Source organism: Zingiber officinale, chromosome 3A (genome assembly GCF_018446385.1).
Source record: "Zingiber officinale cultivar Zhangliang chromosome 3A, Zo_v1.1, whole genome shotgun sequence".
NCBI lineage: Eukaryota > Viridiplantae > Streptophyta > Magnoliopsida > Zingiberales > Zingiberaceae > Zingiber > Zingiber officinale.
In genome coordinates, this window is record NC_055990.1 from 131,350,427 (window position 1) to 131,422,515 (window position 72,089).

At 39.6% G+C, this 72,089-nt stretch overlaps 3 protein-coding genes and 1 pseudogene across 6 annotated transcripts; all 4 read right to left on the reverse strand.

The window, feature by feature from the left end:
* Nucleotides 1-5,860: 5,860 nt before the first annotated feature.
* Nucleotides 5,861-9,354, reverse strand: LOC122050665 (annotated as a pseudogene).
* An 870-nt stretch (nt 9,355-10,224) lies between these two features.
* On the reverse strand, nt 10,225-11,338 carry LOC122052451 (double-stranded RNA-binding protein 1-like). Its single transcript, XM_042613977.1, has 4 exons — nt 11,325-11,338; nt 10,980-11,054; nt 10,849-10,894; nt 10,225-10,764 (listed from the first exon to the last, which is right to left on the reverse strand). The coding sequence occupies exons 2-4, from the start codon at nt 11,049-11,051 to the stop codon at nt 10,469-10,471; spliced, it is 414 nt and encodes a 137-aa protein (XP_042469911.1). The 5' UTR covers nt 11,052-11,054; nt 11,325-11,338; the 3' UTR covers nt 10,225-10,468.
* On the reverse strand, nt 10,993-15,672 carry LOC122052450 (double-stranded RNA-binding protein 1-like). Of its 3 annotated transcripts, XM_042613976.1 has the most exons (4): nt 15,227-15,672; nt 12,089-12,306; nt 11,782-12,001; nt 10,993-11,437 (listed from the first exon to the last, which is right to left on the reverse strand). In XM_042613976.1, exons 2-4 carry the CDS (start codon nt 12,110-12,112, stop codon nt 11,358-11,360), a joined length of 324 nt encoding a protein of 107 aa, XP_042469910.1. In that variant the 5' UTR covers nt 12,113-12,306; nt 15,227-15,672; the 3' UTR covers nt 10,993-11,357. The 3 variants fall into 3 exon arrangements, 2 of the variants coding, with proteins under 2 accessions (XP_042469910.1, XP_042469909.1); XR_006132012.1 differs by lacking the exons at nt 10,993-11,437; nt 11,782-12,001 and adding an exon at nt 14,939-15,007 and having other exon boundaries at nt 12,114-12,306; nt 15,227-15,667; XM_042613975.1 differs by lacking the exons at nt 10,993-11,437; nt 11,782-12,001 and having other exon boundaries at nt 12,114-12,306; nt 15,227-15,664.
* Nucleotides 15,673-65,256: 49,584 nt separating this feature from the next.
* Nucleotides 65,257-65,895, reverse strand: LOC122052449 (double-stranded RNA-binding protein 1-like). Of its 2 annotated transcripts, none has more exons than XM_042613974.1 (3): nt 65,835-65,895; nt 65,704-65,749; nt 65,257-65,616 (listed from the first exon to the last, which is right to left on the reverse strand). In XM_042613974.1, exons 1-3 carry the CDS (start codon nt 65,892-65,894, stop codon nt 65,321-65,323), a joined length of 402 nt encoding a protein of 133 aa, XP_042469908.1. In that variant the 5' UTR covers nt 65,895; the 3' UTR covers nt 65,257-65,320. The 2 variants fall into 2 exon arrangements, with proteins under 2 accessions (XP_042469908.1, XP_042469907.1); XM_042613973.1 differs by having other exon boundaries at nt 65,704-65,769.
* Between the last annotated feature and the right edge of the window lie 6,194 nt (nt 65,896-72,089).

The window sequence follows — 72,089 nt, forward strand, 5'->3', positions numbered from 1 at the left end:
ACCGTACACATCTACAAGATTCGATCTTTGGAAATCAAGGATCGAAAACTTCTTAATGGTGGAGATAGAGCAATGGTTTGCTCTTATGGAAGGCTTCGAAGCTCCCAAGAATTCAAAGGGAAAAATTCTCAAGAGGAGCAAATGGAGTCAAGACCAAATCCAAAGATGTGATCGCCAATGACAAATTGACCAAGCTTTTGGTCAATCTACTGCCTAGCCACATTTTGGAGCAGATTGGAGAGTTCAAGGATGCCAAGGAGCTTTGGAGCAAATTGACATCAATTCATGAGATCCCCTCCACTGTACCGAATCAAGAAAAATCCAAAGAGGGCGACTCATTGGAGCAAGACCAAGAGGAGGACTCCGAAGTTGAGAGATGCTCAACTTCTGAAGAAGAGGTCCAAGAAGAAGCTTCATCTTCGATGGAATGCAATGAAGGGAACAAGGAGGGAGCATACTCCTTGTTCCATGTACAAGATGATGAAGCCTCCACCTCTAGGATTGAGGGGGAGTGTAGATCATTAACACCGGAGCAAGAAGAAGTCTCCACATCCGGGTCAAAAGAAGAAGAGGATGAAGAAGCTTCCACCTCCACAAGTCATGTCAAATCTAATGGAGAGCATCACTATCGGATCAAGAGGAAGCCTCTACATCCACATCACATGGAGGACCAAGTGCCATCCCTACACAAGAAGGTATAAATAGTTCAATGAACAATAAAAATCATATTATATGTTTTGAGTGTAGGGAGAATGGGCACTACAAAAGCAAGTGCCCTAAATTTGCCAAGAAGAAGGGTCAAGTGGCACCCAAAGGCAAGAAGAAGCCCAAGGAGACCATCCCCACAACAAAGAAGGGCAAGAAGCACATTGTGTGCTTCGTGTGCCAACAAAGAGGGCATTACCGAAGTCAATGCCTTAAGGGGAAGAAGGTGGTCAAGGCTCAAGGAGGAAGCTCAACTCAAGGGGGAGCCTCCAAGGTAAAAAGAAAGGTAACTTTTATTGAGCCTACTCCTTTAAATTATGGTAAAAAGCATGCTAGTTCTAATTTATATCATTTCAATGCTATTTACCATGAAAATAGGAGGCATGATAAAGTTAAGGAAAATCATGTAGCTTATCATGCTAAAACCACTACACCTAGGGCTAGGAATGTAGGTAAAAATCTAGGCAAGAACACTAAGGTCAATAACTATAAGCCTAGAAATAAAAACGCTCAAGGATTAAATAGAAAACCTAAATCAAGGAATTTATGGGAAGAAAATCAAGTCTTGAGTTCAAGACTTGATAAAATGGAAAAGACCCTAAAAAGGATGGAAAATATCCTAATAGGGCAAAATGAGCAAAATCTAGGGTTAGGACAACAAAGGTCATCCAAGGGCCATAGAGGTTTTGGATACAAACCTAAGGCTAAAAAAGATGAAATCTCTTACCATAAGGTTCCATATAGCTATGGAACCAACCCTAAGTCTAGATGTCAAGTCAAGGATACAAGGGAAGTTATCCCTAGAAGTATCTTTGCAACAACAAACGTGACTAGACTTCTAAGAAGTCTAAGAAAGTCACTAAGAAGGTCACAAGGGAAGCAATCCCTAGAGTTAACCTAGAAAAAGTGACCAAGGCTTCTAAGAAGCCAAACAAAGTCACTAGGAAGGTATCTAGGGAAGTTATCCCTAGTGAATACCTAGAGCATCCAAGGAGCACCAATAGGTGTTGGGTTCCTAGGAGCCCGATCGATTGGGGAGTCCCTGCGAGAAGCCTTTGTCCCAATCGATCAGTGGATCGATTGGGAGGCAGTCGCGAGCGCACAGAAGCCTGCTGGATCGATCAGTGGATCGATCCAGAGATCCCAATCGATCATTGGATCGATTGGAAGTTGCGGTCTGTCGTGATAAGCCCTGGATCGATCAGCCGATCGATCCAGGCAAATTCCCATATCACAGAGGCGCTCTGGATCGATCAGTGGATTGATCCAAAGCCTCCACGATCGATTGGGAGCAATCCTATCGATCGGGATCCGACCGTTGGCGTCGTATTTAGCTGCAGGCGCTCGATTCCTTCGGTAGAGACAACGCAGAACATCACCGATTCATCTCAGATCTTCACTGTGCTCTCAAAGTTCCTCCACAAGGTTCAGATCGCCAGTTCTTGAAGGTACTTGGAGGTTTTCCAATTCAAGAGGTGGATCTACAACTGAGGAAGAAAGCTAGGGTTAGGGTTTTCTATACTCATTGTAAGCTTTTGCTTGTATTTGTGTATCCTTTCCCTTTCTTCTTGTAGTGTGAACTTGTAGGGCTTCTCCGCCTTCGGTAGTTACCGAAAAGAAGTGTTTATTAGTGGAGGTGTGTGTGAGTGTGTGGATCCTTGGACTAGTCATCTCCTTTGGAGGTGAATACCAAGTAAATCTACTTGTTAGCATTGTTGTATTTGTTTCTTGTATACTTCCGCTGCACATCTTTGAAGAAACAAGCAACGCCAACCACGAGCACGCGACGAGCTATTCACCCCCCCTCTAGCTACATATTCGGTCCCAACAACTTAGCCTTATCTAAGATATAGCATACGATTGGCCAGATGATAGCCAATCGAATATAAATTTCTCTATATATGCCCAGGCGAAAAGTATCGGTCGGGCCTAGAGGAGCTTAAGTATATCAAGCTTTCAATATGTAAATGGTCAAGCAAAGGACGATCGAATGAAGGCTTCCATGCATATGCTCGGACGAATATAAATTCGTCCGGGCCTAAAGGCATTTAATCTTGTTTAGTCTATGACATATGATCAGTAAAGCAAAGGCCGACTGAAGGCTTCCATGCGTATGCCCGGACAGATATAAATACGGACGGGCCTAAAGGTGTTTAGCCTTTTCGAGCCTTCAATATATGAATGACCGCGTGAAGATCGACTGAATACAAGGTTCTATGTATGTTCCCGGTCGGACTTAAAGGCGTCTAGTCTTATCAAGACTGTCTTATATGAATGGTCAGACAAAGACTGACCGAATAATGATATGCTAGGTCTAACGTATTCACTCGGTCAGGAAAGGCCAGATGGGACTAAATAGGCTTAATCTGGTCAGGATTCCTGAATACGACTAGCGAGATAAAGGTTGGCTAAATATAATGTTCTTTATATGTATATATTCAAGTAGGTAATAACCGGCCAGGCTATCTACCACAGAAGGTATTCCAAATATATGACCAGTCATATTCTAAATATATGACCGACCAGGTTATTTACCATAGAAGAATATTCCCTCACAAAGTTGTCGAGGAATATTCCCTCAAAGCCCCTTCATTGAGTAGTTACAATAACGTACTCTCGCAAGCACTTCATGAAGAACTCAACTCACAAACGACAAAGAAGGTACATCTAGGCACGAAGTTCAGGTTGTACTTTTCTCATCTCCTAATAAACTCTAACAAACTGGGGATCAACTCATGACTACGAAGGTTAAATAAGGTAGTGTAAAAGGGAGAATCCTCTCCGTTGGCCAGGTACGCAAACAGACTCAACCCTAACTCTCTGCATTTAAAACTCTATTTTCTGCTACTGTTATTCTTCCACCTGCAAGAGAGGAAACTAACTTAAGCGTCGGAGGGCCTAGTTAGGGATTCTCACCCCGGTCTTAGGTTACTAACGCTTTGTTGACTCGTCTAAGTATGCGCAGGATCGTCGAGGAGTTCTTCCAGATCGCTAGAGGTTCATCGTCCTTGGAGCAACCACCTACCAAAACTAGCATACCATCTTCCAACTTTCAGGCAAGATCAAATTTGGCGTCGTGGGAATCTTCGCCTGAATCTAAAACTTTAAGATGGAAGAAGCTGAGAAACTTACTACTGTTACTTTAACACAAGAAGATATGGATCTACTCATCGAGGCCCGATTTCAAAGGGCATTGCAACAATAACAAGCAAACACTGGTGATACTCTGCCACCGCCACAACCTGCAGCATCTGCAACAGTACATCACCGAGAGAGGCGGGCTCAAGAGGAGGATCCATCTCGAGTACTTCCTGCACCTCTCTCTCCTCTCCGTTGTCCTAGGGCGTCATTTCATACACCGCTAGAACAAGTGGAGCCAGAGGATCTGCATCAGGGATCTTCTGGAGAAGGGCATGTTCGTAATAGGCACAGAGGAAAGACCCCAGTGAGTGATAGTTCACTGGAGAAAGTTGTCACCCTATTTTCTCAGTGAATATTAGAAGACCCGTTACCAAAACATTACAAAAATCTGAGCATCGGGAAGTGATCTGGTGTGGAAACATATCAAACCGATTGGAGACGTCAACAAGATAGAACCCCAATGGGGAGAACCTTTTAAAGTGATACAAAAACTCACCTCGAGCTTTTATTATATTGAAGACGCTGAAGGTCGAAGACTAGATAGACCTTGGAATGCTAATCACTTATAATCTTACAAATCTTAACAAGTAGGTCTGTAACTTATCAGTGTATTTTATCCAACTTTTTCATACAATTAATGAAAAGTGCAGGTATAATGTTTATATACTCTCCCGAGCAAGTGAATTGATTCTTCCTCAGTAGTCGATCGGCGATCTTAAGGGGTGACTGGGCAGGCTCCGTTAAGGGACGATCGGAGACATTTTAGGGCAATGCTAAATGGCCAGCTAGAATATACTTTTAAGATCATTATCAAGGGTATTTAAATTAAATTATCTCTCTCCATATTACTAATTAAGTACAACTTAAGATTGCTATTACAATCCATTTTCTAACTGGCCATATTTTAGTCAGCAAGATTTACTATTTCTCTATAAACCTAGTCCTAACATTTTGAGACAAGTTTATAAAAAAATTATAAATCTACCTATGTATTAAGAGAGGAGTTATAATGAAATATTTATAACATAAATCACATGTTATAAATTTTTCGTTGAAGATGCTCTTAAATGAGGTCGGATACTGAGATGACTCATTTCAAATCGAAATTAAAGTTTTTTTTTACCTATTAAAATTTTATCGAATAAAAATTAAAAGACCGTCTTTTAACAAAAAAATAAAAAAAATCTGATTATATATATATAAATTATTTATTTCATTTAAATTAAAATTATTATATATAAAATTTTATTATATGAAAATAGTATCTATCAACTTATCAAAATTACTTAAACTTAATTGAAATTAATTATAATCATTTTAAAACAGCTATAACTTATATTAGCTACTTAGTTAAACAACTAGCCATTATAATACTAAAAGTGAAAATATTTTAAGAATAACAATATAACAAGACACCGTTTTAGCTCTTTTAACTTTTGCCCATTCTTATTTGGTTTGAGAAACTTAAAAAATAATAAAATTATAAATCAAGCATTTAAAAAAAAAATTAATTTATACTTGCGATTTATTTTGATGGCACAATGAATTATTGTCAAAATTTTATATTGACACTTAAGATACTAAGATATATTTGATGCAAATTAGTTCAATAAAAATATGGAACCCGAATCCAATTGTACATCGCACTAACTCTTATTCCATGAAAAACCTGCAAGAATACTGTAATTTCTTGAGGGCATGAAAAGTTCACAAACAATGCATATGAAAGAGATGAAAGCGCTACATCAAACGGCGTCTCCCTTAAAATGCAAATGTATATTAGTATCACAAAAGTATAGATGATGATCATATTAAAAGTATAGAACAATTGTCTTGATCGATTTTAGAATTCCATACTGACCGCTACCCAGCTATTATCACTAAAGGGTAGAGCGATTCCACCTTCAGGTAAAACCATGAGGATAAACTTAGACTCTATTGCACAGTAGCGAGAGACTGCTTCCGCGCAAGGGAAGTTCGCTGTGTGCTTGTGAACTTATGACAACTGGAGCAGTCAGGACTGTAGGAATGATGTTGAGCTGCCAGATTCAAGGGAGATCTTGTAGAGGTTGTTTTCCATTCTTACTAGCACTGATACGCTCTGCTTCTCCACAGGATCATGCTCATCTGGCCATGATCAAATGCTAAAAAAAAAAAGGCAAATTGAAATAGGATTTTAATTAATATTGAAAGCGAATGATTCACCTTGCAGAATTTCTTCAATTGTAGTGACACTTGCAGGTTCTTGATTCTCGACATGGCCATGATCAGCTGTAGATCATTTAGCTAACTATAGACAAACATGATGAACACCTATGACCTGTAGCATGTATAATGGTTCGCCTTGATCCTGTGGGCCATCCGGGTTGGTATGTGGTGGAACTTGCCACAATGAGGCGGCAGGGTCGATCCTCGGGGCAGCTGGGGAATAAATCCCCTATCCTCGTATTACACCATGTCCACCACATGTCCGCTCGGATGCTGCGATTTACCTACCCATCATGGCCTTGAGTCTGGTACGGCAAGGGCGCTGGGGGCGAGCGTTTCGCCTTTTGCCACAATGTATAATTGTTCGCCTTGTAGGATTTCACCAATTTAAATGGCACTCCTAGGTTCTTGCTTCTGTGCATGGTCATGCTCATCCTATACACAATCAGCTTCAAAATTTTAGCAATTATAATCAGAATTGATAAAAAAAAAAAAAAACCTTAACCATAGTGTTTTAATCTAGTTGGGTTTGACCTTTCTAAATTGCAATTGCTGGCTCTCATTCCTATACGGGATCATGCACATCTAACCTATGATAAGCTGTAAATTTCAGCTATTTACAGCATTTTCTTTGCTAGAAGCATTAAAGCATCTGAACATGGCACCAACTCCTTTTCAATCATCTTATCATAGAAAATAAGTGCTCTCTGTATACCACCTCTGTTACAGTATGCTGTGATCAATGAATTATACATGCAGCTAGTAAGGGTCAAAACTTTCCTCCCCAAAATGCCAATAAATTTCTCAGCTTCACTCATTTTTCAACATTTGCAGAGGTTTTGAACCAAGGACTTATGGACCCTCATACTGAGCTCAAGACCCATATGCACCATCTCATAGTAAAGTGTAATGATTTTCTGAGAATCTCCCGTAGTTCCATAGCCATCAATTAGAATCAAATATATTTCCTGATCAGGGACAAGCCCCATGTTTAACAAAGATGTCAGAGTTCTGTTGGCTTCCTCCATATTTCCTGCTATGCAGAGTGTCTTTATCATCTCATTGCAAGTGCCAAGACTAGGCAAAAATCTACCTTCAAGCATCTTTTCACTACATCTCAAGCACTGATTTGTCCACCCATTTCTCGATAGACCAACTATCAGATGATTATATGTCTCGTCATATGGTTTCAACCCTATTGACACCATCTCTTCCATCATTTGAACTGCCTCTTCGATTCTTTCTTCCTCGGAATAAAATCCTATTAGACAAGTGTAAACATATGAATTCAAGCTGCATCCCCTGTTGATCAATTTGTCCTTGGATTGAAGTGTCGAGTCCAGTTTGCACAACTTGCAATAGCTAGCTACAATCAAAGAGTATGCAATATCATCAAACATCATGTTTCTTTGCAGCATTCTCTTCAAAAGAGTGATTGCTTCTTTAGCCCTATCCTCCTCAATGATCCTAAAAGCCAGTGTAGTGTTCACAATAATGCCAGGGGCACATCTACTCCCACGAATTCTATCTAAAACACTCACTAACTTTGGCAAAATCTCTTCCTTGAGCATCACATCAATCAAAACTTCAGTCGTTGTTTGGTTTGGGTATATTCTTCTTGCAAACATATATTCAAAGATCTTCCAAGCCAAATTATTCTGATCAGATCTCTATGAAACATAAAGCATTGTGTTAAAGCTAATTATATTAGCGTCCAACCCATGATCTCCCAAGTATCTGCAAGCATCAAACGCTTCATTGACCATTCTCTTCTTCGAATACACCTGCAGCAAAAGATCAAAAACACGATGTCCGGGAAAAACTGCTTCGTAAGTGCTGAGAAGCACTCCACAATCGATGCATGCTGAGATGCAACTCTCTTTGTATACTTGCTGACTGCCGACTCCAGCAAAGAACACACATCGATAAGAAGGCCAGAACGAACAAGCACATGAACAATGAAGCAATAAGATCGCAGACCGTGTTCGAAATGTTTGGTCTCGGAGCCCAGTGGAAGAAAGTTAGCGCCTTTTTTGCGTCAATGGGTTCCTTGAGGTAAAGTATCACTTGCTCCACCAGGGGTTCAGTGAGTTGTACTGATCCGAAACCAGCAGTTAGGCTGTCTAAGCTCCAACCTTTGTTGCTCACATCGTTGATTATAGAGGAAAGATTGCAAAAATTTGGTTCTTTTTACGGTTGTCGGCAATGACCTGAGTCTGCTTGGGAATTATTAGCAGGGAGGTGGAGAGATTGGCGACGAACAAGTATCAATTCATTGCCGAAGTAGCTGCTTGGATCATATTTTTAGACGAACATCAATTTTGCCCTATTGATCCAAAAAATATTTAACTTGGAAAGAAAAAAAAATGTTAAGCAATTCAATTTGAATTCACAGGCGAAAATAAAGAAACAGTTTAAAAAGAAGAATGAGAGTGCAGATTCAAAGTAACAAAGAACATAGAGTAAAGAGTCTGAAGTTATTGCTTTGCAAACTCTAGGGATTAGTAGCAATATGCAATCCAGACACAAAATTTACTGAAATATTCTAACAAGAAACTTATAGAGTTTTAGGATAAGCTAACCTTCTCTTCTTCAGCCTCTCAAGGTTATCCCTCAGCTTCATGTCCAAGGCATTTGAAACAACCTGAGAATACATGCAATCTTTGTAATCTTTCTTCCTGTTCAAGAACCAATCAGGAATCTTGAACTGGCGTGGGCTCGCAACAACTGTCATCATATTCTGAAGTCCAGCAGCAGAAAGCTTGCCAGTCCTACAGAAAAGTAAAACTTACTAGCGCAATTAAATAAATTAAGAAGATTACTCTGCAACAGCTGAATCAAAGAATATTTAGAAAGAAAAAACTTTTAGATCCTTTCACTGCAACAAAAAGATGAACTTGCAAAGATATTTAAAGGAACACTAGGGTCAACAACTTCCAAGGATAGCAATCCATAGGAGAAAAAGAACAACCTTTTGTTAATGTAGATGTCGGCCTTCTTGCAAACGATATTGGCGAAGCGGCGGCCAATACCTTTGATAGAGGTAAAGGTGAACATGCTCTTCTGCTTCCCATCAACGTTCGTGTTCAGAACACGAAAATATGCTGGAAATCCTCGTTGGCGTTCAGCGACTACCGAAAACAAAAAAAAAAAAAAAATCAACTAATTACTCGGAAGAAGGAAAAGGCAATTCAAGATCGAAACAACCGGGAGATCCATATTGGCGACGTCAGCCTTCTTGCAAACAATATTGGCGAAGCGGCGGCGGCCAATACCTTTGATAGAGGTAAGGGCGAACATGCGATCTTCTGCTTCCCATCAACGTTCATTCGTGCTCAGAACACGAAGAATATACTGGAAATGCTCGATGGCGACCAGCGACAGCAACAATAAAAATAAAAAATCCACCAAATACTCGAAAGTAGGAAAAGGTTGTTCAAGATCGAAACAACTGATAGATCCATCGTATAACTCACCATGGTGTCAGCTAGGGTTCTATGCTCTTCTTCTCGCTCTAAGCGGCGGCAAAACAAAGAGCGAAAAACTAGGAACCAACGATCTATTCATTAGGGTAAGAAGAGTTTGATTTCTTAATTTTGTTTTTCATTGGCTAAGAGTTGATTTAACAAGTAGGTCCCACGCTTTCCCATTTAAGGCACCAACCTTACACAATTCTTAATTGATTTAAGTTAATTAGAAAACAAAATTCGAATTTTAATTTCCTAAAAATAGCAAAATTTCAAAAAACGAATTTATTTATGCTAAAAAATTTATTTTGAGGGCACAATGAATTCATTCACAACATAGTAAAAAAGAAACTCAAGAGATTAGGATATTTGATACAAATTAGTTCAATAAATATAGTTTGAAGGCAAAGGAATAAATCAGAAAATCAAAACAAAATCATCATGTCAAAGAGTATTTATACTGGCTTCACCAGTACTAAACGGTTCAATTTTGCAAATCTACCAGTGGTGACAGACTCTGCTATACTCTGAACTTTGAAGGTAAGAAAATTTAATAAATTATGACAAAAAAAAACGAATATATGCGTCCCAGCGCCCCCGCCAACCCGTCCTAGGATTCATAGCATAAAATAGTTCATATGAAAGGGTTCATAGCATATGCATTAAAAGGCAACTCCAAAATGCAAACGCATAGTAGTATTCGTGGGCACAAAAGCATAGATGATAATATTAAAAGAAAAAGGAAAACAATACTCATCAAAATCAATTCAAGCCACAAACCATGTGTAATAAGATGTCTTTCTAAGAACCAAGGAATCTGTCTCTGCACATACTGATATGGAAAGAAAGAGCATACGTAGCAATGACCCAGGAAGCTGTCTGTGCACTATCGCATTGTTATAACATGACAAGGTCTGCTGCCTAAAGAACAATTGCCTTGATGGATTTTAGAAGTCCAAACTGACGGCGACCCAGCTATCATCGCTGAAGGGTAGAGCGATTCCACCTTCAGGCAAAACCACGTCAGCTTTGCGAGGATAAACTTGGACCCTATTGCACAGAATTGAGCGACTGCTTCCCGGCATGGGAAGTTCACTGTGAGCGCTTGTGAAGTTATGACGAGTGGAGCAGTCAGGACTGTAGGATGATCCTGAGCTGCCAGATTCAGGGAGATCTTGAAGGGGTTGTTTTCCATTCTTACTAGCACTGGTATGCCCTTGCTTCTCCATAGGATCATGCTCATCTACCCATGATCAGATGCAAAAAAAAAAAAATAAAGGCAAATTGAAATTGGAATTTGATTAATATTGCAAGTGCAATGATTCACCTTGCAGAATTTCTTTAATTGTAATGGCACTTGCAGATTCTTGATTCTTGACATGGCCAAGATCAGTTGCAAATCAATTAGCTAACTATAAACAAACATGATGAACAACTAGAGAATGTAAAATGGTCCACCTTGCAGGATTTCACTAATTTTAATTTCACTTCCAGGTTCTTGCTTCTGTACATGGTCATGGTCATGTTCATCTTCTGCACCACCAACTTCAAAATTTTAGCAATTATAATCAGACTTGATAAAAATCCATACCATAGCGTTTAAGACTTCATTATGTATGCCAAAAGCAAAATTGTTATAGCTACTCATGAGTTGGATGAAAGATGGAGTATATGAATGACGCTCAATTTATAAGCATTATATGTGGTTTTTATACATTATATAGTGCTCAGACCATGCATAGACAAGTATACTTAAGTTGAAGAATAAGCTAAACAAGAAAATCATCTACACACCAATACAACCTGTCTTTGAAGAGTTTGTGTTGATTATTGGCACTAATGTTGAAGCAGCAGGTTCAGATTCCATATGCTCTTCCAATATTGAAGATAAATGGGAAGAAAATCTGCTTGACCACCTGAAAGGTATTAAATAAAACTGATTTTTTTAATTCCATATAGAATAGCTAGATAAAGAATCAAAATAACTTCAAAATCACTTGAGCTGATTGTCTAAACAATATATACAATTCTCCATGAGTTAAACAAATTTCTAAAGTAAATTATAAAACAAAAAAAATTATTAAATAATCTCACACAACCCTTACCATCATATTTTGACAGGGGGTAATACTATTAAAGTTTATAACAAGACAGGAAAAAAGTAGTTTTAGGACAGTATGGGTGGGGATGACTACCATCCATACTACCCCTACTGAGAAACCATAAAATGACATATTTGAGGGGGAAAACCGTAACTTACCTTGGTAAAGATAAGAATATGCGATCTTTGCAGCATTCGTTTCTGCCTGTCTCTTGGTTTTCGCTGCATCTCCCTGAAATAATTTGCCTTTGATTTCAACAGTGACAGAGAAAGTAGGAACATGACGTTCACCATATCTCGTTGTGTTATACTCTGGCATAGGCAACCCTTCTTTTTGTACTAATTCCTGCAATAGATTCTTGTACATAATGCCATCATCCTGCAAAAGAAAAAAAAACAAATTAATGAATCAGAGCCAATTGTTGATTGTAAAAAAAATAATGCTTAAAAAGCTGAACCCTTGCACCTGCTGATCACCAAACAATGACATCAAAGCAACTTTTGCAGCAGAATGTTAAGCTTCCTTAACAGTATAACAATATGATGTGCTCTCAAATGTTTGCTCATCAACTTTAACAGTAACTTTGAATTGAAGAGCATGACAAACATAGGTATATGTTGGTAGACATTTAGCTTGCTTCTGAAGATATATCTGAAGTTGGTTCTTGTATGAAACTTGATTGCCTTTCAACAAATTCAACAAAATGTCATTATTATAGCAGCTTGTGGAAATACATGATAGAGTTACAAACAGAACTAACTTTAGATTATACTAATTCACAAACCATATTTATTTGAAATTTAGGATTCTTTAAAGCACCTGAATTTCACATCTGTACACTGGGAAAAAATATTTTCCACTGAAGTAACAATATTAATTTCAATAAATAGTTAATTAATCATCTTCCATGTTCCTATTTGGCATTAAGAAATATTTTGCTAATTATATATATATCTTAAAAGAGTCCATAATATTTGGAACAACCACTGCTCGGTGGCAATGATAATATATTGCAAAAAGATGTAAAGTTAAACCATATATAAGAAACTTGATGGAAAACTTTTGAGCAAACTTCCATCAGCTCTGAAAATTTCCAGCTCATAACAGTAAGATAAATCTCTTGCATGAGGAGGGCATAAATACCCCAACAAAAATACAAACTAAAAAAACACATTTTGTAAAATTTGTTTTATCCAATAAACAAAAGCAAAAAAATTAAAATAGAAATAACATGCCCAAAGTAGTCCAAGGCTAAGTTCTATTTGTGATTGTCCAGTCCAATTTCAAGAACGAAAACATGCCTGATGCAACAAGAATATCGTAACACAGAAAAGCTCAGACTTTAGACTCACCTTAGAGGGAAAATATTATTAAACTAAAAGATTAACAAATTCATGGGATCCTAATCCCATTTATAGACTTGGAATAAGATCAAATCGTCAAAGAAAAAGTCTGCTTTACCTCTAATATTTAAAAAGAACTTTTAAAGGCTTTATGTTTTTTTTTGAAAAAAACTAAAACGAACTTTTACCGCTCTTGAATATCAAAGAACATATAAAAATTTTTAATTCAACAATATCAAATTGAAAATAAAAATCTAAATTGATCTCCAAATTGAGTCCATGATTATATACTTCTCACCCAACTATTCAAAAAAAAGTCATATATCATAACTGGAATTGCTTGAAGGCATAAAAACTTTTCACATAGTTCTCAATGATAACTTGAAAGAATTTGAATAAAATAGCAGATCCAATAGAGTGTCAAAGAAAAGAGGTACCTAAGACACAAAAACTAATGATTTCATTGATCCAAACCAAGGTGAAGGGAAAAAATGAGATGGTAACACACTCAAACATATAGCATCTTCTTCCCAAGTAAATTAGCATTCAAAATATTCCACCGAAAATAAAATTATCTAACTAGTTTAAAAACTATTTATCATAGAAATTTTGTCATCTAAGTTTTATGGTACAATTATATGGAATAGTTTCCTATGGAGACTTTCAAATGTTTAAATTTATAGGACAAATTGTCAATATTATACTAGCATAAGTAAATTATTAGAATATCACATGTAAATCACTGCATGACCATATACTTAGCATGCTTAATATGAACAGGTCTTACAAGTGCAGAGAACATTCTGAAGTCGGAATGTACAAGGAACAACCAGGCACACATCACAAAATTTCTCATCTCCATCTAGCAAGCAGGAATTTTATTTGTATGAAAATAAAGTTGCTCTTATTTACTTTGGTATATCAATTATCAAAATTTATCTGAAAAAGGATATAAATTGATAATAACATGGGCTACTAAAATTGTTTCCAAAAGCAGCATGTGCTATGCAAGGCTTTGCAGTATGCATATGTGATATGCACCATCATTATTTGATCAAAATAAAAGCAAAATTAATCTACCAATTATGTAGATATATAGCAATATGTGACCACATGTAGATCACATCTTAGATTGGATCAAGTAAATTCTTATCAAGCATAATCATCTTACAAGTTACAAGCAATGGAATATGTTGGACAGGAAAAAAATAAATGATAAATGGTTGACTTTATGTAGCATCCCTGCAAATTTGAGTGAACAACAAAAAATCAAAAGAAACCTTGAGTACAAAAGGCCAAACAAGATCCATAATCCATTGGCTACAAAAAAGCGGAAGAAAGTGCAAATAACTAGTTGATTGATAATTTTAAGAAAATGTAACACCAAAAGGGGCAGATTATTCTATTGAGAAAACAACAAATAATGTTTTTTAAGCATAGAGGAATTAAAATCTTATTTTTCTGGTATTATTCATTAAGTTCTTGTATCTATTGTGTGATTGTTTAGATTAATTAAGTTCTTAAACATTGTTTAAATTATAAAAACTCCAAAAAAAATTGTCCATACAATTTTCAGCGACACCCTATTCTGTATCGAGGTTATGATTATGTTGTGCTTGCGAGCAACCTACACACTATGTGTTGACCCTACTGCACACATCCAGATGTCTTTTCAAAATCTTGGCTATACAGTAAATTTATATCATGTCTCACTTAACAAGATCAATAAAAAAAAAACTTTAGAGGATGTTTTGATATTATAAAGTTTATTTATTTATTTTCGAATTGCATTAGAAAAATCTGCTGGGGCAACTAGAGCAACAATCCAAAGCTAGTAATCCACCATAAAAAGAGATATATGCATATGAAGATAAGCAGAGTACTAAATGGTGATTTGAAAAACTTGAATTAAGCAAATTATCGATAAAATGAAAGCAAACATGATGCCTGAAATTATAACTAATTTACATACTCAGTCAATTTTAAGCCACTAAACTAGAAGATGCCTCTCTATGCTACGCTAGCTATACACAACGGAAACCTACACAAAACAAGAAAAAACAAGAGAAAAAAATGTTAGCAAAACTTAAAAAATGGAAAAACTTCGATTTCAAATACAAAGATCAAATAGAAGAAATTTGATTTAAAATTCCGCCTCAAGCAATGCGCATATTCCATAGAACCATTAATCAACCGAGCTTCCCCGTCGAAAAAGCACTCCCAGACGCAAAATACAAGATACAAGAATAGAAAAGCTCACCAAGATCTATAGGAAGGGCCGGTGCAGGGGTTGGAGGCGGTGGTAAGTCCACGGGCGGCGACTGCGGGACCACGTCAGAGAGCTGCTCGAAAGCGACCAGCGCGGCCTTGTTCTGAGCTTCCTTGGATGTCCGGGAGAGATCGGGGGAGTGGAACGAGGAGCCGTTGACGGTGACGGTAGCGCTAAAGCGGAAATTGTGGGCAGGGCCGTCATGTGAGGTGGCGTACTCCGGAAGCGACCATTGCTGGCGCTGGCAGAGCTCCTGGAGCCGGCTCTTGTGCATATCCGGGACGATTCCCGATTGCGATCGGCGACGAGGAGAGGAAAATGGGTGGGGGAAGTGAATCGAAAGTCAAAGTAGCGGTGGAATGGAAAGGGTAAAGGGAGGGTTTTGGTGGAGTGCAACCGGCAGTGTAGGCCGCGCGACCCGAGGAGACTGATGGGACGGTTACATTTACTAAATAAACCCGATAATAAAATGTCTTCACGAGTTCATATTATTTCCGTGTTTAGAGAATAAAAAACTTCGACGTTCCAAGTTGTCAATTCCATTTTCGTCTCGTGAATAGATGTCATGTTGTACAGAAGTTTATACACTAGTTTAATAATATTCTCATATATATATATATATATATATATATATATATATATATATATATATATATTTGAATAAAAATTAAGACTGAGATATATTTTATCATAATATTTTTAATGATAAAAGCTCTAAATAAATTTTGTTAGGATCCTATTATATCACATTAATAATATGAAAATTTATTAAAAATATTTTCAATGATTAAAATTCTAAATGAGCTTTTTTATGATCTAATTCATAACATGAGCATGACTTCATGAATATTATATCAAATTCAAGACAAAAGAACATATTTATATTTTCACTACTACTTTTAAACTAAAATCTCAAACCTCATCACTACAATGGTTGAACATTTTTTATTCAGCTTTTTAGATTTTACAAACCTCTTATAAAACTTACATTGAAGATGTTTTCAGAATCATACTAATTTTTTTTAATAAAAAAATGTCTCATCCATTTGTCTATATAAAATGATAAAATTATGTAACTAGTCTCTAGTTATTGCATAAATAGAGGAAACAACATTTCTCAACCTCTAATGTGAAAGAAGATAAAGAGAATAATATTGGAAGGGTGGAAGAAGATGTGGAGGAATATATAGATATAGATATCGAAAAGCATTCGGAGCAAATTGTTATAAAAGAATACCGAAATATTGTCTTATCTCCGATAAGAATGGAGGAATAGGGAAGCATAAACCTGCCACCAATTGATCTTTGAAGAAGGTAACATAGTCATCAAGAGGAAGATGGGGATAAGCCTCAGGGTGCGGTACCTTGATATGATATTCTTGAAGGATTTCGTACTGAGAGCGAATGGAAATTCGATCGACAGTACTAAAGGAAGAATGGGTTTGAGCATACCAAGGAGCTAGTAATTCCTCATCGTAGAAAGTCGAAAGAGAGAATCACCAGAAAGTGAGTTGAGGAAGATAAAGAGTAAAGAAATAAGAAAGATTTAGGGTTTTAGGGGGATATAAGGATCGTCATTAAATTGAAACAGCTCGTGAAAGGAGGAGCGTTGATTTGCTAATAAGAATGTTATGGGACATTGATAAAAAAGCATATTAAAGGTAGCTTCAAGAAATAGGAAAAAATGTTACGTGACACTCATCTATAAAGAGACATTTATGATAGACAGAACAGACCAAATCATATGTTGAGATGTCATATCTTCGAACATTCTCTTTCCATTGAAAGACCAATCACCGATGAGATAATTTTGAAAAACTGCATGACTCTCAAGATACGGTTAAAAGAAAAGGAAAAAGAAAGCATAGGGTAATGAGTTATACGAGTAGAGCAAACAAACAAAATTGAAACTCATATCTAGTCAGTCGATCATACCTCCTTCGACTATACTTGAAGGGGAGACTAGTGATATGAGTTATGATGAAGTGGTCTGGCAAGCGAAGTAGAGGTCATGGTCGAGAAAGAAAGGATGATGAACGACCAAATAAAAGGCCGAGGGAGCACTAATGTGCTTACAGGCACTCGGCCAGGCAAAGCACGATCGAGCGTAAAGATATTTAGCCTTATATATAGTTTTTAATATATTACCGGCCGACTAAAGGTCGAGCAAGTACTATTGTATGTATATGCGCTCAGTCGGACAAAGCCCGATCGAGCATAAAGATATTTAGCATTATATATAGTTTTTAGTATATTATCGACCGACTAAAGGCCGAGCGAGTACTATTATATGTATATACGCTCTGTCGGGCAAAGCCCAATCGAGTATAAAGACACTTAGCCTTATATATAGTTTTTTGTATATTACCGGCCGACTAAAGGTCAAGCGAGTACTATTGTACGTATATGCACTCGGCCGGGCAAAGCCCGATCGAGCATAAAGGCACTTAGCCTTATATATAGTTTTTAGTATATTACTAGTCGATTAAAGGCCGAGCGAGTACTATTGTACGTATATGCGCTCGGCCGGGCAAAGCCCGATCGTGCGTAAACGCACTTAGCCTTATATATAAATTTTAGTATATTACCGACTGTCTAAAGGCCGAGCAAGTACTATTGTACATATATGCGCTCGGTCGGGCAATGCTCGATTGAGTGCAAAGCTACTTAACTTTATATATAGAAGCTTTTAGTATATTACCGGTCCACTAAAGGTCGAACGAGTACTATCGTACATATACGCGTTCGGCTGGGTAAAGCTCGATTGAGTGTAAAGGTACTTAACCTTATATATAGAAGCTTTTAGTATGTTACTAGTCGAGTGAAGGTTGAGCGAGCGCTCATGTGCTTATACGCACCCGGTCAGACAGAGTCCGACCGAGCATAAAAGTATTTAGTCTTATAAAAGCTTTTAATATATCATCGATTGAATAAAGGCCGAGCGAGCACAGTGAGTGTATAGGGGCACGGCCGGGCAAAACTTGGCCGAGCGTAAAGGCGCTCAGCCTTATAAAGCTCATAAATATTCTCGACCGAAACATGCTTAGAAGGTATTCTCAAGGTATTCTTAATATATACATAACCGACTTGAATGATCGGTCGAGACATGCTTAACAGAAGTATATAAATATGATAGCCTAATAAATTTGGCCGGAAATATCTTCTAGAAGCTTCTTCAGTTATAGTAACGTGTTCCTATGCATATTTCATCATAAATATGAGTCGCAAACAATAAAAGAAGTATATCTGGGGTAAAAAAAAGATTCCTTAAAGGATTATTACACGAAACTTAGAAGGTGACTTCATCTCCTAACAAACTTTAACAAATCGGGGACCACTTCATGACTATGGAGGTTACATGAGGTAGTATAAAAGGGGGATCCTCTCCGTTGGCAAGGTAAGCAAATTCTAGTATCTAAACTCTATTTTAAAGTACTTCAGTTACTGTACTTCTTCTTCTTCTTCCACCCTTGAGAGAGGAACTGCCTTGAGCATCGAAGAGCCTAGCCAGGGATCCTCACCCTGGTCTTAGGTCACTAACACTTTGTTGGCTCGTCTCATTGTGTGTAGGATCGTCGAGGAGCTCTTCCAGATCTTCAAAAGTTCATCTTCATCAGAAACTGCCATTCACCGGAGCTAGCACACCACCTCGCAGATTTTAGACATGATCACTACCCCTTACGGATCCTAACTAGTTAGACCAAGATTTTGTACTAAGTTCAGTGGATAGGCCTATTTGAAAAATCTCAAAAGCATGACTACTCTAATGATGTCTAGGTGACTCACCATATTCCAGAAGTTTATCCAAAAAATGTTTATTTGTTGAATCCAAAACTAAACTTGAATATAACACAAAGTTAAACTAAACCCTGAAATTGAACTTAATTCATCTCATAAAATCATAGGTTTATCTGATTGAAAATATAGATCAGGTGAGATGATTAAGACAAAATATTTAAAATTAAATTAAATTAAATTAAATTTGAATTAAATTAAATTTGAATTAAATTAAAATTAAATTTAGGTAAAATAAATTGATAAAGTTAAATTAAATTAAGTTAACTTAAACAATAAGTTAAAACTTAAAATTAAATCTAAACCTTAAAATTTGAATTCAACTAAATCTATCCAATTAATAAAGAAATTCCTGTTAGTGCAGGAAGCACCATACCATCAAACCAGTGTTTTGATAATGGCAAAGGATTCAAAAGTTAAGATATCTTGTTATCTAATAAGGTTGATTGAGCTTGCAAGAAAGCCCTAAGTTATTTTAGACAAAAGTTCTAGTGGATTCTAGGCAGGTGGAAAACCCTAGGGGGAGCTAACCCTAAATTCTAGGAGGGGTAACCCTAGGTGATGAAAAGTCCTAACTGCGGTTAGGCAAGTGGAAAATCTTAGGGAGTGGTAACCCTAGGTCCTAGGAGGTGGTAACCCTTGGCGGAAAGTCTTGATGGGTCGAGTGCTTCGGGCAAAATCCTAAAGTCAGGGACTCTAAGTTGATCCTGGTGGTTGCAGACCGGGTGGAAGTCTAGACGGGTCATGGAGCAGACGTCCAACATGAAGACCAAAAGCCTTGGGTGCTGAGAAAAAGTCCAGTCGATCAGAAGGAGTAGTCTGGCATCACGTAAACTCGCCTGAGAGGAGTAGGTGAGGGCACGTTCCCCGGTGAGGGAACAGTAGGCGTTAGTTCGACCTAGAGTTTCCAGAGGTGAAATCCGAAGTCAGAACCGGACAGTCTGGAAACTATAACTTATTATTTCATATTTTATTGTGCTAACTCTATTTTATAGGATATATTTTGTATTTTGGACTAACGTATCTTACAGAGAGAGAAAAAGACTTAAAAGCCTCGGATGAACAGTTCCCGAGGCACCCTCCATGGAGCTTGGAGGCGCCTCGGGTGCCTTGGTTGAAAGCCTCACACAGCAAGGCGTGAAGGTGCCTTCCAAGGAGATGGAAGGCGCCTTGAACGCAAGATGGAGGGTGCCCTCCATGGAGCTTGGAGGCACCTTCAGTGGATAAGCGGCGCAGGCAGCAGAGCTTATCGGCACCGTGGAAATGGGGATAGAACCTTGGCTGAAGGCACTCTCAATGGAGGTTGGAGGCACCCTTAATGGCTTACTTAAGCCTAGTTCGAGCATAGGCAAATTAACAATTAGAAATTTGTAAATCTTCTTCTGTGTGCTGCTCAAAAGACATTCCGGCAAAGTCATAACACTGTTCCGACAACCTAAAACTCAAATTCCAGATTTATTAGTTGTTGGTATATTTTTACTACACTTAATTAACTATACTTTAATTTGTAATATTTCAGATTGATAATGAATTACCAAATGTAAACACTCAACGAATGTGGGCCTTGGAGTAGCAGTCGTCACAGGGTTCGAACTAAGTAAAACCAACTTGTGTCATTATTTTCTTTAATTGTTCTTATTCCGCTGCAATTTACTCGATTCTTTTAAAACGAACGAATTAGCCAAGAGTAATATTCACCCCCCCTTCACTTTTCGATCCTACAATTCCTACTTTTTTTGTAGGAAACAAAGTGAATATTGGACAGTGGACATTCTAGGCACATGACTAGACATCACACCAAATTCACTTAACTAATATACAAAAGCTTAGGAACAGTTGCCTTTGGGAACAACGATAAACTCAAGGTAATTGACATAGGTAATATCAAACTCAAAATTGACTTTATTGTTTAAAAAAGTGTTATTAGGTAATAACTTCAAATATAATCTACTTAGCATTAGTCAACTGTGCTCCCACATGCTTAGCAGCTTGTAAGCTTGCTATCAATGCTTCATATTCGGCCTCATTGTTGGTGGCTCTATAATTCAATCTAACAGATAGTTGTATTCGATTTTCTCTAGGAGATATAAGAAGAATCCCAATTCTACTATCTTGTCGAGTAGAAGATCCATCCACATAGATGATCTAGATTTTCTCTGTTTCTGGACTTGGTATTTCTGTTATGAAATCTATCAAAGCTTGAGCTTTGATTGCCACCCGAGGCTGATACTGTATATCATATTCACTAAGTTCGGTCACCCACTTGATCAATCTTCTGGACACTTTTGGGTTAATGAGTACCCGACCAAGAGTGTTGTTAGTCAATACTATAATTGGGTGTGACAGAAAATAAGGACGTAATCTCCGAGCTGCTAAAACCAATCCATAAACTAACTTCTCGAGTGTCGTATATCGGCACTCTGCTCCTTTTAATAAATGACTCAAAAAATACACAGGTAACTATTCTTTCTCTTCCTGCCTCACTAATATAGAACCAACAGCATGATTGTTGGCTGATAAGTACACCTACAAAGTCTCTCCTACTATTGGTTTAGCTAATACAGGGAGAGTAGACAAATATTCTTTAGCTCCTCAAATGCCTTATTGTAATCCTCATCCTATTGAAATTTAGTTTCTAGTTAAAGTACTTTGAAGAAGGGGAGACTCCGATCGGCCGACCGAGAGATGAAGTGAAACAGGACGGTAATCCTCCCTGTCAATCTTTGTGCTTCCTTTAGGGTCCGTGGAGGCGTCATGTCTTGTAGTGCTTTTACTTTGCTGGGATTGGCTTCTATTCCCCGCTCGGTCACCATGTATCCTAGGAACTTCCCACTCTTGGCCCTAAATAAATATTTGTTGGGATTGAGATTGAGTCCATACCTCCTCAGAGTCCTACAAGTTTCTTCAATATCAGCACATAAACTAGAAGCCTGTGTAGATTTAATAAGAATATCATCCACGTAAACTTCCATATTTCTTCCAATCTGCTTTTGAAAAACCTTGTTCATGAGCCTCTAAAAAGTAGCTCCTACATTCTTTAAACCAAAAGGCATAACATTCTAACAATAAGTACCTTCAGTAGTTATAAAGCTAATATTTTCCTGATCCGCCTTAGCAAGTGGAATTTGGTGATACTCCTAATAGGCGTCCAACATACTAATGAATTCACATCCAGCCGTAGAGTCCATCACTTGATCTATATGAGGTAGAGGATAATAATCCTTTGGGCAAGCTTTGTTGAGATCCCTGAAATCAATACATACTCGCCACTTATTACCTACCTTAGAAACCAAGACAACGTTAGCCAACCAGCTTGGAAATTGTACTTCTCGAAAATATGCAGCCTCCAACAATTTATCCACTTCCTTCTTGATAATTTTATTCTGATAATCTCCGAAGTCCCTTTTCTTTTGTTTGACCAGCCAGACATCTGGGTATACATGAAGAGCATGCTCCATAACCGTTGATGCCACACCTTTCACCTCCTTAGGTGTCCAGGTGAACACATCACTATTTTTCATAAGACATTTTATCAAGCCCTCCTTGAGATCAAGAGCAAAGTCGAACGCGATGTGGATAGTGGCTTCCGATCGATCGACTTGTATCTGCACCTCTTCCTTCTCCTCATATACAAGGGTGGGCAGTTTTTCATGGATGACATTGATATCCATCCTCTGAGCCTTTCGGGCGGTATTAGCTTCTGCCCTCACAACCTTCACATAGCACTTGTGTGCTACTATTTGATCTCCTTTGACTTCGCCCACTTGGTGATCAACAGGGAATTTAATCTTCTGACAGAAAGTAGAAATGACCGCCCTGAATTCATTCAAGGCCGGCCGACCCAGGATAACATTATACGCTGATGGGGCGTCCACCACCATGAAGATCGATCGGTGTGTCCGCATAAGGGGCTCCTCCCCTAAAGATATGGCTCATTTTATTTGACCTAGTGGTTGTACATCATTGCATGTGAACCCGTATAATGGAGTAATCATAGGCTGAAGCTCACTCGGATCGATCCACAACTGATCAAAAGCTTGTTTAAAGATAATATTAACAGAGGTACCAATATCAATAAAAGTACATGAAATGTTGTAATTGGTTATAACAACCTTAATTATTAATGCATCATCATGGGGTACTTCCACCCCTACTAAATCTTTGGGCCCAAAATTGATTTCCGGCCCTACCGCCTTCTCAGTACTACATCCAACGGCATGAATCATTAATTTCTGAGCATGCGACTTTCTTGCCCGGTTAGAATCACCATCAGTGGGTCCTCCCGCTATCATATTGATACTACCCCTAGCAGCTTTATTACAATTTTCTTCCTGTCGAGTCGATGGTGGCTCTGATTGTACTTGGTCATGTCTTTGTACTTGTACAACAGAGAGAGGTAATATTCCCTCTTGTATCCTCTTGATTGATATTCAATTTTGAGAGGACTATTCTGTCGTGGATATCGCCGACGATTTGGGATTGGAGAACGCCAATGATAGCGAGTGTTACCCACCTGCTGATTCTTTAGAGTAAAATAATTTTCTGTGTTGTGGGTGCTGGTCAGATGATACATGCACCACCTTTGAGAAAAATGTGGAGGAGCATCTACATGCTGTATTGCTTAAGGTCGAGGCTCTGGATGACGATGATGTGGATCTGCCTAAGGTCCTTTAGGGGGTTGGACAGGTTCCACCGGACGTGCTACAGCAGGAATCAGCATAGAAGTAATAATATCCTTCTTCCGAGTGGCTTGAGCTTCCTCCACATTGATGAACTCTAAAGCTCGTTCAATCAATATGTCAAAATTGGTGGGAGGGTTCCTGACTAAGTCTTTAAAGAAATCATTATCGTTAAGCCCCTAGAAAAAGACGCTTACCAAGATCTTTATTGTGGTCGAAGGGAAATTGATGATCACTTGGTTGAACCTCTTAATATAAGCTCTGATAGATTGTTTAGGCCCCTGTTTGATTGAAAAAAAAGACACCAAGGGGTTTTCTGATATCTCCGATTGTTAGAGAAATGATGTAGGAATACCTTGCGGAAATCCTTAAAGCGATGAATAGAATTTTTCGGTAGTCGTTTGAACCACCTCTGAGCTACTCCTCCAAATATAGTAAGGAACATCCGACATTTAACTCCATCGGTAAATTGTTGGAGGAGCGCCGCATGTTCAAATTTAAGAAGATGATCCTCGGGATCAGTTATTCCGGAGTATTCTCTGACATTTAAATTTTGATAATACTTCAGCAAAGGATCATCCAACACTCGTTGAGAAAATGGAGTGATAATCCTTTCAGGAGAGCTATCATTGACTACAATCTTCCCTTTTCATTTTTCTCTTACGGGAGTTTCTCCAAAAGACTCCTGAAGAATTACCTTTCGTCCTCCTTGTTCAAGAGGTGTTCGGAAATATGTTTTAGGGCATTGAGTGGGAGAGAGAGGGGCAGAGAGCAACTAAACCGGATCTCCCCCCTTGATCTCTCTCTGTATGATGAGTCGTCAAAGGTGGTGCTACAGGTAGCATGCCAACAGTGTTGACTTGTTGTTGTTGTTGTAATATCTTTTGCACCCTAGAGTTGATGAGCAACTCCGAATCCTCCTGTGATATAGTAATAGTGTTAGGTTTTCCAGCTTCCTCCATCCTTGTAGCTTCAGATCCAAGTGAATACTTTCCCACAGACGACGCCAAATTTGATTTTATTTGAAATCTGCGAAGACATGCGCTGGATTCGGTAAACGATGATCCTTGATGAAGGTAGCCTCCGGGAGCCCTAAAAGAACCTCTCCACAATCCTACGCACAGTGAGACAAACCAACAAAGCCTTAGTGACCTAAGACTGAGGTGGGGATCCTTGGCTAGGCCCTCCGACGCTCAAGTCAGTTTCTCTCTCAAGGGTGGAAGGAAAAAGAAGAAGAACAATAACTGAAGTAGTTTGAAACAGAGTTTAGATGCTAGAACTTGTGAATCTTGCCAACGGAGAAGATCCCCCTTTTTATACTATCTCATGTGGCCTCTGTAGTCGTGAAGTAGTCCCCAGTTCGTTAGGGTTTGTTAGGAGATGAAGTCATCTTCTATACTTCGTGCAATAATCCTTTAAGGAATCTTCCTAGTACCCCAGATGTACCTCTTTTGTCATTTATGACTTATATTTATAATGGTGACACATCATCATAACTAAAGAAGGTTCTAAAAGATATTTCCCATCAAATATTCTGTTGGGCATATCTCGATTGGTCGTTCAAGCCGGCTGCATATATTAAGGATACTTTTTGCTGCACATGTCTTAACCAGTCATTCAAGCCAGCTGTATATATTAAGAATACCTTCTATTGAGCATATCCCGGCTGGTCGTATACGAGGAATACCTTTTATTGAGCATATCTCAGCCGGTCGTTCAAGCCGGTCGTATATGAGGAATACCTTTTGTTGAGCATGTTCCGTTCAAGAATGTACTATAAGGCTGAGTGACTTTATGTTCGGTCAGGCTTTGTGTTGGGAGATTGTTGGTGCAATATTCCCCAGGTCAAGTTTGACCTAATTTGACTGAGCTTGAATTGGGTCAATCTCGAGTCTTAATGTTTATGTTTTGATGGTTTGACAATACATGTTGACAATACATGTTTGACATTACATGTAGACAACACATGGAGATTGCAGGTGCAATTATTCATGTGTGGAGATTGTGATGGAGAGTCAAGTAGGTCAAGATTGACCGGATACTTGACTGGAAAATCCTGGTGAGTGAAGTCAGGTGAAAGTCCTAATTTGGAGGTTAGGCAAAGGAAGTTCTGGTGAGTGAAGTCAGGTAGAAGAAAATCCTGGTGAGTGAAGCCAGGTGAAAGACCTAGTGAGTGAAGCTAGGCAGTGAGGAAATCCTAGTGAGTGAAGCTAGGTGAAAGTCCTGGTGAGTGAAGACAGGCAGAGGAAAATCCTGGTGAGTGAAGCCAGGTGAAAATCCTAGTGAGTGAAGCCAGGTGAAAATCCTAGTGAGTGAAGCCAGGCAGAAGAGAAGTCCTAGTGAGTGAAGCTAGGCAGAAGGGAAGTCCTGGTGAGTGAAGCCAGGCACGGGGAAATCCAGATGGGTCAAGGTTGACCAGACATCTGGTGAAAGTCCAAGTAGGTCAAAGGGATTGACCGGATACTTGGCACGAGGAAGAAAAGTTCAAGTAGGTCAAAGGGATTGACCGGATACTTGGCAAAAAGGGAAAAGTCCAAGTGGGTCAAAGGAATTGACCAGACACTTGGTGAGAGAGACTTAGCTGGTCAAGGGTGACCGGATGCTAGGTTTTATGAACCAACAGGTCATGGATTGACCGGATGTTGGTTTGGGGGCTTGGGACTTGGTTTTGGGCAAAACCAATGTCTGGATCGATCAGCCGATCGATTGGATGATGCCCAATCGATCGGTCGATCGATTGGGAAGGTCTTCGCGACAAGCCTCGAGTGGGCAAGTCGCAAAACTCACAGAACGTCTCCGGATCAATCGGTCGATCGATCCAGAGACCCAAATCGATTAGTGGATCGATTGGGGTGGCGCGTTTCTGCATGATAAGCCCTAGATCGATCGACCGATCGATCCAGGCAATTCCTGAGAGCACAGAGGCTCTCTGGATCGATCAGTGGATCAATCCAATGTAGGATCAAAAAGAATTTAGATATCTCCACAATGGCATGATATTGTCCACTTTGGGCCTAAGCCCTCATGGTTTTGCTCTTGGGCTCTCCCCAAAAGGCCTTAAGCCAATGGAGATATCTTTCTCTTATAAACCCATGATCTTTTCCATGTGTTTTCAATGTGGGACTATGTTTGCAACCTTGCAACCCCAACAATCCCCCCCTCAAACAAAGGACCACGGGCTTTCCATGTCCGATCCTCGACCCACCAGGTCTTCCTGCCCCTCGGTCTACCTGACCTACTAGGACTTCCTGCCCCTCGGTCCACCCGACCTACTAGGACTTCCTTGCCTAGCCGCAACTAGGACTTCCTGCGTGGTGTCTGGTCCTCTTGATCCGAACATAGGAGCCCCCACTTTCTTTGTTCGAGGTTAATATTGTACTCACATGGTTTAATCAGACCATAGCTCTTGTGCACAGTCGGTGGTTAAACCTTCTGGCAGTCCGGGCTCTGATACCAATTGTTGGTTGTTACTCGGAAAACCTAATGGTTCCACTGTACAAAAATTTTGTACAAAGGTCTGAACCTTTTCCTAGCTACCATGTGCATTTTAAATTAAACTTGGATCACCTGCGGAACTTAACACGTTTGATCCAAAGTTTAATTTATTTGTTCTTTTAGGTTTTGACTTGGATCTCCTACGGAACTTAACACGTTCGATCCAAATCACCTAAGTTATTAATTCCATTAAATATTAATTTCCATAATTGGTTCCCAGTACTGACGTGGAGAGGCACATGACCTTCTTGGATATGGGAACAACCACCACCGACTAGACAAAACCTTTTAAGGAAAGCTAATATTTAATTTCCTAAAATAACTTTAGGTTAACCGAAAGGAACAATCAAATCACAAGGAAAAGAAGAAAACATAAGAACACTACATCGAAAATAAATTCGAAATACTAGAATCGTAAGCCTCTTGTATTTGGTATTATTTCCAAAAATAACTAGTATGATGCGGAAAGAAAAAATACTAGTTATACCTTTTAGAAAGACCTCTTGATCTTCTACCGTATTCCTCTTCTAATCTCGGACGTTGTGTGGGCAATGATCTTCCGAGATGAGAATCCACCAAAGCACCTTCTTCTCCTTTCTTCAAGTTTCGGCCAAGCACAAAGCTTCCAAAAGATGAAGATCTTTTTCCACCAACCAAGCTCTAAGGGATGCAAGAAACAAGACTCCTTTCTCTCCTTTTCTCCAAGCTAGATCCGGCCACTTCTATACCTCCAAGAGATGATGAAGTCTCGACCACAAGAAGGAGAAGAGAGAAGGAGAAGGGGAACCTCTAGGGGCCGGCCACACCAAGGAAGAAAAGAGAGGAAGAAAAAGAATAGAGGTTGTACCCATGAAGGCTCCTCTACCTCCTCTTTTATAATCCTTGGTTTTGGCAAATAAGGAAATTTTAATAAAAACTTCCTTAATTCTTTTGCCATGAAAAGGAAAATTTTATTTAATTAAAAATAATTTTTCTTCTCCAATTTATTTGGTCGGCCACCTCTTTCCCCAAAACAAGGAGAGTTTTAATTAAAACAAAAATTAAAACTTCCTAATTTGTTTCTAGAAATTTATAAAAATTTCTCTAATAATTTAATCCCCTCATGATTGGTTAATAAAAAGAAATTTTATAAATTAAAATATTTCTTTTAAACATGTGGATAATTTCCAAAAGGAAAGTTATCTCTAAAAATTAAAATCTCCTTTCAATCTACAAATAAGGAAAGATATTAAATCTTTTCTTAATCTTTTGTAGAAACTAATTTAAGAGAATTATTAATTTTTAAACTTTCTTTTAAATCATGAACATGGTTAAAAAGGAAATTTTTTATCAAAATTAAAATCAACCTTTTAATCTACAAATAAGGAAAGAGATTTAACTCTTCTCTTAATCTTTTGTAGAATCTTATAAAAAGAAAGATTTAAATTTTTAAACTCTCTTTTAAATCATGTTATCCACATAAGAAAAATTTTAAAAAAATAAAAATCCTTTTATTTTAATTTGGGCCGGCCACACTAAGCTTGAACCCAAGCTAGAGCCGGCCACCTTGAAGCACCCATGAACCAAACTTTGGCCGGACCTAGCTTGGTCTCCAAGCTAGCTTGGCCGGCCCCTATGGGATGGGTAAGAAGGTGGGTATAGGTGGGTATAGTACTCTATAATTAAGAGGCTATGATAGGGACCGAGAGGAGGAATTGGTTTTGGTCTCCCGATAAAATTAAGCATCCCGTGTTCGCCCCAAACACACAACTTAATTTTATCAATAATAATTCATTCTACTAGAGAACTATTATCGAACTATCGCACCAATCCCAAATTACATTTTGGGCTCCTTCTTATTATGAGTGTGTTAGTCTCCCTGTGTTTAAGATAACAAATGTCCACTAATTAAGTAAGTTACTGACAACTCACTTAATTAATATCTAGCTCCAAGAGTAGTACCACTCAACTTCATCGTCATGTCGGACTAAGTCCACTTGCAGGGTTTAACATGATAATCCTTATGAGCTCCTCTTGGGGACATTCTCAACCTAGATCACTAGGACACAGTTTCCTTCTATAATCAACAACACACACTATAAGTGATATCATTTCTCAACTTATCGGGCTTATTGATTTATCGAACTAAATCTCACCCATTGATAAATTAAAGAAATAAATATCAAATATATGTGCTTGTTATTATATTAGGATTAAGAGCACACACTTCCATAATAACTGAGGTCTTTGTTCCTTTATAAAGTCAGTATAAAAGAAACGACCTCTAATGGTCCTACTCAATACACTCTAAGTGTACTAGTGTAATTATATAGTTAAGATAAACTACTACCTAATTACACTACGACCTTCCAATGGTTTGTTCCTTTCCATCTTGGTCGTGAGCTACTGTTTATAATTTATAAGGAACCGATAACATAATCTTCTGTGTGTGACACCACACACCATGTTATCTATAATATAAATTAATTGAGCAACTACATTTATCATAAATGTAGACATTTTACCAATGTGATTCTTATTTCTAGATAAATGTTTATACCAAAAGTTAGGCTTTTAGTATACATCCTAACAATCTCCCACTTATACTAAAAGACTAAGCTGCCATATCTGCTACCATACATCTGATTCCCAACCCTTCAACATGCCCATCAAAAGCTCTTGCCTTTAGGACCTTAGTGAAAAGATCTATAGGTCATCATCTGATGTAATCTAGGCAGCAACAACTTCTCCTCGTTTATACGATTTCTCGTATTGGGTGGTACTTGCGCTCTATTGTATTTACTTGCCTTATAGACTTATGGTTTCTTCGAGTTTGCTACTGCACCAATATTATTACAATAAATTGTAATAATCTTTGGACAAACTAGAAATCATATCTAAGTCTATCTTGAGGTTATTGAGTCATTCAACTTTTATGGCTACCTCAGAGGCTTGCCATATACTAAGCTTCTATGGTGGAGTCCAGAAAAACACCTATGCTTATCACTCTTCCATAGTTATGACTTTTTCTCCTAAAGTAAACACAAAACCCCGAGGTTGACTTATTATTGTTCTTATCCGATTGGAAGTCAAAATCCATGCAACCCACAGGGACCAAAATAGCTGCCTTGTAAACTAGCATATAAACTCTAGTGCCTCTAAGGTACTTCAATATATGCTTTACTGCAGACTAATGTCCTTGTCTAGGGTAACTTTGATATCTGCTAACCATGCCCACGGCAAAACAGATATTCTGTCTTGTACACAGCATTGCATACATTAGGCTTCCCTGAGCCGAAGCATAAGGAACTGCCTTCATGTCCTTTATCTCCTTTAATGTCTTCGGAGGCATCTCTTTAGATAAAACTACTCCATGCCTAAAAGGTAAGAAACCATTCTTAGAGTTTTGCATGCTTAAAACGAGCAAGGATTTTTCTGATATATGAAGCTTGGGATAAGTAAAATATTCTTTTCTTGCGATCCCTTATTACTTTGATCTCAAGAATATATACATTCTCCCAAGTCCTTTATATCGAATTGTTTGGACAACCATACCCTTACTTCTGACAACATTTTGATATTGTTTCCAACTACCAAAAATGTTATCTATGTATAGTACAAGAAATACCACCACGTTTCCATCACACCTTTTGTAAACACAAGACTTATCCGGTTACTAAATAAGTCCATAGGTTTGGATTACTTTGATAAACCGGATGTTCCAAGACCTTGAAGCTTTGCCTCAGTCCATAGACTGATTGAGCTTGCACACAAGATGCTCTTAGCCCTTTGTAATGAACCCTTCTAGTTGCTTTATATGGATGCTTTCTTTAAGACTTTCATTAAGGAATGCTGTCTTGACATCCACTTGCCAAATAGATAAAAGAATCCGGATAGACTTAAGCATGGTTGCCAGTGAAAAAGTTTCCTTTTTCATCAAGCCTTGCTTTGAAAGTTTCTACCTTCCTGTCTATCCCTCTTTTCCTATTATAGACCTTTTTACATCCAAAGGCTTTTACACCATTTGGTGGTTCTACAAGCTTCCAGATTTTATTAGAATACATATATTCTAATTCTTTTTATTCATTACTCTTTGCCAAGATGCTGCATCTTTATCTTGGAGTGCTTCGTCATATGTCCGGAGATCAGGTTCATGTCCTCCAGGGATCGAGTCCAAAAACTCTCCCAAAACATGAATCTTTTTAGGTTGCCTAACAACCCTCCTACTACGACGAGCCACTTTCTGCAATTGTGTATCATTTGTGATACGTGTTGCAGTTTCCTTGTGGTATCTCATCTTGTACAGTTGGTACTAGATTAGACATGTCTTTTATTATTTCCTTAAGAACAAATTTTCTTATGGGCACGAGGTTTATTACATAGTCCTTTTCTAAAAATCGATCATTGATGCTAACAATAGCCTTCTAATTTTAAAGACTATAAACCTACTTTCATTTCTCTAGGATAACCCACAAATAAGTGAATTCCTATCCAACTTATCATTGTCTCTCTTCAGCATATGTGCTGGACTACCCGAATCCGAATATGCTTCAAAATTGGCTTACGTCTATTCAGCAATTCTATATGAGTAGAGAGTTCTGACTTTGGAAGGTATTATATACACTTTTGTTTCTAGTGTATATCCTTAAAACGAATTTGGTAATTCATCATCAATCTACTTATTTCTATAAGAGTTTTATACCTTCTTTCTACTACACCATTCTGTTGGGGTATACCAGGTGTAGTTAGTTGGGATTGAATCCCTACTTCTGATAAGTGACTCCTAAATTCTCCCAAAAAGGTACTTGCCACTACGATCTCACCGTAGTGTCTTGATACTTTTACTTTGATGTTTCTCCACATCAGCCTCGTACTCTTTGAACTAATCAAAGCACTTAGACTTGCGGCATATCAAGTAAATGTATCCGTATCTCAAATAGTTGTCTATAAAATAGATGAAATATTTGAAAATACCTCTTGTCTGGATAGTCATAGGATCACACAAATCAGAATGAACCAATTCCTATATATCTTTAGCTCCAAACCCCTTAGACTTAAAAGCTTCTTGGTTATTTTCCTTCCAAGTAAGACTCGCAGGTTGGAAAGATTTCCACTACTAATGAACCCAAAAGTTCATCAGCTACCAATGAATCCTACTTAAGTTAATATAACCTAGCCTTAGATGTCAAAGATATAATTGGTTCATTTCCGAAGGTTGCTTTCTCTTAAAGTTAGAAGATGTGTTACTAATTTCCATTTATTGCATCGTGGGAGTTATTGGATTATAAATTGTCAATCATCATACCAGAATAGATAACTTCCCTATTTTTCTTGATAACAACTTTGTTATCAAAATAGACACAATATCTATTCTATAATAGTTTAGAAACTGAAATCAGGTTCTTTCTAAACTTAGTATGTAAAGACAATTCTAATAATCCAAATTTTATTCCTATTAGAGAATAAACCTCTCCCACTGCAACAGCTGCTACTTTTACAGTAGTGCCCATGTGGATGGTGTTTTTTATTTTCATTTAGTTATCGGGTTTCCTGAAACCCTGCAATGAATTACAGACATGATTAATGGTATCTGTATCTACACTCCAGGTTCTGGTAGATAACACCACTAGACATGTTCCAACTAACGAATTAAATACACCTAAATTGTTCTTAGTTCTAAGAAGACAGTCTACCTTAATGTCCAAGTCCTATTACCAATAATTACTATTGGGACTACTAAGTCTTTTCTATAGTATAACAACTAGGGAATTGACAAACATTTTAAATCCTAAGAATCACAAAAATATTTGGTCAAGATCAATTCCTTAGAATCCCCATGAATTTTATATGCCACGATAGTGTGGATGTATACAAAATCAAAGAGGAGATTTTATCCATTAATTTTATTATCTCGTCAACTTTACTTTATGACAAATAAAATTAATAATTGATCTATCTTTGATCAAATATTTGGTCAAAACTTTTGAATTTAAAATAACATTGATTCCTCAAACAATATTATTTAAATTCACCAACACCTCAAACACCGTGAATTTTGCATGCCACGATAGTGTGGACGTATACAAAATTAAACATTTGTAAGAGCAGGGGTTTACCCATTAATTATCTTGTCAATAAATCTTTATGACAAATAAAATTACCTCAAACACCGTGAATTTTGTATGCCACGATAGTGTGGACGTATACAAAATCAAACATTTATAAGAGGGGTTTTTAATTTTATTATCTTGTCAACCTATTTATTTGACAAATTAATAGTTGGTTTTCTTTGGTCACACAAATAATAGCAGTGACTCCGATGGGGAGGATATTATTAGACGTGCCTAAGTGTATACCATTACTTGACACTAAGTCCATTAATAAGATTATGCCCCTTCCGATGGAAAAGATCGCACGCTCTTAATTAGCTTCCTATAGTCATCCAAAATGGAAGTTTAATCTAGTGATCCGCAAACAAGCTCATCCGATATGGAGGAAGGCACTCAGAGCCAACGCACAAGCTTGTTGCATCACTTATAAACCAGTAATGGAGACCGTGGAATTTATTTAAAATAAATCCCTCTCCCACTTAGTTATTTAAAGTGAGGAATTTTGCCTATGCTAGTCTACCTAACATGCATACTAACAAGCACACACAACACAGCATAAAAAGCAATAAATAGAAAAACTAATTTTCAACTATTATGGCTTTTATCTATTGTTGTCCTCCGTGTGTCGTCAACCCTAGCTGCTGCCATCTTTGGCCACCGCCACCGGGTCTAGTTGTCACATCCATCTTGCTCCTTGTTCCGCTGCACCTCTGGTCCTCAAAAGGTTCCACGCCTTACAAGATTCGATCCGCAACATAAATAGAATTTTACATTTTTCGATCCTATATTCCTCGAAGGAATGTACATGTAAACTAGATCGAACATAAAATAAAATTTACATCCATCGATCCTATATTTCATAAAAGGAATGTACATGTAACTAGATCAAAAAATAAAATCCTAATAAAACTAAATACAGCTCCTGCTGTATTTTATAATACAATCATCCACACACAATAAAATGCCCTTGACATGTCCAAGGGTCCAATCACACACATAATAACTATAAGCCATAATAGTTGGATCCTACATCCACAAAGTTAGCACATCCTACTATTAACCTGCCTAAATTATGTATGACATGTGTATAATTAAACTAATACCAAATACACAGAGGCAAAACCCTAGCTCTGATATCAATTGTAGGATCGAAAAGAATTTAGATATCTCCACAATGGCATGATATTGTCCACTTTGGGCCTAAGCCCTCATGGTTTTGCTCTTGGGCTCTCCCCAAAAGGCCTCAAGCCAATGGAGATATCTTTCTCTTATAAACCCATGATCTTTTCCATGTGTTTTCAATGTGGGACTATGTTTGCAACCATGCAACCCCAACATCCAAAGTCTCTCCGATCGATTGGGAGCAATCCAATCGATCGGGATCCGACCGTTGGCATCGTATTTAGTTGCAGACGTTCGATTCCTTCAGCAGAACTTCACGCATACAGCTCCGATATTCACAGGCGACTCCATAGCTTCTCCACAGAGCTCACCACGCCAGATCTTGAAGATACTTGGAAGTTTTGTCCAAGTCAAGAGGCGAAGAAGAGAAGTTAGGGTTAGGGCTTTTATTGCACTTCTTGTAAGCTTTTGCTTGTTCTTTACTGCCCTTCTCTTCCTTCTTGTATTGAGAGTCTTGTAGGGGTTCTCCGCCTTCGGTAGTTACCGAAAAGGAGTGTTTATTAGTGGAAGTGTGTGTGAGTGTGTGGATCCTTGGACTAGTCACCTCCTTTGGAGGTGGATATCAAGTAAATCTACTTGTTAGCGTTGTGTGTGTTGTTTCTTGTATATTTTCACTGCACATCTTTGAAGAAACAAGCAACGCCGACCACGAGTACGCGACAAGCTATTCACCCCCCTCTAGCTACATTTCGGTCCCAACACTTTGCTCGGCCGGTAACATATTAAGAACCATATATAAGGCTAAGTGTCTTTATGCTCGGGCGAGATTTGCCCGGCTGAGCGTATATGAGTACATGGATGCTCGCTCGGCCTTTGGTCGGTCAGTAACATCTTGAAACCATATATAAGTCTAAGTTCCTTTATGCTCGAGCGGGCTTTGCCCGACCGAGTGTGTATGAGCACGTGAGTACTCACTCGGCCTTCGATCAGCCGGTAATGCACTAGAAATCATATATTAGGCTAAGTGCTTTTATGTTCGGGCGGACTTTGCCCGGCCAAGTGTGTATGAGCACGTGGGTACTCGCTTGGCTTTCGATCAGCCGGTAATGTACTAGAAATCATATATTTGGCTAAGTGCCTTTATGCTCGGGCGGGCATTGCCCGGCCGAGTATGTATGAACATATGGATGTTCTCTCGGCCTCTACTCGGCCTGTAATATATTAAAACTATACAAAAGGCAAAGTGCCTCTACGTTCGGTCGGGCTCTACCCGGCCGAGCGTGTATGAGCATATGGATACTCACTCGGCCTTCACTCGACCGGCTATATACCTTTTCTATCCTTCTCGACCTTGACCCCTCCTTCATTCGCCAGACCGACCTATGATAACCCGTATCACGTTGCAATATGAAATGTGATTATTATTAGTAGTAGTAGTCGTTGTAGTAGTGTTTTATTTTTCTATTATAGCAAAAAGTGATTATATTTATCTCAGTTATCTTTCACAACCCGTCACCAGGTTATATGAGGGGAGAAAAATCATGGGTCAGTTTATAGTCGACTGTCCAAGTGGATAAGGGATGGGAGGGTTTTTTCTCTGAGTGCATGTGTCCGATAAGAATTGATCTCTTACCCCATTATAAGAATTCTATCACCCTCTAATCAATTGGGCATTCCATGGAGATATTGTTTTGTTCCCTTATAAATTATCACTTATTTATTTGTTTGCTTATGATTGAAAATTTATTTTAATGTCACCCATCTATCTTTCAAAAGACTAAATTTATCTTATATTTGCTCTAAAATATAAATTAAATATAAAAAAAATGAATGGTACGAGAGTTGAAACACTTTTATTCATTCACCTATTGAAAAAATAATTGATGGACAGAGTTTAAATTCATCCACAAACAATTTTGACACATTTTCATCCATCCAAAACCAAGTAAAATAATCTTTTCATACTTGATCAAAAAAAAAAAAATGACTACAAGAATAATGAACTTTGATTGTGAATCTCAATCTCAAACATCAAAAAAATGGCCATTGCGAGCTTGTAGCAGCGATACCAAGTGAGTCAAGGCCACACCACAAACTCACAATCATTCTGACTCACTGCAAACTCGCGATGACATTGTAGCTAACCTCTCCACGGTCTTTGCGAGCAGAAAGGCCATGCAAGTTCACAGTGACTCCATGAACTCATAGCAGTTGCTGAGAGGTTACGAGCTAGTGGTTGTTGTGAGTTCACGACATCATGGCCGCAAGCTCGAGCTCGTCTAGTTGGTCCCGACTGACCGGGGATTTCTTTCCTTTCATATTTCTTTCTCCAAGATCTTGCTATATTTCAGACCACCAAACAAGCATCCCCATAATGAATTATAAAAAAGATCCATCTCCTAGCACAATTCCATTAGCTAGAGATATCCATGGAAACTTTGAGTGAAAAGAGATAGCTAACATCACATTTGAAAGGAAAAGAGATGAACTTACTTTTGATTCTCTCTTCACACACGTCCAACAAGGCAGCTTAAATGTGCACAATCCTGAATGCATGGATCTGCTTATTATTGTTCGAATGCCCAAGCCAGTAATTTTCATTTTGGGAAAGTAAATGAATCAACAAACGGTTTGCCCCAAAGTCATAAAATGTTACAAGTGTAGATCTTGCTGCTAAATACAAACTCCCAAAGAAAATTCAAGCATGTTGGAAGTTTTGCCATCATAAATGCATGACTCTGCTTAGTGTTCTTCAAGTCAAAAACCATGCACTGAACTGAAACATTCAAGAAGTCAAAAACCATGCACTGAACTGTCTTCATTCAAATGTATCTTCTTTTCAACATGCCCCGGTGGCTTCAAAACATTCAAGAAGTCAACCAACAATGAGCCTCATCTCAATGAGTGAACCAAAATTTGCAATGAATGGAAATAAGGCAGCCAAAATACTTGACCCATAAAGAATGAAGTTCATCATAAAGTATGAAGTTATAGTCATCAGTAGAGAAAGGTACTTGAGCATGAGTATGCAATTTTCATTTCCAAAAAACTTGAATAAGGACATGCCATCTCCTTCAACACACGGCAAGCTATCTTGCTCGTAACACAGTTAAGTTCTTTAATTTGCCAACAGAAAAGGTGTGCTAGAGCCTGAGAGCAAAAGCATGATGCATTATACTTGATCTGGTAGAATGTATGAGTCATTTTTTCTTATATTAATGCTCATATATACATGTTGTTGGAGTATTATTCCTTGGAAAACAGTATTTTCATAACTCCTACTGAATGATATAGCCTAACTTCCGTAGATGCTATCCTCTCAAGCAAGTAAAAACTCCACCCATCATAATCATCTCTCGAGGTGATCATGTCAAATTCTTCTAAATGTGTAGACCACTTACCAAACAAAATTCAGTCTCGAGAGTGCAATATAAACATCTAACCATTTGAATTTTGTTGAAATCTCACTATTCAACTTCTAGCATTTTTTTTTGGCTAGAAGCATGAAAGCATCTGAACATGGCACCAACTCCATTTGAATCATCTTATAGAAAATAAGTGCTCTCTGTATACCGCCTCTGTTACAATATGCTATGATAAATGAATTATACATACAATTAGTAGGGGTCAAACCTTTTCGCCCCAAAATGCCAATAAATTTCTCAGCTTCACTCATTTGTCCACATTTGCAGAGGTTTTGAACCAAGGACTTATAGAACCTCACATTGGGCTCAAGACCCATATGCACCATCTCATAGTAAAGTGTGATGATTTTCTGATAATCTCCAGTTGTTCCATAGCCATAAATTAGAATCAAGTATATTTCTTGATCAGGGACAAGCCCCATGATCAACAAAGATGTCAGAGTTCTATTGGTTTCCATGATACTATGTAGAGTATCTTTATCGTCTCATTGCAAGTGTCAAGACTGGGCAAAAATCCACCTTCAAGCATCTTTTCACTATATCTCAAGCACTAATTTGTCCATCCAATTCTCGACAGACCAATTATCAGATGATTATATGTCTCGTCATATGGTTTCAATCCTATTGAGCTCATCTCTTCCATCATTTGAACACCCTCTTCGATTCTTTCTTCCTGAGAATAAAATCCAATTAGACAAGTGTAAACATATGAATTCAAGCTGCATCCCCTGTTGATCATTTCGTCCTTGGATTGAAGTGTCGAGTCTAGTTTGCACAACTTGCAATAGCTAGTTACAATCAAAGAGTATGCAATATCATCAAACATCATGTTTCTTTGCAACATTCTCTTCAAAAGAGTGATTGTTTCTTCAGCCCTATCCTCCTCAATGATCCTAAAAGCCAGTGTAGTGTTCACAATAATGTCAGGGGCACATCTACTCCCATGATTTCTATCCAAAACACTCACTAACTTTGGCAAAACCCCTTCCTTGTGTTAGTTAGAGCCCTAGAGCCAATCATTTGATGATTGTATGGACTCATGTATATCATATTCTTATATTAATAAAGGCAATAGTTTGGTTATTATGCTTATTTTTTTTAGTGCCAAATAAACTAAATATAGTAACGTCCTTGAGTAGATCGTTCTTACCTATATCAATCGATTGGTTGAATCGATAGTGAGATGATATAGGGAACACTACTCTTAATCATTCCTAGTCGAGTATTAACATTCAGGGACGATGTTAATGCAATAAGACTAGCATGTAGGTCAACTCGATGAGTTGATCTCACAAGTCATGGATATGGAGATATCAAGTTGACACATGGGTATATATTGGAGAATGTATACTGAATGACCCGCCATGAGAAAGTATCATGGATCGTTATATGAGTGTCATATACTTTCTCATGTGGCTATTAGTATGACTATTAGTCCTTAGACCTGAAGTCACCATGGATCCCTACATAAGGAGTTAGGTACTTTAGTTTCGTCAAAGGTCACCCGTAATTGGGTGGACTATAAAGGCGATTACTGGGTATGTAACGAATTATGCAGAGGGATGTGAGTGATGTAGATGGGATCTATCCCTCCCATATGACGGGAGCGACATCGCTATTCTTGATAGAGTGAGACCACTAAGCGATGGTTATGCCCAAATGAGTCAACATTAGATGTTGAGCTCATTTGATCGAGTGAGTCTAACTTGGAGTTCAAGATTTAGATTGATTAGAGGATGACACGGTCTATGCCTCATATTGATCAATCTAGATGTCTAGGATAGAAGGACACTTGTCATTATTTTGTGAGTAGTCACAATTGGTAGTCACAAGGCGATGTCGGATCTCGACATTCTTGTAACTTGGGTAGTAATGATGTGTTGCTAGATACCGCTCATTACTTATGCTCCTAAATGAGTTTAGGGCATTGCCAACGTTACAAGAACCTATAGGGTCACACACTTAGGACAATTAGGTGGAGATTAGGTTCATATGATGAACCAAGAGGATTAGATTCATTTGATGAATCAAATTGGATTAAGAGTAATCCTAATTGGGCTAACTTGAGTTTGACTCAAGTTGATTCATGTGTTAAATGAATCTAATTTAGATTTTGACTCATTGAATCAATTTAATTTAATGAATTAGATTCATTATATTAAGTTGGCTCGAATCAAATGGTTGGATTAGATCCACCATGGTAGAGATTGAGTCAAGTTTGACTTGACTTGAGAAGGAAGACCAAAGGTCAATTTTGACTTGACCTTTTGCCACCTCATTGGTGAGTTGGCATTAGGTGGACCAATAATGATGTTCCATATCATCATGGGTGCCACCTCATGGAAGTGACAAAGCCACTCTCTTAATGGTTTCATATTAATTGCAATTAATGCAATTAATGTGATTTTATGGTTTCATATTAATTGCAATTAATGCAATTAATGTGAATTTTGAAAAGTGGCCGGCCACTTGGTTTTTGGGTGAAGAAATTCATTTTTCATTCACTTGTGTGCATCTTCCTCCCTCTCCCTCTCAAGCTCTCCCTCTCCCTCTCCTCCCTTGGCCGAACCACATAGGTGCTAGCACACCTTGGTTTTTGGTCATCTCCATCTAGTGTGTCCGTGTGGATACTTCTAGAGGATCGGCGCTTGACGGTCTTGAGATCCGGCATCATTTGGACGAGCGGGAACGCGAAGGGCATCGCATCAAAGGTATAAATGGTTTTTCTTCGTAGATCTAAGTAGTAGATCAGTTTTTGAACTCGTACAAGAAATAGTTTTTCGAATTTTGTATACGAATCTTTGCACGGATCTACGGCTTTGGGTCCTTCGGGGTTTCCGCGACGCGAAAAAGTGGTTTTCGCGGCTCGAAGAACCCATCAGTGGTATCAGAGCCACGTGCAAAGACTTGTACGAGTTAGTTTTTGGGTTTTGGAAAAAAAAAACTTCTGTGATTTTCTGTAAAAAATTCAATTTTTATGTTTTTATGGGTAATTTTTCCTTGTAGGCGAAGCACAAGTGTCTCGGCACTTGTAGGCTTCGGCTATCGGGAAGAATTTTCCCAAACGGCTTCGTTTCGACCCAAAATCTTTTGGAACAGCGGACTCGGGTGCCTTTAGATCGCAAAGGAGTAACTCACGATGGTTAGATCGTGGGTAGGGGTACTGCCCCTAACCCCGCAAGGGTATTTGCTCCGCGATTGCACCCGAAATCGCTAAAAACGAACCCGCCGGGAAGATTTTTCCAAAACGGCAATGTCTCGGCCCAAATCGTTTTGGGACAGCGGTTTTAGGCGCTGTAGGATCGCAATGGAACCCTCGCGATGGTTAGATCGCGGGTAGGGGCGAAGCTCCTGGCCCCGCAAGGGGATCCGTTCCGCGATTGCGCCCGAAACCGCTAAACGGGTCTGCCGGGAAATTTTACTCGTAAAAATTGTAAAATTAATTTTAAAATTACAGAAAATTATGAAAAGTATATAATTTTGAATTATATATTAATTTGTGATAGTCATGGCCCAAAGCCCAATATGATTGGTTGTGTTGTAATTCATAATACGGCCTGCGTGCCGTGATGTGTTTTCGCGTGTTGTATTTATTTTATTATTCGCGACCTGCGCGTCGTGCCTCGTCTTTTATTCTTGTTGTAAATTAGATTTAGACTCGAATGTAACTCGAGTTTCAAATTGTAATGTACAAATTGGAGCGGTGGAGGGTCCACACGAGACGGAGTTCCGAGGTGGGCACGAGCAACACAAGGTGGTCAAAGGGAGGCGCTTGGAGAAGCTGTTGACCCTAGGTTGACCAATCGATCTTCTCATTGGCTTGAGAAGATCGTAGTAGGGCCATGACTAAATCACAAATAGATTAATTAATTAATTATTATGTATTTGATGCATGTTTAATAATTAATTAATTAATTAGTGCCTTAACGATTAGATTAGATCTAAGTCGTGCACATGATGCACCCTTGCGATTAGATTAGATCTAAGTCGTGCACAAGATGCATTCTTCTCGATTAGATTAGATCTAGATCGAACCAACTCTAAAATGCCTAACCGTGCCGTGATATCTATCACTACCTCGATCATATGTATTGTTGAATCTGCCAAAGCAGAGCAATACATATTATCTTGGTAGGGTACGGAGGGACAATCTTGGTCCCGTCTATCAACGCATGGGTGAATAAAAACTCAATTAGATTGAGTCTTCATAGTTACTCGGTTGGATCGAGTCAACTATAGGCATTATTCCAACGGTTGGAATAGATAGGTCAAAATCACATCTATATTAACTCTCGGGCGTATTAGCCAAAGCTAACTCGAGTTTTAATATAAATACGAATATTGATTCTATAAACAAGAGTTGCATAGAGATGTAATTGGTAATCGTTACCTACCGATCATACTAAGCCTTGGGCGTATTAGCCAAAGCTAACTCAAGGGTTAGTATGATGTGGATCTTGTCCCACAAGAATTATAGAATTCGGGGAGCATCATTTAATTAAAGGCCTAATTAAATGATTTTAAAGAATATGATACTTATTTCGCATTTATTTCGTTGTAGAATTGCCATGACGTCGAATACGAACATTTTATCTGTCCTCAAGAAGGACAAGCTCAACGAGCAAATTTCCTGGACTGGACAGGAATCGAGAATAGTTCTCACCCAAGAACGTAAAGCGTACGTTGAGCAGCCCATTCCGGAGGCCCCTCCCGCCACTGCCACGCGAGCATCGAGATGCTTACAAGAAGCATCAAGATGACGCATTAGATGTGTCTTGTCTTATGCTCGCAACCATGAACTTTGAGCTTCGAAGCAACATGAGTTTATGGCGCTACGATATGGTTGAACATCTTTGTCACCTATATCAAGGACAAGCAAGGCACTAGAAGAGGAACTCCAAAGAATACGGAAGATCTTAAGAAGAAGAGAAATAAGATTTCTACTTCAGGTATAAATGTTATAGAAGTCAACCTCTCTATTTCTTCATCGTGGGTATTAGATACCGGATGTGCTTCGCACATTTGTACTAATGTACAAGCGATGAGAATAGCAGAGCATTGACGAAGGTGAGATAGACCTCACGAGTAGGCAATGGAGCACGAGTTGCTGCTATTGTTGTAGGAACTTATCATCTATCTCGCCTCTAGGCTAGTACTAGAATTAGACGATTGTTGTTATGTGCTTGACAAAGAACATAATATCGGTTTCTTGTTTGGACAAGAGGATACTCGTTTATAATAAAGAACAAATGTTGTTCCGTCTTTTAAACGATATGTTCTATTGTAGTGCACCTCGATAAACGGACTCTACATTCTAGACCTAGAGAGCCATATATAACATAAATACCAAGAGGATCAAGTCGAATGACTTGAACCAAACTTACCTCTGGCATTGTCGCTTAGGTCATATAAATGACAAGCGCTTATCCCAGCTCCATAAGGATGGTTTGCTGGACTCATTTGATTTTGAATCATATGAGATATGCGAGTCATCCCTACGAGGCAAGATGACCAAGACTCCCTTTAGTGGGCATAGCGAGAGAGCAACTGATTTGTTAGGACTCATACATAGTGATGTATGTGGCCCTTTCAATGTTGCTGCTAGAGGCGGTTATAGATACTTCATCACATTTACTGATGATTTTAGTAGATACGGTTATGTGTACTTGATGACACATAAGTCTGAATCCTTTGAAAAGTTCAAAGAATTCAAGAATGAAGTACAGAACCAGCTTGGCAAGAGTATTAAGGTACTTCGATCAGATCGAGGTGGTGAATACTTAAGCCATGAGTTTCGTGACTACTTAGCTGAGTGTGGGATTTTATCTCAACTCACTCCTCCTGGAACACCACAGTGGAATGTTGTGTCCGAAAGGAGGAATCGTACCTTATTAGATATGATACGGTCTATGATGAGTCACACAGATCTTCCGACATACCTCTGGGCTTATGCTCTAGATACGGCAGCTTTCATTCTCAACCGAGTTCCATCCAAGGCCGTGATAAAGACACCATATAGGATATGGACTGGGAGAGATGCCCAGGTGTCTTTCATGAGGATTTGGGGTTGTGAGGCTTACGTACGACGTCAAGTCTCAGACAAATTAGGACCCAAATCCGACAAGTGCTATTTCATCGGATATCCCAAGGAAACTAAGGGATATTACTTCTACATTCCCAGTCAGCACAAGGTAGTTGTGGCAAAGACTGGGGTCTTTCTAGAAAGGGACTTTGTTTCTAGAAAGACTAGTGGGAGCGCGTTCGATCTTGAAGAAGTTCAAGATGCGAACAATAGCACTGATGCCTCGATGGAAGTTGAACTAGAACCACAAAGTGTTGTGGATGATGTTGTTCCACAAAGAGTTGAGGAACAACAACCAGTTCAAGTAGACATACCTCTTCGCAGGTCTGATAGGGTACGTCGTCAGCCTGAGAGATACTCATTTCTCTTGTCTGACCATGATGACGTTGTGCTCATAGAGGATGAGCCTACCACCTATCAGGAAGCTGTGATGAGACCAGATTCCGAGAAATGGCTAGAAGCCATGAGATCCGAAATGGAATCCATGTACACCAACCAAGTATGGACTTTGGTTGATCCACCTGAAGGGGTAAAACCCATTGGGTGCAAGTGGGTCTTTAAGAGAAAGACTGACATGGATGGACTTATCTATAAGGGTCGCTTGGTAGCTAAAGGTTTCAAGCAAATTCATGGTATTGACTATGATGAAACTTTTTCTCCAGTAGCGATGTTTAAGTCTATTCGGATCATGCTTGCTATTGCAGCCTACCATGACTATGAGATATGGCAGATGGATGTCAAAACCGCGTTTCTGAATGGAAACCTACTCGAGGATGTGTACATGACACAACCTGAGGATTTTGTTGATCCACAGCATACTAGCAGAGTATGCAAGCTGCATAGGTCTATTTATGGACTAAAGCAAGCTTCTCGGAGCTGGAATCTTCGATTCGATGATGCAATCAAACAGTTTGGTTTCATCAAAACGAAGATGAGCCTTATGTCTACAAGAAGGTTGTAGGGGATATAGTTGTCTTCCTCATATTGTATGTGGATGACATACTACTCATTGGGAAGGACATCCCTATGCTTCAGTCTGTCAAGACCTGGCTAGGGAGTTGCTTCTCAATGAAGGACTTAGGTGAGGCATCCCGCATTCTAGGGATACAGATCTATAGAGATAGATCTAAGATATTGCTTGGCCTAAGTCAGAGTACATATATTGACAAGGTACTCCAGAATTCCAAGAAGGGATTTCTGCCGATGTCACATGGCGTGAGTCTTTCGAAGACTCAAGGTCCCTCTTCTAGAGAGGAGAGAGACCGCATGGATCAGATCCCTTATGCCTCAGCCATAGGATCGATCATGTACGCCATGCTATGTACTCGACCTGATGTCTCGTATGCTTTGAGCATGACGAGCAGATACCAGTCAGATCCAGGTGAAAGTCACTGGATAGCGGTCAAGAATATTCTTAAGTACTTAAGAAGGACTAAAGAATATTTCTTAATATATGGAGGCAATGATGAGCTAACTGTAAAGGGTTACAGTGATGCTAGCTTCCAGACCGATCAGGATGATTACCGATCGCAGTCAGGGTTCGTGTTTTGCTTAAATGGTGGTGCTGTGAGCTGGAAGAGTTCGAAGCAGGACACAATAGCTGATTCTACAACAGAGGCCGAGTATATTGCTGCATCAGAGGCAGCAAAGGAGGCAGTTTGGATCCGCAAGTTCATCACTGAACTTGGGGTGGTTCCTAGCATCGCTGACCCAGTTGAGCTCTATTGTGACAACAATGGAGCTATAGCACAGGCGAAGGAACCTCACTCACACCAGCGGACCAAGCACATACTACGGCGCTTCCATCTCATTCGAGAGATTATCGATAGAGGAGATGTGAAGATTTGCAGAGTACCTACAGAGGCTAACATCGCAGATCCCTTGACCAAGGCTTTGGCACAGAGGAAGCATGATGGTCACACTAGGTCATTGGGGCTTAGAGCCTACACTGATTGGCACTAGTGCTAGTGGGAGATTGTTAGTTAGAGCCCTAGAGCCAATCATTTGATGATTGTATGGACTCATGTATATCATATTCTTATATTAATAAAGGCAATAGTTTGGTTATTATGCTTATTTGTTTTAGTGCCAAATAAACTAAGTATAGTAACGTCCTTGAGTAGATCGTTCTTACCTATATCAATCGATTGGTTGAATCGATAGTGAGATGATATAGGGAACACTACTCTTAATCATTTCTAGTCGAGTATTAACATTCAGGGACGATGTTAATGCAATAAGACTAGCATGTAGGTCAACTCGATGACTTGATCTAACAAGTCATGGATATGGAGATATCAAGTTGACACATGGGTATATATTGGAGAATGTATACTGAATGACCCGCCATGAGAAAGTATCATGGATCGTTATATGAGTGTCATATACTTTCTTATGTGGCTATTAGTATGACTATTAGTCCTTAGACCTGAAGTCACCATGGATCCCTACATAAGGAGTTATGTACTTTAGTTTCGTCAAACGTCACCCGTAACTGGGTGGACTATAAAGGCGATTACTGGGTATGTAACGAATTATGCAGAGGGATGTGAGTGATGTAGATGGGATCTATCCCTCCCATATGACGGGAGCGACATCGCTATTCTTGATAGAGTGAGACCACTAAGCACATGGCCATGCCCAAATGAGTCAACATTAGATGTTGAGCTCATTTGATCGAGTGAGTCTACTTGGAGTTCAAGATTTAGATTGATTAGAGGATGACACGGTCTATGCCTCATATTGATCAATCTAGATGTCTAGGATAGAAGGACACTTGTCATTATTTTGTGAGGAGTCACAATTGGTAGTCACAAGGTGATGTCGGATCTCGACATTCTTGTAACTTGGGTAGTAATGATGTGTTGCTAGATACCGCTCATTACTTATGCTCCTAAATGGGTTTAGGGCATTGCCAACGTTACAAGAACCTATAGGGTCACACACTTAGGACAATTAGGTGGAGATTAGGTTCATATGATGAACCAAGAGGATTAGATTCATTTGATGAATCAAATTGGATTAAGAGTAATCCTAATTAGGCTAACTTGAGTTCGACTCAAGTTGATTCATGTGTTAAATGAGTCTAATTTAGATTTTGACTCATTGAATTAATTTAATTTAATGAATTAGATTCATTATATTAAGTTGGCTCGAATCAAATGGTTGGATTAGATCCACCATGGTAGAGATTGAGTCAAGTTTGACTTGACTTGAGAAGGAAGACCAAAGGTCAATTTTGACTTGACCTTTTGCCACCTCATTGGTGAGTTGGCATTAGGTGGACCAATAATGATGTTCCATATCATCATGGGTGCCACCTCATGGAAGTGACAAAGCCACTCTCTTAATGGTTTCATATTAATTGCAATTAATGCAATTAATGTGATTTTATGGTTTCATATTAATTGCAATTAATGCAATTAATGTAAATTTTGAAAAGTGGCCGGCCACTTGGTTTTTGGGTGAAGAAATTCATTTTTCATTCACTTGTGTGCATCTTCCTCCCTCTCCCTCTCAAGCTCTCCCTCTCCCTCTCCTCCCTTGGCCGAACCACATAGGTGCTAGCACACCTTGGTTTTTGGTCATCTCCATCTAGTGTGTCCGTGTGGATACTTCTAGAGGACCGGCGCTTGACGGTCTTGAGATCCGGCATCATTTGGACGAGCGGGAACGCGAAGGGCATCGCATCAAAGGTATAAATGGTTTTTCTTCGTAGATCTAAGTAGTAGATCAGTTTTTGAACTCGTACAAGAAATAGTTTTTCGAATTTTGTATACGAATCTTTGCACGGATCTACGGCTTTGGGTCCTTCGGGGTTTCCGCGACGCGAAAAAGCGGTTTTCGCGGCTCGAAGAACCCAACAGTGGTATCAGAGCCACGTGCAAAGACTTGTACGAGTTAGTTTTTGGTTTTTGGAAAAAAAAAAAACTTCTGTGATTTTCTGTAAAAAATTCAATTTTTATGTTTTTATGGGTAATTTTTCCTTATAGGCGAAGCTCAAGTGTCTCGGCACTTGTAGGCTTCGGCTATCGGGAAGAATTTTCCCAAACGGCTTCGTTTCGACCCAAAATCTTTTGGAACAGCGGACTCGGGTGCCTTTAGATCGCAAAGGAGCAACTCACGATGGTTAGATCGTGGGTAGGGGTACTGCCCCTAACCCCGCAAGGGTATTTGCTCCGCGATTGCACCCTAAATCGCTAAAAACGAACTCGCCGGGAAGATTTTTCCAAAACGGCAATGTCTCGGCCCAAATCGTTTTGGGACAGCGGTTTTAGGCGCTGTAGGATCGCAATGGAACCCTCGCGATGGTTAGATCACGGGTAGGGGCGAAGCTCCTGGCCCCGCAAGGGGATCCGTTCCGCGATTGCGCCCGAAACCGCTAAACGGGTCTGCCGGGAAATTTTACTCGTAAAAATTGTAAAATTAATTTTAAAATTACAGAAAATTATGAAAAATATATAATTTTGAATTATATATTAATTTGTGATAGTCATGGCCCAAAGCCCAATATGATTGGTTGTGTTGTAATTCATAATACGGCCTGCGTGCCGTGATGTGTTTTCGCGTGTTGTATTTATTTTATTATTCGCGACCTGCGCGTCGTGCCTCGTCTTTTATTCTTGTTGTAAATTAGATTTAGACTCGAATGTAACTCGAGTTTCAAATTGTAATGTACAAATTGGAGCGGTGGAGGGTCCACACGAGACGGAGTTCCGAGGTGGGCACGAGCAACACAAGGTGGTCAAAGGGAGGAGCTTGGAGAAGCTGTTGACCCTAGGTTGACCAATCGATCTTCTCATTGGCTTGAGAAGATCGTAGTAGGGCCATGACTAAATCACAAATAGATTAATTAATTAATTATTATGTATTTGATGCATGTTTAATAATTAATTAATTAATTAGTGCCTTAACGATTAGATTAGATCTAAGTCGTGCACATGATGCATCCTTGCGATTAGATTAGATCTAAGTCGTGCACAAGATGCATTCTTCTCGATTAGATTAGATCTAGATCGAACCAACTCTAAAATGCCTAACCGTGCCGTGATACCTATCACTACCTCGATCACATGTATTGTTGAATCTGCCAAAGCAGAGCAATACATATTATCTTGGTAGGGTACGGAGGGACAATCTTGGTCCCGTCTATCAACGCATGGGTGAATAAAAACTCAATTAGATTAAGTCTTCATAGTTACTCGGTTGGATCGAGTCAACTATAGGCATTATTCCAACGGTTGGAATAGATAGGTCAAAATCACATCTATATTAACTCTCGGGCGTATTAGCCAAAGCTAACTCGAGTTTTAATATAAATACGAATATTGATTCTATAAACAAGAGTTGCATAGAGATGTAATTGGTAATCGTTACCTACCGATCATACTAAGCCTTGGGCGTATTAGCCAAAGCTAACTCAAGGGTTAGTATGATGTGGATCTTGTCCCACAAGAATTATAGAATTCAGTGGGAGCATCATTTAATTAAAGGCCTAATTAAATGATTTTAAAGAATATGATACTTATTTCTGCATTTATTTCTGTTGTAGAATTGCCATGACGTCGAATACGAACATTTTCTCCCTGCGATCTGTCCTTAAGAAGGACAAGCTCAACGGAGCAAATTTCCTGGACTGGTACAGGAATCTGAGAATAGTTCTCACCCAAGAACGTAAACTGTACGTTCTGGAGCAGCCCCTGCCACTGCCACGCGAGCAGACCGAGATGCTTACAAGAAGCATCAAGATGACGCATTAGATGTGTCTTGTCTTATGCTCGCAACCATGAACTTTGAGCTTCAGAAGCAACATGAGTTTATGAGCGCTTACGATATGGTTGAACATCTTTGTCACCTATATCAAGGACAAGCAAGGCACTGGAAGAGAAACTCCAAAGAATACCTGGAAGATCTTAAGAAGAAGAGAAATAAGATTTCTACTTCAGGTATAAATGTTATAGAAGTCAACCTCTCTATTTCTTCATCGTGGGTATTAGATACCGGATGTGCTTCGCACATTTGTACTAATGTACAAGCGCTGAGGAATAGCAGAGCATTGACGAAGGGTGAGATAGACCTACGAGTAGGCAATGGAGCACGAGTTGCTGCTATTGCTGTAGGAACTTATCATCTATCTCTGCCCTCTGGGCTAGTACTAGAATTAGACGATTGTTGTTATGTGCCTGCCTTGACAAAGAACATAATATCAGTTTCTTGTTTGGACAAGAGAGGATACTCGTTTATAATAAAGAACAAATGTTGTTCCGTCTTTTTAAACGATATGTTCTATTGTAGTGCACCTCTGATAAACGGACTCTACATTCTAGACCTAGAGAGCCCTGTCTATAACATAAATACCAAGAGGATCAAGTCGAATGACTTGAACCAAACTTACCTCTGGCATTGTCGCTTAGGTCATATAAATGACAAGCGCTTATCCCAGCTCCATAAGGATGGTTTGCTGGACTCATTTGATTTTGAATCATATGAGATATGCGAGTCATCCCTACGAGGCAAGATGACCAAGACTCCCTTTAGTGGGCATAGCGAGAGAGCAACTGATTTGTTAGGACTCATACATAGTGATGTATGTGGCCCTTTCAATGTTGCTGCTAGAGGCGGTTATAGATACTTCATCACATTTACTGATGATTTTAGTAGATACGGTTATGTGTACTTGATGACATAAGTCTGAATCCTTTGAAAAGTTCAAAGAATTCAAGAATGAAGTGAAACAACTTGGCAAGAGTATTAAGGTACTTGATCAGATCGAGGTGGTGAATACTTAAGCCATGAGTTTCGTGACTACTTAGTGAGTGTGGATTTTATCCTGACTCACTCCTCTGGAACACCACAGTGGAATGGTGTGTCCGAAAGGAGGAATCGTACCTTATTAGATATGGTACGGTCTATGATGAGTCACACAGATCTTCCGACATACCTCTGGGCTTATGCTCTAGATACGGCAGCTTTCATTCTCAACCGAGTTCCATCCAAGGCCGTGATAAAGACACCATATAGGATATGGACTGAGAGAGATGCCCAGGTGTCTTTCATGAGGATTTGGGGTTGTGAGGCTTACGCACGACGTCAAGTCTCGCACAAATTAGGACCCAAATCCGACAAGTGCTACTTTATCGGATATCCCAAGGAAACTAAGGGATATTATGTCTACATTCCCAGTCAGCACAAGGTAGTTGTGGCAAAGACTGGGGTCTTTCTAGAAAGGGACTTTGTTTCTAGAAAGACTAGTGGGAGCGCGTTCGATCTTGAAGAAGTTCAAGATGCGAACAATAGCACTGATGCCTCGATGGAAGTTGAACTGGAACCACAAAGTGTTGTGGATGATGTTGTTCCACAAAGAGTTGAGGAACAACAACCAGTTCAAGTAGACATACCTCTTCGCAGGTCTGATAGGGTACGTCGTCAGCCTGAGAGATACTCATTTCTCTTGTCTGACCATGATGACATTGTGCTCATAGAGGATGAGCCTACCACCTATCAAGAAGCTGTGATGAGACCAGATTCTGAGAAATGGCTAGAAGCCATGAGATCCGAGATAGAATCCATGTACACCAACCAAGTATGGACTTTGGTTGATCCACCTGAAGGGGTAAAACCCATTGGGTGCAAGTGGGTCTTTAAGAGAAAGACTGACATGGATGGACTTATCTATAAGGGTCGCTTGGTAGCTAAAGGTTTCAAGCAAATTCATGGTATTGACTATGATGAAACTTTTTCTCCAGTAGCGATGTTTAAGTCTATTCGGATCATGCTTGCTATTGCAGCCTACCATGACTATGAGATATGGCAGATGGATGTCAAAACCGCGTTTCTGAATGGAAACCTACTCGAGGATGTGTACATGACACAACCTGAGGGTTTTGTTGATCCAACATACTAGCAGAGTATGCAAGTTGCATAGGTCCATTTATGGACTAAAGAAAGCTTCGAGTCGGAATCTTCGATTCGATGATGCAATCAAACAGTTTGGTTTCATCAAGAACGAAGATGAGCCTTGTGTCTACAAGAAGGTTGTAGGGATATAGTTGTCTTCCTCATATTGTATGTGGATGACATACTACTCATTGGGAAGGACATCCCATTGCTTCAAGACCCGGCTAGGAGTTGCTTCTCAATGAAGGACTTAGGTGAGGCATCCCGCATTCTAGGGATACGGATCTATAGAGATAGATCTAAGAGATTGCTTGGCCTAAGTCGAGTACATATATTGACAAGGTACTCCTTGGTTTGCCATGCACAAGAAGGGATTTCCGATGTCACATGGCGTGAGTCTTCAAGACTCAAGGTCCCTCTTCTAGAGAGAGAGAGACCCATGGATCAGATCCCTTATGCCTCGGCCATAGGATCGATCATGCACGCCATGCTATGTACTAGACTGATGTCTCGTATGCTTTGAGCATGACGAGCAGATACGAGTCAGATCCAACCGGATAGCGGTCAAGAATATTCTTAAGTACTTAAGAAGGACTAAAGAATATTTCTTGATATATGGAGGCAATGATGAGCTAAATGTAAAGGGTTACAGTGATGCTAGCTTCCAGATCGATCAGGATGATTACCGATCGCAGTCAGGGTTCGTGTTTTGCTTAAATGGTGGTGCTGTGAGCTGGAAGAGTTCGAAGCAGGACACAGTAGCTGATTCTACAACAGAGGCCGAGTATATTGCTGCATCAGAGGCAGCAAAGGAGGCAGTTTGGATCCGCAAGTTCATCACTGAACTTGGGGTGGTTCCTAGCATCGCTGACCCAGTTGAGCTCTATTGTGACAACAATGGAGCTATAGCACAGGCAAAGGAACCTCGCTCACACCAGCGGACCAAGCACATACTACGGCGCTTCCATCTCATTCGAGAGATTATCGATAGAGGAGATGTGAAGATTTGCAGAGTACCTACAGAGGCTAACATCGCAGATCCCTTGACCAAGGCTTTGGCACAGAGGAAGCATGACGGTCACACTAGGTCTTTAGGCCTTAGAGGCTATACTGATTGGCACTAGTGCTAGTGGGAGATTGTTAGTTAGAGCCCTAGAGCCAATCATTTGATGATTGTATGGACTCATGTATATCATATTCTTATATTAATAAAGGCAATAGTTTGGTTATTATGCTTATTTGTTTTAGTGCCAAATAAACTAAGTATAGTAACGTCCTTGAGTAGATCGTTCTTACCTATATCAATCGATTGGTTGAATCGATAGTGAGATGATATAGGGAACACTACTCTTAATCATTCCTAGTCGAGTATTAACATTCAGGGACGATGTTAATGCAATAAGACTAGCATGTAGGTCAACTCGATGACTTGATCTCACAAGTCATGGATATGGAGATATCAAGTTGACACATGGGTATATATTGGAGAATGTATACTGAATGACCCGCCATGAGAAAGTATCATGGATCGTTATATGAGTGTCATATACTTTCTCATGTGGCTATTAGTATGACTATTAGTCCTTAGACCTGAAGTCACCATGGATCCCTACATAAGGAGTTATGTACTTTAGTTTCGTCAAACGTCACCCGTAACTGGGTGGACTATAAAGGCGATTACTGGGTATGTAACGAATTATGCAGAGGGATGTGAGTGATGTAGATGGGATCTATTCCTCCCATATGACGGGAGCGACATCGCTATTCTTGATAGAGTGAGACCACTAAGCGCATGGTCATGCCCAAATGAGTCAACATTAGATGTTGAGCTCATTTGATCGAGTGAGTCTACTTGGAGTTCAAGATTTAGATTGATTAGAGGATGACACGGTCTATGCCTCATATTGATCAATCTAGATGTCTAGGATAGAAGGACACTTGTCATTATTTTGTGAGTAGTCACAATTGGTAGTCACAAGGTGATGTCGGATCTCGACATTCTTGTAACTTGGGTAGTAATGATGTGTTGCTAGATACCGCTCATTACTTATGCTCCTAAATGGGTTTAGGGCATTGCCAACGTTACAAGAACCTATAGGGTCACACACTTAGGACAATTAGGTGGAGATTAGGTTCATATGATGAACCAAGAGGATTAGATTCATTTGATGAATCAAATTGGATTAAGAGTAATCCTAATTAGGCTAACTTGAGTTCGACTCAAGTTGATTCATGTGTTAAATGAGTCTAATTTAGATTTTGACTCATTGAATCAATTTAATTTAATGAATTAGATTCATTATATTAAGTTGGCTCGAATCAAATGGTTGAATTAGATCCACCATGGTAGAGATTGAGTCAAGTTTGACTTGACTTGAGAAGGAAGACCAAAGGTCAATTTTGACTTGACCTTTTGCCACCTCATTGGTGAGTTGGCATTAGGTGGACCAATAATGATGTTCTACATCATCATGGGTGCCACCTCATGGAAGTGACAAAGCCACTCTCTTAATGGTTTCATATTAATTGCAATTAATGCAATTAATGTGATTTTATGGTTTCATATTAATTGCAATTAATGCAATTAATGTGAATTTTGAAAAGTGGCCGGCCACTTGGTTTTGGTGAAGAAATTCATTTTCATTCACTTGTGGTTCATCTTCCTTGTGTTCTTCCTCTCAAGCTCTCCCTCTCCCTCTCCTCCCTTGGTCGAACCATATAGGTGCTAGCACACCTTGGTTTTTGGTCATCTCCATCTAGTGTGTCCGTGTGGATACTTCTAGAGGACCGGCGCTTGACGGTCTTGAGATCCGGCATCATTTGGACGAGCGGGAACGCGAAGGGCATCGCATCAAAGGTATAAATGGTTTTTCTTCGTAGATCTAAGTAGTAGATCAGTTTTTGAACTCGTACAAGAAATAGTTTTTCGAATTTTGTATACGAATCTTTGCACGGATCTACGGCTTTGGGTCCTTCGGGGTTTCCGCGACGCGAAAAAGCGGTTTTCGCGGCTCGAAGAACCCAACACCTTGAGCATCACATCAATCATAACTTCAGTCGTTGTTTGGTTTGGGTATATTCTTCTTACAAACATATATTCAAATATCTTCCAAGCCAAATTACTCTGATCAGATCTCTGTGAAACATGAAGCATTGTGTTAAAGCTAATTATATTAGCATCCAGCCCATGATCTCCCAAGTATCTGCAAGCATCAAACACTTCATTGACCATTCTCTTCTTCGAATACACCTGCAGCAAAAGATCAAAAACACGATGTCCAGGAAAAACTGCTTCGTAAGTGCCGAGAAGCACCTCCACAATTAATGCATGTTTAGATGCAACTCTCTCTGTATACTTACTGACTGCCGACCAAGCACTCACATTGATAAAAATGTCGGAACGAATAAGGACATGAACAATGAAGTAATAAGATCGCAAGTCATGTTCGAAATGTTTAGTCTGGAAGCACCAGTGGAAGAAAGTTAGCGCCTTTTTTTGCGTCAATGGGTTCCTTGAGGTAAAGTATCACTCGCTCCGCCAAGAGTTCGGTGAGTTGTACTGATCTGAAACCAATGGTTAGGCTGTCAAAGCTCTAACCTTTGCTTCTCACATCGTTGATTATAGAGGAAAGATTGCAAAAATTTGATTCTTTTTGCGGTTGTCAGCAATGGACTGAGTCTGCCTGGGAATCATTAGCAGGGAGGTGGAGAGCTTGGCGATGAGCGAGTACGAAATCACCGCCGAAGTAGTGATTTAGATCATATTTCGAGACAAGAGTTAGGGAGCAATGGAGACAGGCGGAGAGGTATCGAACTACCGTGGCTCGCATAGAAATGAACCTGGATGAGATGGAGAAGGGTCGAGATTCCGGACACCATATAAACCCTAATCCACCAGCTTATTGTATCACCATGGCCAATTCTAAGGTAGTGTTTTTTTTTCAAGGGATGGAAATAGAGAAACAAAAATTCAAAAGGGTAAAAATGGAATACAATTTTCTTACACTTCTTAGTTTCATGTGAAATAATGCTTTTACAATTAACGGACCGTTTTGTTTAAATTTGTGAATCGGAATAGTAATGAGATTGATTATGGGGTCAATAGGAATGAAAATCAAGATTATATTATCAGTGTTTGTTTCGAGTCAATATCAATAATGAGAATCAAATAAATTTTTAATTTTACCCTTAGTACTAATGAGTTCAAATTTATAATGAACAACAACAACTATTGTTGCTATTCAAAGGCAAAAAACCATTGGAGTAATCAGCACACTGTTCACGTTTCAAAAACGTGAATTGAATTTCATGATTATTGCTCATGTTTTGTTTCAAAACGTGAAGTTCACGTGTTGTTTCAAAACGTGAATGACTTTCGACGGAGAGCAGGAGTTACCGGCAGATTTACTTGCATGAGCAACAGTACAAGAAAGAAGGAAGAGCCGGTGGCACATGTCACGGCACAAGAATTTGGCCGACGTAAATAGATCCGACGGAGGGCTGTTCGACCGACGCAGTCTCTATCAGTAGCAGCTTGGTCTTGGCACCTATTTGAGACAACAACTTTAGCCGACTTCGAAGCGGCTGGTGGCTGGCGGGAGGGCGGCTGACTGGTGTCAGACGTTGGCCGGTGGAGTTGGGTGGCGGCGGTGAAAAAGGCAAAGCTCCTTTTCCTTTTTGTCGGCGGCAGAACCCACTATAGTTATTTTTGGTATTAAGAGAATATTTGATTAATGAAAATAAAGTAATTGATTGATTGAGAGATTGATATAGGAATGAGTGATTACCAAGTATAAGAATTCATTCTTTTATTTATATAATTTAAATATTAACAATGATAATCATTTATTTTCATTCCTATTTTCCACCTTTATTTTCTTACCCCAAACGTCCCTTAATATTTTTTTTTACTATTTAATTGTTTTCTTTATAGACAAATATATAATTTAAAATGATAAAATAGACAATTTAATATTTCATTTACTTTTTCATCTTTACCTTTTATCTTTTACAACGAAATTTCTATTTTTTTCCTTACAACTTATCTCTTATTCAAAATATTTTTGTACGTAGGTTTTTTTTAAGACAAAAGGATGAAGGCAACTTCTTATGTTAGACCTGTTATTAAGGTATTCAGCAATGCTTGATCTCGCATGACAAACTACATCAATTATCGATTGGCACAGATGAAATTTCTCATTTCACCACTGACACGGGTTGTCATTTCTCATTTCACCACTGAAACGGGTTATTATGAGCAAGTCTTTCAAGTGATGTGATAATTAAAGCTAAGAAGAGGGGGTGACGTCTAGACCCGATCGAGCATAAGGTTATGTATATATTCAGACGGGAAGGATCAGTCGGACGCTAAGATACTTAGCCTTATCTTAGATATAGCGTACGATTGGCCAGATGATAGCCAATCGAATATAAATTTCTCTGTATATGCCCAGGCGAAAAGTATCGGTCAGGCCTAGAGGAGCTTAAGTATATCAAGCTTTCAATATGTAAATGGTCAAGCAAAGGACGATCGAATGAAGGCTTCCATGCATATGCTCGGACATATATAAATTCGTCCGGGCCTAAAGGCATTTAATCTTGTTTGCAAAGGCCGAGTGAAGGCTTCCATGCATATGCCCGGACAGATATAAATCCGGACGGGCCTAAAAGTGTTTAGCCTTTTCGAGCCTTCAATATATGAATGATCGCGTGAAGACCGACTGCATACAAGGTTCTATGTATGTGCCCGGTCGGACTTAAAGGCGTCTAGTCTTATCAAACTTGTATTATATGAATGGTCGGACAAAGACTGACCGAATAATGATATGTAGGTCTAACATATTCACTCAGTCAGGAAAGGCCAGATGGGCCTAAATAGGCTTAATCTGGTCAGGATTCCTGAATACGACTAGAGAGATAAAGGTTGGCTAAATATAATGTTCTTTATATGTATATATTCAAGTAGGTAATAACCGGTCAGACTATCTACCACAGAAGGTATTCCAAATATATGACCAGTCATATTCTAAATATATAACCGGCCAGGTTATTTACCATAGAAGGTATTCTAAATATATGACCGACCGGGTTATCTACCTGGCCAGGTTATCTGCAACAAAAGGTATCCCAAATATATGATTGACTAAGATACATGTAACAAAAGACTGGTCGGGATATGTGACTGGCCAAGATATATGTTCAGTAAACAAGTGGTAGACAACATTAAGACAGCCTCACAAAGTTGTCGAGGAATATTCCCTCAATGCCCCTTCATTGAGTAGTTACAATGACGTACTCTCGCAAGCACTTCATGAAGAACTCAACTCAGAAACGACAAAGAAGGTACATCTTGGCATGAAGTTCAGGTTGTACTTTTCTCATCTCCTAATAAACTCTAACAAACTGGGGATCAACTCATGACTACGAAGGTTAAATAAGGTAGTATAAAAGAGGGAATCCTCTCCGTTGGCCAGGTACGCAAACAGACTCAACCCTAACTCTCTGCATTTGAAGCTCTGTTTTCTGCTACTGTTATTCTTCCACCTGCAAGAGAGGAAACTAACTTAAGCGTCGGAGGGCCTAGCTAGGGATTTTCACCCCGGCCTTAGGTCACTAACGCTTTGTTGACTGGTCTAAGTATGCGTAAGATCGTCGAGGAGTTCTTCCAGATCTCTAGAGGCTCATCGTCCTTGGAGCAACCACCTACCAAAACTAGCATACCATCTTCCAACTTTCAGGCAGGATCAAATTTGGCGTCGTGGGAATCTTCGCCAGAATCTAAAACTTTAAGATGGAAGAAGCTGGGAAACTTACTATTGTTACTTTAACACAAGAAGATATGAATCTACTCATCGAGGCCCGATTTCAAAGGGCGTTGCAACAACAACAAGCAAACACTAGTGATACTCTGCCACCGCCACAACCTGTAGCATCTGCAACAGTACATCACCGAGAGAGGCGGGCCCAAGAGGAGGATCCAGCTCGAGTACTTCCTGCACCTCTCTCCCCTCTCCGTTGTCCTAGGGCGTCATTTCATACACCGCTAGAACAAGTGGAGCCAGAGGATTTGCATCAGAGATCTTCTAGAGAAGGGCATGTTCGTAATAGGCACAGAGGAAAGGCCCCAGTGAGTGATAGTTCGCTGGAGAAAGCTGTCACCCTATTTTCTCAGTGAATATTAGAAGATCCGTTACCAAAACATTACCAAAATCTGAGCATCGGGAAGTGATCTGGTGTGGAAACATATCAAACCGGTAGGAGACGTCAACAAGATAGAACCCCATTGGGGAGAACCTTTTAAAGTGATACAAAAACTCACCTCGAGCTTTTATTATTTTGAAGACGCTGAAGGTCGAAGACTAGATAGACCTTGGAATACTAATCACTTACAATCTTACAGAACTTAACAAGTAGGCATGTAACTTATCCGTGTATTTTATCCAAGTTTTTCATACAATTAATGAAAAGTGCAGGTATAATGTTTATATACTCTCTCGAGCGAGTGAATTGATTCTCCCTCAGTTGTCGATCGGCGATCTTAAGGGGTGACTGGGCAGGCTCCCTTAAGGGACGATCGGAGACATTTTAGGGCAATGCTAAATGGCCAGAATCTGTCCAGCTAAAATATACTTTTAAGATCATTATCAAGGGTATTTAAATTAAATTATTTCTCTCCATATTACTAATTAAGTACAACTCAAGATTGCTATTACAATCCATTTTCTAACTGGCCATATTTTAGTCAGCAAGATTTACTATTTTTCTATAAACCTAGTCCTAAGATTTTGAGACAAGTTTATAAAAAAATTATAAATCTACCTATGTATTAAGAGAGGAGTTATAATGAAATATTTATAACATAAATCACATGTTATAAAATTTTCGTTGAAGATGCTCTTAAATGAGGTCGGACACTGAGATGACTCATGTCAAATCGAAATTGAAGTTTTTTTTCACGTTAAAATTTTATCGAATAAAAATTAAAAGACCGTCTTTTAACAAAAAAATAAAAAAATCTAATTATATATATATAAAATTATTTATTTCATTTAAATTATAATTATTATATATAAAATTTTATTATATGAAAATAATATCTATCAACTTATCAAAAATACTTAAACTTCATTAAACTAAATTGAAATTAATTATAATCATTTTAAAACAGCTATAACTTATATTAGCTACTTAGTTAAACAACTAGCCATTATAATACTAACAGTGAAAATATTTTCAGAATAACAATATAACAAGACGCCGTTTTAACTCTTTTAACTTTTGCCCATTCTTATTTGGTTTGAGATACTTAAAAAATAATAAAATTATAAATCAAGCATTTAAAAAAAACAAATTAATTTATACTTGCGATTTATTTTGATGGCACAATGAATTATTGTCAAAATTTTATATTGACACTTAAGATACTAGGATATATTTGATGCAAATTAGTTCAATAAAAATATGGAACCCGAATCCAATTGTACATCGCACTAACTCTTATTCCATGAAAAACATGCAAGAATACTGTAATTTCTTGAGGGCATGAAAAGTTCACAAACAATGCATATGAAAGAGATGAAAGCGTCTATATCAAACAACATCTCCCTTAAAATGCAAATGTATATTAGTATCACAAAAGTATAGATGATGACCATATTAAAAGTATAGAACAATTGTCTTGATCGATTTTAAAATTCCATACTGACCGCTACCCAGCTATTATCACTAAAGGGTAGAGCGATTCCACCTTTAGGTAAAACCATGAGGATAAACTTGGACTCTATTACATAGCAGCGAGAGACTGCTTCCGCGCAAGGGAAATTCACTGTGTGCTTGTGAACTTATGACAACTGGAGCAGTCAGGACTGTAGGAATGATGTTGAGCTGCCAGATTCAGGGAGATCTTGTAGAGGTTGTTTTCCATTCTTACTAGCACTGATACGCTCTGCATCTTGACAGGATCATGCTCATCTGGCCATGATCAAATGTTCAAAAAAAAAGGCAAATTGAAATAGGATTTTAATTAATATTGAAAGCGAATGATTCACCTTGCAGAATTTCTTCAATTGTAGTGACACTTACAGGTTCTTGATTCTCGACATGGCCATGATCAGTTGCAGATCATTTAGCTAACTATAAACAAGCATGATGAACACCTATGACCTGTAGCATGTATAATGGTTCGCCTTGATCCTGTGGGTCATCCGGGTTGGTATGTGGCGGAACTTGCCACAATGAGGCGGCAGGGTCGATCCTCGGGACAGCTGGGGAATAAATCCCCTATCCTCGTATTACACCATGCCTGCCACATGCCCGCTCGGATGCTGCGATTTACCTCCCCGTGATGGCCTTAGGTCGGGTACGGCGAGGGCGCTGGGGGTCAGCGTTTCGCCTTTTGCCACAATGTATAATGGTTCGCCTTGCAGGATTTCACCAATTTAAATGGCACTTGTAGGTTCTTGCTTCTGTGCATGGTCATGCTCATCCTATACACAATCAGCTTTAAAATTTTAGCAATTATAATCAGAATTGATAAAAAAAACTTTAACCATAGTGTTTTAATCTAGTTGGGTTTGACCTTTTTGAATTACAATTGCTGGCTCTCATTCCTGTACGGGATCATACACATCTAACCTATGATAAGCTGTAAATTTCAGCTATTTACAACATTTTCTTTGCTAGAAGCATTAAAGCATCTGAACATGGCACCAACTCCTTTTCAATCATCTTATCATAGGAAATAAGTGCTCTCTGTATACCACCTTTGTTACAGTATGTTGTGATCATTGAATTATACATGCAGCTAGTAGGGGTCAAACCTTTCCTCCCCAAAATGCCAATAAATTTCTCAGCTTCACTCATTTTTCAACATTTGCAGAGGTTTTGAACCAAGGACTTATAGACCCTCATACTTAGCTCAAGACCCATATGCACCATCTCATAGTAAAGTGTAATGATTTTCTGAAAATCTCCCGTAGTTCCATAGCCATCAATTAGAATCAAATATATTTCCTGATCAGGGACAAACGCCATGTTTAACAAAGATGTCAGAGTTCTGTTGGCTTCCTCAATATTTCCTGCTATGCAGAGTGTCTTTATCATCTCATTGCAAGTGCCAAGACTAGGCAAAAATCTACCTTCAAGCATCTTTTCACTATATCTCAAGCACTGATTTGTCCACCCATTTCTCGACAGACCAACTATCAGATGATTATATGTCTCGTCATATGGTTTCAGTCCTATTGACACCATCTCTTCCATCATTTGAACAGCCTCTTCGATTCTTTCTTCCGCGGAATAAAATCCTATTAGACAAGTGTAAACATATGAATTCAAGCTGCATCCCCTGTTGATCATTTCGTCCTTGGATTGAAGTGCCTAGTCCAGTTTGCATAACTTGCAATAGCTAGCTACAATCAAAGAGTATGCAATATCATCAAACATCATGTTTCTTTGCAGCATTCTCTTCAAAAGAGTGATTGCTTCTTCAGCCCTATCCTCCTCAATGATCCTAAAAGCGAGTGTAGTGTTCACAATAATGCCAGGGGCACATCTACTCCCACGAATTCTATCTAATACACTCACTAACTTTGGCAAAACCCCTTCCTTGAGCATCACATCAATCATAACTTCAGTCGTTGTTTGGTTTGGGTATATTCTTCTTGCAAACATATATTCAAAGATCTTCCAAGCCAAATTATTCTGATCAGATCTCTGTGAAACATGAAGCATTGTGTTAAAGCTAATTATATTAGCGTTCAACCCATGATCTCCCAAGTATCTGCAAGCATCAAACACTTCATTGACCATTCTCTTCTTCGAATACACCTGCAGCAAAAGATCAAAAACACGATGTCCGGGAAAAATTACTTCGTAAGTGCTGAGAAGCACCTCCACAATCGATGCATGCTGAGATGCAACTCTCTCTGTATACTTGTTGACTGCCGACTCCAGCAAAGCACGCGCATCGATAAGAAGGCCAGAACGAACAAGGACATGAACAATGAAGCAATAAGATCGTAGACCGTGTTCGAAATGTTTGGTCTAGGAGCACCAGTGGAAGAAAGTTAGCGCCTTTTTTGCGTCAATGGGTTCCTTGAGGTAAAGTATCACTTGCTCCACCAGGGGTTCAGTGAGTTGTACTGATCCGAAACCAGCAGTTAGGCTGTCTAAGCTCCAACCTTTGTTGCTCACACCGTTGATTATAGAGGAAAGATTGCAAAAATTTGGTTCTTTTGATGGTTGTCGGCAATGGCCTGAGTCTGCTTGGGAATTATTAGCAGGGAGGTGGAGAGATTGGCGACGAACAAGTATCAATTCACTGCCGAAGTAGCTGCTTGGATCATATTTTTAGACGAACATCAATTTTGCCCTATTGATCCAAAAAATATTTAACTTGGAAAGAAAAAAAAATGTTAAGCAATTCAATTTGAATTCACAAGCGAAAAGAAAGAAATAGTTTAAAAAGGAGAATGAGAGTGCAGATTCAATGTAACAAAGAACACAGAGTAAAGAGTCTGAAGTCATTGCATTGCAAACTCTAGGGATTAGTAGCAATATGCAATCCAGACACAAAATTTACTGAAATATTCTAACAAGAAACTTATAGAGTTTTAGGATAAGCTAACCTTCTCTTCTTCAGCCTCTCAAGGTTATCCCTCAGCTTCATGTCCAAGGCATTTGAAACAACATGAGAATACATGCAATCTTTGTAATCTTTCTTCCTGTTCAAGAACCAATCAGGAATCTTGAACTGGCGTGGGCTCGCAACAACTGTCATCATATTCTGAAGTCCAGCAGCAGAAAGCTCGCCAGTCCTACAGAAAAGAAAAACTTACTAGCGCAATTAAATAAATTAAGAAGATTACTCTGCAGCAGCTGAATCAAAGAATATTTAGAAAGAAAAAAATTTTAATTTCTTTCACTGTAACAAAAAGATGAACTTGCAAAGATAATTAAAGGAACACTAGGATCAACAACTTCCAAGGATAGCAATCCATAGGAGAAAAAGAACAACCTTTTGTTAATGTCGACGTCGGCCTTCTTGCAAACGATATTGGCGAAGCGGCGGCCAATACCTTTGATAGAGGTAAAGGCGAACATGCTCTTCTGCTTCCCATCAACGTTCGTGTTCAGAACACGAAAATATGCTGGAAATCCTCGTTGGCGATCAGCGACTACCGGAAACAAAAAAAAAACAAAAAATCAACTAATTACTCGGAAGAAGGAAAAGGCAATTCAAGATTGAAACAACCGGGAGATCCATATTGGCGACGTCGGCCTTCTTGCAAACAATATTGGCGAAGCGGCGGCGGCCAATACCTTTGATAGAGGTAAGGGCGAACATGCGATCTTCTGCTTCCCATCAACATTCGTTCGTGCTCAGAACACGAAGAATAAACTGGAAATGCTCGATGGCGACCAGCGACCAGCGACAGCAACAATAAAAATAAAAAATCCACCAAATACTCGAAAGTAGGAAAAGGTTGTTCAAGATTGAAACAACCGGTAGATCCATTGTATAACTCACCATGGTGTCAGCTAGGGTTCTACGCTCTTCTTCTCGCTCTGAGCGGCAGTTAAACAAAGAGTGAAAAACTAGGAACCAACGATTTATTCATTAGGGTAAGAAGAGTTTGAGTTCTTAATTTTGTTTTTCATTGGCTAAGAATTGGTTTAATAAGTAGGTCCAACGCTTTCCCATGTACAGTCCGTCCGATGCCTCGTCAGCCTTACACAATTCTTGTTTGATTTAAGTTAATTAGAAAACAAAATTCGAATTTTAATTTCCTAAAAATAGCAAAATTTCAAAAAATGAATTTATTTATGCTAAAAAATTTATTTTGAAGGCACAATGAATTCATTCACAACATAGTAAAAAAGAAACTCAAGAGATTAGGATATTTGATGCAAATTAGTTCAATAAATATATTTTGAAGGCACACTGTTAGGAAGGAATAAATCAGAAAATCAAAACAAAATCATCATGTCAAAGAGTATTTATGCTGGCTTCACCAGTACTAAATGGTTCAATTTTGCAAATCTACCAGTGGTGACATATGGTGACAGGCTCTGCTATACTCTGAACTTTGAAGGCAAGAAAATTTCATAAATTGTGACAAAAAAAGGGCAAATACACTCGTCCCAGCGCCCCCGCCAACCCATCCTAGAATTCATAGCATAAAATAGTTCATATGAAAGGGTTCATAGCATATGCATTAAAAGGCAACTCCAAAATGCAAACTCATAGTAGTATTCGTGGGCACAAAAGCATAGATGATAATATTAAAATAAAAAGGAAAACAATACTCATCAATATCAATTCAAGCCATAAACCATGTGTAATAAGATGTCTTTCTACGAACCAAGGAATCTGTCTCTACACATACTGATATGGAAAGAAAGAGCATACGTAGCAATGACCCAGGAAGCTGTCTCTGCACTATCGCATTGTTATAACATGACAAGGTCTGCTGCCTAAAGAACAATTGCCTTGATGGATTTTAGAAGTCCAAACTGACGGCGACCCAGCTATCATCGCTGAAGGGTAGAGCGATTCCACCTTCAGGCAAAACCACGTCAACTTTGCGAGGATGAACTTGGACCCTATTGCACAGCATTGAGCGACTGCTTCCCGGCATGGGAAGTTCACTGTGAGCGCTTGTGAAGTTATGACGAGTGGAGCAGTCAGGACTGTAGGATGATGCTGAGCTGCCAGATTCAGGGAGATCTTGAAGGGGTTGTTTTCCATTCTTACTAGCACTAGTATGCCCTTGCTTCTCCATAGGATCATGCTCATCTACCCATGATCAGATGCAAAAAACAAAAAAAAATAAAGGCAAATTGAAATTGGAATTTGATTAATATTGCAAGTGCAATGATTCACCTTGCAGAATTTCTTTAATTGTAATGGCACTTGCAGATTCTTGATTCTTGACATGGCCAAGATCAGTTGCAAATCAATTAGCTAACTATAAACAAACATGATGAACAACTAGAGAATGTAAAATGGTCCACCTTGCAGGATTTCACTAATTTTAATTTCACTTCCAGGTTCTTGCTTCTGTACATGGTCATGGTCATGGCTCGTTCTCCGGACTAGGTCAGAGAGGGCTCGGTATCTCGTTCTCTGGACTAGATGGAGTCGAAGAGGGCTCGGTAGCTCGTTCTCTGGACTAGGTCAGAGAGGGCTCAGTAGCTCGTTCTCTGGACCGGACAAAGTCGGAGAGGGCTCGGTAGCTCGTTCTCTGGACCGGAAGTGGAAGTCGGAGAGGGCTCGGTAGCTCGTTCTCTAGACTAGGTCAGAGAGGGCTCGGTAGCTCGTTCTCTGGATCGGACGTGGAAGTCGGAGAGGGCTCCAGCCTGCCTCCTGACTAGGTCGAGAGGGCCCAGCTCGCTCTCAGATCGTGAAGACTTTAGGGTTTAAGGTCGAAGTTAGATCGGTCACCGACCGATCCAATGACTTATGGGTATGGATTGGTCCGCTGACCGATCCACGACACTGTCTGCATCACACTGTCTGGTGACCGATCAGTAACCAAACAGATTGGGAGAAGGAATAGGAGGGATCGGTCCGTGGACCAATCCACCTATGGCTCGATCGGTCCACGCCGATCGGGCTCGCAACCAACTCTCTCGTGAGAGTTAGGATCGGCCGGGACCGATCGTTTAGGGCCCGATCGGTCCCCGACCGATCAGATCCGCCCGGATCGATCGGTGGAGCTCGATCGTCTGTTCAGCCGTTGAGTCACAACGGCTAGATTTCTGTGTCCGTGTCTTCTTCTTCGCAGGTTCATATAAATCAAGAGGTGGAGGGCCTCTACAGGAGGGCTGACTTCTTCTTGCTCCTGCGATCTGAGCTTTGCTGAGCTCTCCACTGCTGAAGCTTCGTGTGAGCTTCCCTCAGCTGGACTCCAATTGTTGGCATCCGTGAAGTGGTTGCTTCATCACCAGTCGACGAGAAGGCAAGCAAACTAGTGTTTTTACATTAATATTGTTCTTGGCTTCTTGCTTTATCTTTGTACTCCGATCCTGCTGTTGCAAGAGAGATTGTGGCGAGGTTTCTCCACCCAGAAGGAGTTTTTATTAGCCAGTTTTCTGGAGTCTCATCCACCGACGGATTGATAGGATTCGTCCACCTTATGAACACGCCGAGGAGTAGGAGTATCATCTCCGAACCTCGTTATATCGTCGCGTTTGAGGTTTGATATTCTCCTGTTTCGTTTCTATCTTTTATTTCCACTGCGCTAACTAAAATTGTAGGAAGAAACGTGAATTTGGGGTCGGCTATTCACACCCCCCTCTTTAGCCGCGTCCGAAGGTCCTAACATTGTTGTCTAATAAGGTTGATTGAGCTTGCAAGAAAGTTCTAAGTTATCTTAGACAAAAGTCCTAGTGGATTCTAGGAAGGTGGAAAACCCTAGGGGGAGCTAACCCTAGGTTCTAGGGGGCTAACCCTAGGTGATGAAAGTCCTAACTACAGTTTGACAAGTGGAAAATCCTAGGGGGTGGTAACCCTAGGTCCTAGGAGGTGGTAACCCTAGGAGAAAAATCTTGATGGGTCGAGTGCTTCGGGCAAAATCCTAGAGTCAGAGACTCTAAGTTGATCCTGGTGGTTGCAGACCGGGTGGAAGTCTAGACGGGTCATGGAGCAGACGTCTAACATGAAGACCAGAAGCCTTGGGTGCTGAGAAAAAGTCTAGTCGGTCTGGAGGACCAGTCTGGCAACACGTAGACTCTCCTGAGAGGAGTAGGTGAGGGCGCATTCCCCGGTGAGGGAACAGTAGGCGTTAGTTCGACTTAGGGTTTCTAGAGGTGAAATCCGAAGTCAGAACCGGACAGTCTGGAAACTATAACTTATTATTTCATATTTTATTGTGCTAACTCTATTTTATAGGATATATTTTGTATTTTGGACTAACGCATCTTGCAGAGAGAGAAAAAGACTTAAAAGCCTCGGATGAACAGTTCCCGAGGCACCCTCCATGGAGCTTGGAAGCGCCTCGGGTGCCTTGGTTGAAAGCCTCGCATAGTAAGGCGTGAAGGTGCCTTCCAAGGAGATGGAAGGCGCCTTGAACGCAAGATGGAGGGTGCCCTCCATAGAGCTTGGAGGCGCCTTCGGTGGATAAGCGACGCAGGCAGCGGAGCTTATCGGCACCGTGGAAATGGGGATAGAACCTTGGCTGAAGGCACCCTCAATGGAGGTTGGAGGCGCCCTCATTGGCTTACTTAAGCCTAGTTCGAGCATAGGCAAATTAACAATTAGAAATTTGCAAATCTTCTTCTGTGTGCTGCCCAAAAGACATTCTGGCAAAGTTATAACACTGTTCCGACAACCTAAAGTTCAAATTCCAGATTTCTTAGTTGTTGGTATATTTTTACTACACTTAATTAACTATACTTTAATTTGTAATATTTCATATTGATAATGAATTACCCAAAGTAAACACTCAACGAATGTGGGCCTTGGAGTAGCAGTCGTCACAGGCTTCGAACCAAGTAAAACCAACTTGTGTCATTATTTTCTTTAATTGTTCTTATTCCGCTGCAATTTACTCGATACTTTTAAAACGAACGAATTAGCCAAGAGTAATATTCACCCCCCCCCCCCCTCCCCTTGCACTTTTCGATCCTACAATTCCTATCTTTTTTGTAGGAAACAAAGTGAATATTGGACAGTGGATATTCTAGACACATGACTAGACATCACACCAAATTTACTTAACTAATATACAAAAGCTTAGGAACAGTTGCCTTTGGGAACAACGACAAACTCAAGGTAATTGGCATAGGTAATATCAAACTCAAAATTGACTTTATTGTTTAAAAAAGTGTTATTAGTTGATAACTTCAAATATAATCTACTTAGCATTAGTCAACTGTGCTCCTACATGCTTAACAGCCTGTAAGCTTGCTATCAATGCTTTATATTCGGCCTCATTGTTGGTGGCTCTATAATTCAATCTAACAGATAGTTGTATTCGATTTTCTCTAGGAGATATAAGAAGAATCTCAATTTTACTATCTTGTCGAGTAGAAGATCCATCCACATAGATGATCTAGATTTTCTCTGTTTCTAGACTTGGTATTTCTGTTATGAAATCCATCAAAGCTTGAGCTTTAATTGTCGCCCGAGGCTGATACTGTATATCATATTCACTAAGTTTGGTCATCCACTTGATCAATCTTCTGGACACTTTTGGGTTAATGAGTACCCGACCAAGAGTGTGTTGGTGTGGGAAGCATCCGACGATCGAACCTTAGTTTTGATAATGGCAAAGGGATTCAAAGTTAAGTTTAATTGTTATCTAATGTGTATGACTGAGTGTTTCAGGAAAGTCCTAGCTATGGTTAGGCAAGGGAAACCCCTAGGGGGTGGTAACTCTAGGTCATAGGGGGTGGTAACCCTATGCGGGAAGTCTTGGCAGGTCGACGCTTCGGGCAAAAATCCTAGGGGGTGGTAACCATAGGTTAAAATCCTGGTGTCGCGAACCGGGTAGAAGTCTGGACGGGTCGAGGACCGGACATCCAGCATGAAGACCGGAAGCATCGAACGCTGAGCAAAAGTCCAGTCGATCTGGAGGATCGTACTGGCAACAAGTAAATCTCTTGAGAGGAGTAGGTGAGGACGCGTTCCCCGGAAGAGGGAACAGTAGGCGTCGGGTCGACCTAGGGTTTCCGGTTGGAAACCCGAAATCAGACCCGGACAATCCGAAGGCTGTCAGTTTATTCGTTTATATATTCCATTGTGCTCTAACTCTATTTTGCAGGTAACTAACATTTTTATGCAGAGTTAGAAGTGACCAAGATCGGTCGACCGAATCTTGGGATTGGTCGACCGAACCCCCATACTAGCATATCAGATCTCCAGAAGTTGGACCGGGCTCGACCAGGGGATCGGTCGACCGAACCTTGGGATGGTCGACCGAACCAGGGTTAGGCGTTGACTAGATCAAGCCAGGTTGACAGAGTCAGGACAGCAGATCAGTCGACCGAACATGGTGATCGGTCGACCGAACCTCGGATGGAATTTGACCGGATCGAAGCGGAGCGAGAAGATCGGGCGGATCAGATAGGAGGGATCGCCTGATCGGTCAACCGAACCTTGGGATCGGTCGACCGATCTGCGTCGGGTCAAACTTGATCCCGAAGCTTGGGGATCTAGATCAGACTTTGCAGAGCTATAAAAGGAGGCCTCGAGGTGCAGCTCAGAACAACAACTCTCAGAAAGAAGAACCTGTGCTCTTGTGTGTTGCTCCGTACACTTCAACAAGGCCTTGCTGCTCCAACAACTTAAAGCTCCAAAGTTCAATATTTACTGTTCGTTGGTATAATTTTTCTTACTGCACTTAACTGTAATTAATCTTGTAATCATCGATTCTATAGTTGTTGCCCACCGAAAGCGGTCATCGACCGCGGGCCTTCGAGTAGGAGTCGAGCTAGGCTCCGAACGAAGTAATTCGATTGTGTCTTCTGTGTGTGTTTGCATTTACTTTCCGCTGCGTTTAGTTACTTGAACGATTTCCGAAAAACGTGAAAGAGCCGCGAGCGCTATTCACCCCCCCTCTAGCGCCCTCGATCCAACAATTGGTATTAGAGCGAGGTCGTTTTGAATCGGTGCAACCACCATTCAAAACAATTTTTCGTGATATTTTCAGTTTTTCGGAGTCGACCGGAATTAGTATAGTTACTATATTCCGATCTATTTCTCGTTTGAATCGGTTTTGCTCAAAGCTGGTGCAACACCACTCGAGTACATCTTATTTCCTTATTCCCGCACTACTAATCCAAGACCAAGTCTTTGAATAGATTTTTCTATTTTTGTCGTGCAAGGTATCAATGGCCCAACAAGAGGGTTATAGCATTGTCCGTCCCCCGCTCTTCACCGGAGAGGACTTTGGTTACTGGAAGGACAGAATGGAGAACTTCCTGAAGATCTAGTTTGAGACGTGGATAATCGTCAAGACTGGTTTGGATCTGCCAACGGATAAAGACGGCAATCCTACACCCTACGAGGACTGGGAACCTGCATTAATCAAGAAGGTAGAGGCAAATGCCAGAGCAACTTGTACCCTCTAGTGCGGACTAACAAAGGAGGAACTAAACCGCGTCGGTCCATTCTCAAGCTCCATGGAGCTATGGGAGAAGCTGATCGAGCTTCATGAAGGGACCTCCGATACCAAAGTAAGTAAGCATGATTTATTATTCAATAAATTGTATAACTTAAAAATGTAGGAAAATGAGACGGCAAGCCAGCTTCACGCGGGCATTCAGGACCTCCTAAACGACCTTCACGCAATCGGCCAAAGAATAGAAAACCGCGACATAATAAGGTACGCACTTAGCGCTTTTCTAAGGAACACCTTGTGGGCATCCATGGTTGATGCTTACAAGGTTTCTAAGGACCTCTCTTCAATCAAATTAGACAAACTTTTTTCAGAATTAGAATTGCATGAACAGACTAATGCACGCTCGGTCAAGAAAGGTGTTGCTTTGGTTGCAGATACCAGCAGAACGTGTGAACTAATGTCGAGGCGCAAAACTAAGCCCAAGTCCAAAGATGAATCAGATGCAGAGGACGATGACGAAGTTATTTCTGAACTGATAAAGCTCGTACGGAAAATATGCAAGTCGAAAAAGGCGAATCAAACAAACACGAAGGACAAATCTGATGTCACCTGTTACGGCTGTAACCAAAAGGGGCACTACAAGCCAGATTGTCCAAACAAGAAGAAAAGAAGGAAGGTATTAAAGGCGACCTGGTCCGAGTCATCAGATGAATCCGATTCCGACGTAGAAGAACCGACAAGCTTCCTCGCGTTGCCAGTACAAGTAAATATTGACGAAACTGAGTCTGAATTTGAGTCCGAAACCGAGAGCGAGTCGGAAACTGAGTCCGAGCGAAGCCACGGATACAGATCCGTTTCCGAAGGACCAAAATCCACAGTAAGTGCTTTAATGTCTAGTATTAACTTAGATGACTCGGAAAATTTAATTCCGTACTTGCTTAAAAAGTTGGCTAAATCCAACGTCCGGGTTAAGTCGCTCCAAAAGGAGGTAACAACCCTTAAGGGAGCGACTGACTTGAGTTCTTTAACTGAGTCAGTTCAAATTGGAAGTTCAACTCAAGTCCAACAACTTGAGGAAAAAAATTCCAATTTGAAAACTCAAATTAAAGAACTCAATGACACGTTGGAACGGTTCACCTTGGGTTCCAAGAATCTGGATCTGATTCTTGGAAAATAGCGAGCCGTTTACAACAAATCCGGACTT

Bases quoted from the DNA above. Each gene is read 5' to 3' on its own strand.
- LOC122052450 (XM_042613975.1), bottom strand. From the start codon at position 15,509: ATGCACAAGAGCCGGCTCCAGGAGCTCTGCCAGCGCCAGCAATGGTCG. The intron at 12,307-15,226 runs GTGAGCTTTTCT...ATTTGTTGAAAG, and splicing joins GGCCCTTCCTATAGATCTTG to GCAATCAAGTTTCATACAAG.
- LOC122052449 (XM_042613973.1), bottom strand. From the start codon at position 65,894: ATGACCATGTACAGAAGCAAGAACCTGGAAGTGAAATTAAAATTAGTG. The intron at 65,770-65,834 runs GTGGACCATTTT...ATTGATTTGCAA, and splicing joins AATTAGTGAAATCCTGCAAG to CTGATCTTGGCCATGTCAAG. The intron at 65,617-65,703 runs GTGAATCATTGC...GATCATGGGTAG, and splicing joins AATTAAAGAAATTCTGCAAG to ATGAGCATGATCCTATGGAG.
- LOC122052451 (XM_042613977.1), bottom strand. From the start codon at position 11,051: ATGAACATGACCATGACCATGTACAGAAGCAAGAACCTGGAAGTGAAA. The intron at 10,895-10,979 runs GTGGACCATTTT...GGCCATGTCAAG, and splicing joins AATTAGTGAAATCCTGCAAG to AATCAAGAATCTGCAAGTGC. The intron at 10,765-10,848 runs GTGAATCATTGC...GATCATGGGTAG, and splicing joins AATTAAAGAAATTCTGCAAG to ATGAGCATGATCCTATGGAG.